The 63614-nt window shown below is 47.2% G+C and overlaps 3 protein-coding genes across 4 annotated transcripts; 2 read left to right on the top strand and 1 right to left on the bottom strand.

The window, feature by feature from the left end:
- Nucleotides 1–28976: 28976 nt before the first annotated feature.
- On the top strand, nucleotides 28977–36710 carry IGFBP3 (insulin like growth factor binding protein 3). 2 transcript variants are annotated; one of them, XM_084799543.1, is made up of 6 exons: nucleotides 28977–29533; nucleotides 32460–32686; nucleotides 32889–33008; nucleotides 33137–33256; nucleotides 34207–34347; nucleotides 35184–36710. In XM_084799543.1, exons 1-5 carry the CDS (start codon nucleotides 28987–28989, stop codon nucleotides 34330–34332), a joined length of 1140 nt encoding a protein of 379 aa, XP_084655669.1. In that variant the 5' UTR covers nucleotides 28977–28986; the 3' UTR covers nucleotides 34333–34347; nucleotides 35184–36710. The 2 variants fall into 2 exon arrangements, with proteins under 2 accessions (XP_084655669.1, XP_084655670.1); XM_084799544.1 differs by lacking the exon at nucleotides 32889–33008 and having other exon boundaries at nucleotides 28978–29533.
- Nucleotides 36711–40452: 3742 nt separating this feature from the next.
- IGFBP1 (insulin like growth factor binding protein 1) lies at nucleotides 40453–45325 on the bottom strand. Its single transcript, XM_084800201.1, has 4 exons — nucleotides 44798–45325; nucleotides 43196–43380; nucleotides 42105–42233; nucleotides 40453–41112 (listed from the first exon to the last, which is right to left on the bottom strand). Exons 1-4 carry the CDS (start codon nucleotides 45168–45170, stop codon nucleotides 40981–40983), a joined length of 819 nt encoding a protein of 272 aa, XP_084656327.1. The 5' UTR covers nucleotides 45171–45325; the 3' UTR covers nucleotides 40453–40980.
- Nucleotides 45326–54818: 9493 nt separating this feature from the next.
- On the top strand, nucleotides 54819–60632 carry CCDC201 (coiled-coil domain containing 201). The gene is made up of 4 exons (XM_084800202.1): nucleotides 54819–54883; nucleotides 56954–57397; nucleotides 58701–58918; nucleotides 60183–60632. Exons 1-3 carry the CDS (start codon nucleotides 54866–54868, stop codon nucleotides 58875–58877), a joined length of 639 nt encoding a protein of 212 aa, XP_084656328.1. The 5' UTR covers nucleotides 54819–54865; the 3' UTR covers nucleotides 58878–58918; nucleotides 60183–60632.
- Nucleotides 60633–63614: the final 2982 nt, after the last annotated feature.

Here is a 63614-nt window from a genome sequence, read left to right on the forward strand (position 1 = left end):
CTTGGACCAGTTCTGAGTCTTTATGATTATAATTGCTGCCCACTGCAAAAAGAAGTGTCTGGCCAAGGTTGAGAGCAGCCCAGGCCTGTCAGTATAAACATAAATGCTTAGAAGGTAGCTTTACAACATGACTACTTGGTAAAGTCACAGCAGTAGGTTTCACCTCAGGGCCTCTGACTTCCCCAGCTACCGACTTTCAACCAGGTTTACAGTGAATTCACTCTTATGGAGCAGGCCTCAAATCCAGTCAGATAGCGATTGGTTAGGCCATCACACCCGTGCCACTATTGCACCAGCGAGCACATGTGGCCTAACAAGTCAGATGTAGCATGCAGGGTCCACAGCTGAGCAAGACCACTGATGTCTTTTCTCTCCCAGCAGCCTCCACAACACTCTCCAGCATATCAGAGCTAGCCTGGCTAACCCATCCAACACCTAGTGTTATACTTCTTTACTTTTATTTTTTTTTAATTTATTAAATACTTTATTATAAATAACTTGCAAATAAAAAAAAACACCATAGAGCAATATTAACCAGACCCAAAGTCTATGTATCTCAGTGAGCTTCTGCAGTTAGAATGCCCATACGGAAGCTGTGGGGCTTCACACTGGATTTCACACTTTCACTATCAAATGCACTTTTATGCACTTATCCGCCACTAAAATACAAAAGCTCCATGATAGAGTTAAGACTAGAAAAACAAGTAGCCTTATATCCATTTTCTGGACACTCAGGTCTATTACCTGAACTCAGTCCTTCATCATTCCCTAATATTTACCCCTTCCTGTTCTCCTTCCCACATGTTATCCTGTGTCCACGTGCTCATTTATCTACATACACTGTACATATTATAGACTAGGATCTGTGTACATGGTAGAGCATGGTTTTTTTTCTGAAGCTATGTGGCCTCACTTACAGTTATACATACTAAGTCCATCCATTTCTCCTGCAAATTTTGGGATTTCATTTTTTAGAGCTGAATAGTATTCATATATATATACATATATATATATATATGGAGATTTTCATTATCCATCTGTTGATGGACAGCCAGATTGGTTCTGTTTTCTTGAGATAGTGACTAAATCAGAAATAAACATGGGAGTGCAAATGTCTCTGTGGTGGGGAATAGAGTTCTCCAGGTATAGTCCTTAGAATGAAATATCTGGGTGATAGGTAGCTCCATTTTTAATTTTCAAGGAATCTCCAAAATTATGTCCATAATGACCAGGCTAATATAAACCCCCGCCAATAGTAAGTAAATGTTCCTCCCTCTCTCCACATCCTCTGCAACGTTCACTGTCAGATTTCCATGACAGCCACTCCGGTTGAGGTGAGGCAACATCTCAAAGCAGTTTCAATTTCATTTCCCTGATGGGGAAGTGTACGGTCACCCACACACAAGAAGAAGCCTTGTCCCTTGGGGAAGGTGGTCACTGGAAGGCTGCTTTAGAGAAAGGTGGAATTTGTGGAGAAAGAGGAGTTGGCACCAGTTATAAAATAGCCCAAGGAGTGTGTGGACAAAAGTAGTGTCTCCTGCCCACTGCATGACTGGCCACACTGAACCTTGAAGGGAGGCACCAGCCTTAACTGGGTGTCCTGGAGCTTGCCCAAGAGTTTCTCCTCTCCCAAGGCCCCAATTTTAAGAGTCCACTCCACTGCCCTGAGTCAGCCCAGCCCATTTCACGCTGGGCAATCAACCTTGCCTAGACACACACCACAGTCTCCATCTCTAGATATTTTCCTGTCCGCCTATCAAATGAAGACTTTTACCACGATGTAAGCTTGGCAAGTGTGACTGATCAACTGACATGTTTAAAGGGTTGCAGATAAAGTAATGACACTCGGGGACAGCACAGGCGTGGATTGGAGGAGAGGCCGGTTTCCCAAAAGCATCTCTAGGCTGAGCTCTGTTGAGGGTGGCAAGTATACTTTGGCTCTTTCTTCTTTTTAAATTTTATTAATTTATTCCGATTATAACTCAATTGTTATCCCATCACTTGTATCCTCCCACTCCTCCCGCCCTCCCTCTTTCACCCTATTCCCCTCCCCTAGGTCTATGACTGAGGGAGACCTCTTCCCCCTCTATATGGTCATAGGCTATCAGGTCTCATCTTGGTAGCCTGCTTATTCTGTCTTTGAGTGCCATCAGGCCTCCCCACACAGAGGAGGTGGTCAAATATGGGGCACTAGAGTTCATGTCAGAGTCAGTCCCCACTCTCCACATAACTGTGGAGAATGTCCTGACCATTGGCTAGATCAGAGTAGGGGTTCAATATTTACTACATGTATTGTCCTTGGTTAGTGCAATAGTTTGAGCAGAGCCCCTCTGGGCCCTGAGCTACCTGTCATGATGTTCTTCTTGTAGGTTTCTAGGACCCTCTGGGTCCTTCTATTTCCCCATCTCCTATATTTGTCTTACCTAGAGTCCCAGTGGGATGTCCTCACATCTATCCCAATCTCCTGGTAAGTGAAGACTTTCATGGACCACTCCTTGGAATATACCCAAAAAATGTTCTACCACACAACAAGGACATACGCTTAACCATGTTCACAGCGGCCTTATTCATAATAGCCAGAAGCTGGAAACAGCCTAGATGTCCCTTAGTTGAAGAATGGGTAAAGAAACTGTGGTACATTTACACTATGGAATACTACCCAGCTATTAACAACAAGGAATTCCCAAAATGTGTGGACAAATGGACAGAACTAGAAATGATCATACTGAGTGAGTTAAGCCAGAAGCAGAAAGACTCACATGGTATATACTCTGGTTCTTTCCTGTTCGGCCCTTGTAGTAGCGGGGATCAAGCCAAGGGCCTCACCCACACTAGGCAAGAACTCTGACCCCAACTCGCCCTCAGCCCTTACCTTACTGCTGCTTCTTCTGTGACATGTGGCCTTGCTAAATTCTTTCAGCTCACCTGAGACTTTCAGTCCTTCTGCCTTGGGGTCTGCAGTACCTGGGATCAGAGGCCTGCATCACTGGGTATGGTTGCCTGTTTTCTCATGTCCTACAATTTGTGCTTTGGAGTCTGAGCTCAGCAAGTCTGCAGCACAGCACTCTTTGGGCAGTAGAGTTGCACACACTCCTGGTAGCAAGGGGATTGTAACATGCTTCCACCAACGGCCACAAAACAAAAGCCACAGCACTAGCCTTGTGCTCAGACAGGAGGTCTGTCACCATGCACTGGCCACACAGCCTGAAGCATCTGCTCTTGTGACTAACCCTCACAGGTCATGAAGAGAGGCCTTATCGCATGCTACACACTTGGAAACTGGGAGTGAGCAGACCCCCCAATGCTGCTGCAATGTTAGGCCTAGATGGCGCTTCAGAAATTCGAAGCAAAGGGTGCAAACACTTCCGCAAGAAAGGGCTGAGTCACTGGGCAAACCCCTTCTCTCAACGTGAGTTTAATGGGTTCTCATACAGTGAGGAGCCCTGTGCCAGCTAGTTTGCGGTCTGGGTTTTTGTTTTCACAAGATAACCAGCAGAAAGCGAAGAGGAGGCCCACAGCTGTGGCTGCTTTACAAACCCTGCATCCCTGGTAGACTGAGAGCTATCAGCTGCTAGAGACCTCCCAGCTTTAGCCAGACATCAGGCGGGGTAGTCACCTATTGAGGGGCTCCCGACTAGGCTCCGCTGTAACAGAGACCCACCAACATCACCCCCCTGTCCTCCCTCCCGCACAGGTCTCTTGGCAAGGGATTGGGCCTTTGTGAAGGCAAATCACCTCCGCCTTAATTCTCTTTGTCTCCGGATTAGTTCCATGGCAAGTCTCCACTGGAAGGGGGTGTGCACATTTTGCTCCTTAGCTCCTCAAACTGTACACTGTTAACTCATTCTGGGCTGAATAACAGCACCCTTGGCAGTGAGGCGGAGCCAGGAACTGGGCTCTGAGAACAGGTGGGGCCCACACTGCTTTCCCCCTACTCCTGCCAAACAAAGGCCAGTGGGAGGGAGGTTTTGAGATCTGCCTAATATCTTTTCCTCCCTCCTCAAACTAACTAGACTCTGAAAAATATCGCCAAATTGCGCAAGATTGGAAGGGTTTCCAAGCCGGTGACTTCCTTCTGGTAGATCAACATATTATACAACTCAAGCAGAGGCTTCAGGCTGCGTGGGGCTCCCTGCATCTGGCCTGTGTCAGTGGGACCGCGGATCTAGCCGCTGTGCACGGCTTGTTAGAGAAGTCGATTGTTCTTATTCTCGAATCTTCTTACCCATGATACTGCGCTTCTTTGCCTACTCAGAAGTATTACAGTGAGCAATGACCACATCATAAGCGGCTCCTGTGTGATCTAGTGCCTTTCAGAGAGCAGAAATAATCAAAAGTCTTCACTAAAGTGTTTTCCCCTGAGTTTCAACAAAATACCATCTATCTTTGGCCACTGAAATTGTTTTCACATTGAGCTGACGCATCTATGCCAGTCTTGACAATTATTACTTCCTTCACTGTTGGCAATTATTCCTTCAGCTAACAGTGTGCTCAGATTTAAGAGAGAGAGGTGGGGGGGAGGGAGGGAATGCATGCTCTTCCATCTCCTTCAAACCAATTCAGGCAAACTCACACTGCGGTGGCAGACAAACTCATTCTCCTACTGTATGTTGTTGTTTTTTTTAAATCATGCAGGAATGGAGTTTTAACCGACAATAAAATTCCACCCAACTTGACCAGGCACAGTGGCGCATGCCTATACTCCTAGCACTTGGGGAGGCAGAGGCAGGCGGATCTCTGTGAGTTCGAGGCCAGCCTGGTCTACAAAGTGAGTCCAGGACAGCCAGAGCTACACAGAGAAACCCAGTCTTGGAGGGAAAAATCCATTCAATTCTTCAATTCTTCAAAATAAGCTGGTATACCTACACAGTACCAGAAGGTTCTTCTCTTGTAAGCTTCTGGCTTAATATGCTTGCCTGGGCCTCCCTCTTTCCTTCCCTCATCATCCTAGGCTTTCTGTCAAGCCCTGACTTTGAATACACAAATTCAGAAAGCAAGGGCATAACTTATACATCTACTTAGTTAAAAACAATTCTTTCTGAGCTTTAAAAAAAAAAAAAGAAGTATTTGAATAGTACCCAACAAAGGCATGGTCATGTGATAAGAGAAGGGCCTAGTCATTAAGAACAGGGCATCATAGGCTCCCTGGGGCTGCTGTTGCCCATGTTTGTCAACTTGACCCAAGCTGGTGGTATCTGAGAAGAGACAGTCTTATCTGAAGAACTGTCTCTGTCCGATTGGCCTGTAGGCAAGTCTATAGTGCATTTTCTTGATTAATGAGTGCTGTGAAGTGGTCCAGCCAACTGGGATGTGAAACTCTAGGCAGGTGGTCCCGGGTGTATAAGAAAGCAGACTGAGCAAGTGATGGGAAGCAAGGTAACAAACTAAACAGTGCTTCTCCCTGGTCTTGGCCTAAGTTCCTGCCTCTAGGTTCCTGCCTTGATTTCCTGCCCTGACTTCCCCCTGATTGGTGCACTTTAAACTTTAAAATGAAAGAAACCAGTTTCCTCCTGAAATTGTCTTTGGCCCTGGTGTTATTCACAGCAATAGGAGGCAAACTAGGATAGAAATCAGTGTGAGGAATTAGGAATTAGGGTGTTAGTGGCATAGGCCTGACCATGCTGGTGTTTTGGAGAGAAGGGGGATTATGTCAGCATTTGGAACTTTGGGCTGGAAAAGCCAGAGTGTTAATAGATCAATAAGCTGTTTTGTGGGGTCTTGGGCTATAAGCATGCTGTGAAAAACTTAGATGACAAGAGCCTGGCATGTGAAACTTCAGAGTGAAATCCGAGAGTGTCTCAAAGACAGTATTGGGTCACCTCGTAGGATTTATTTGAATTCAGACTCTGTGGTTCTGGTCCAGCTGGGGCTGAAGAATCAGTACCACTGAAGTGAAACCGTGGCTTCCTGGGAAGATGAACGCTACCTGGCGGGGGCTCAAAAATAAGCTGTGAGTCAAAAGAGACCAGCATCACTGGGATGAAATCTTATAAGAAGCACTTCCTCAAGGCTGCTGTCCACAGTGGGTCAAGGCTGCAGTACATGCTGTCATGTGGACATGTTGATCAGCAGGAGTTTCTCACATGGTGCTGGTTTTGAAAGCAGGGAAGGTTGTGTGGAAAAGCTAAAGCCTACACCCTCAGAGGCCAGGAGAGGCCACTGGTTAAGGGCCAGCTTCAGTTGTAGTGAAGGCCTCAGGATCTGAAGGGTGCCATGGAGGGAAACTGAGGCTTGGCAACATGAGTCGGGTTGAGAGTCTCTGCAGCGAGCGGAGGAGAAGCTACTGGTGAAGACACCTCCTGACTTGCCATACAAGCCCCAGCATATTGGAGATGTCAAGGCCATGGGACAGACACAAAGGACAGTGGCAGATGTGGAGTAAAAGCCCACCTGAACAGACCAGACAAACTGTATGTTTGCAGGTGGCCAAGCCAGAGAATTACAACTGCCCAAGCTCTTTGGAGCCCAGAAGCTAATGGGTGAGTCTAAGATGTCAGACACTGGAATTTTTACACTGTTGGATTTGGGGTTGGGTTTGATTTCGTTGTAGCTGTGCCTTTGTTTTTCCTTCCTGGAATAAAAAGTATGTATTTTTCATTTTATAGTAGCCCATAGCTAAGAGACATTGAGTTTTTTAAGAGACTTTGACATTTTAAACTGTTGGAGATATGTATACACACACACACACACACACACACACACACACATATATACATATATACATATATATATATATATATATATATATATATATATATATATATAAACGCCAAGTGTTGAAATTTTTAAAGATTGTGGAACTTTTAAGATGATTATACAATGTTTTATGTTGTAATAATAATATGAGCTCTTAAGGATAAACAATAAAGAAAAATTGTGGTATGTTTGTGTGTCAAGGTGACAAGGTGTCCATTGCACTAGATTTTGTTTCTTTGGTTGGTTGGTTTGGTTTGGTCATAAACTGGATGTATCTGGAAAGAGGGAGATTCAGTTGATAAACTGCCTCTTGTAGATTGGCCTGTGGTCAAGCCCTTGGAACATTTTCTTAATTGATGATTGATGTGCGAGGGCCCCGCCCACCATGGGCAATGCCATCCCTAGGCAGGTGATCCTGTGGTATATAGAAAGCAGGTTGAGCATCCTGAGAAGCAAGCCAATAAGCACCATGGTCTTGGCTTCAATTCCTGCCTCTGAGTCCACACCTTGAGTTCCTGTCCTGAACTCCCCTAGGTGATGGGCTGTAAGCTGTAAGCTGAAATAACTGCTTTCCTTGCCAAGTTGCTTTTGGTCCTGATATTTATGACCACAACAGAAAGCAAACTAGGACACTATCTGAACAATGCCGCCACAGTTCTCATCTGTAAAACTCTATAATGTTCTTTCAGTAGAAATTAAATATTATACACCACAGGCATACTTTGGAGATATTGCAGGCCCAGCTCCAATCCACCGCAATAAAGTATCACAATAAAGAGGGCCGCATGAGTCTTTGGTTTCTCAAAGCATATGAAAGTTATATAGAACTTATAGTACAATCTATTATAAAGTTGCATTGTCTAAAAACAATGTACATAGCTTAATTTAAAATACTTTAATGTCTAAAAACAATGAAGACAGTCATCTTTGCCTTCTGTGAATCATAAACTCTCTATAGAGTGCCTCTCCTCAGTGTTGAGGTCACTGACTAGCCAAGTTGTGGTTGCTGAAGATTGGGAAAGCTTGGAAATTTCTTAGACTAAGAGAACAGACTTCTGGGGAAAGCTGGGAGTTGGGGAGTTATTCTTCCCCAGGGAAGAGCACACCAATTGGTTGTTCAGTGCTAAGCAGTCAGCCTAACAGGTTGTATGTGTGTGTGTGTGTGTGTGTGTGTGTGTGTGTGTGTGTGTGTGTGTGTGTGTGTGTGTGTGTGTAAAACAATTAGTGGAACAAGAGACTCTGAATTAGAAGGAGAAGTGAGAAGGGTTATATCAGAGGGTTGGGAGAAAGAAAAAGGGAGAAATGTTGTAACAATATATTCTCCGTATGAAATAAAAATTAAAATAACTAAGACAGCAGTGGATTTTGCCATCTGAGAGTGCCTTACATGGTGGGACGGCCTCGAAGGTGCGGTCCATCCTCTCTAGTCTTCTTGTCACATTGTCAACTAAGCTGATGTGACGTTCTGAACCTCTGGTATCATCTCGACAGTGTTCCCAGCACCTCCACCAGGAACAGTTTCCATCACAAGAAATGTTTTTTTTCTAATTCTCTTGCTAGATCCACCACGGCTGCAGCCACTTCCTTCCGCTGACGTCTTAAATCCCTCATTCATCCACATGGGTTGAAATCACCTCCTAAATCCCCGCACATGTTGAAACTTTGACCTCTTCAGAGGAACCCCAAGTTGTCTTAAAGGCATCTGGAATGGCGAATCCTTCCCAGAGATTCTCACCAACTGTCCCCAGAGCCATCAGAAGAATCTCCGTGGAAGGCATAACTCCACCAACTGTGCTTTTCCATAGTGAGACCTACAACTTGGGATCACTCTTGGATCCACGGGCTGCGGAGTGGGTATGCCAACAGCCACGGGCCCATTGCTCTCACTGCACATTTCCCACAGAGCCTTGGGTGGCAAGTGTGTGATTGAGAAGTAATGTTTGGGAGGATTCTTTTCCTTCTGAGCTTTGGGTCTCAACACTAAGATTACCACGTTCAGCAGAACGCATCCTAAACACGTGCTCCCGTCCAGGCTCTGCTGCAGCACCTTCTCAGCACAGGCTGCGCAGGTTTAGTATTATCCTTGAGGGCTCCTGGAGTTCTGAGTGGTAACTGAGCATTGGCTCCTCCTAAGCTACCAGCTGTGCTAACTCCTGAGCCAGCCGGAGCCTTAAAACACTGAATCCTAGCACTGGCTCCTCCTCTGTAGCTCTGAAAGCCCTAGATGGTGTTTGCTAATAGACACCTTTTTGAAGAGTCTTTTGAAGATTTCTTCAGTGTTTCACACTTCACTTAGCTCATCTGGAGACCTTACTATCAGCAGCTTCTAAGTCAGCTCTGGCTGCTTCACTTTGCCCTTGGATGCTATAGAAACGGTGTTTTCTTCAATCCTCCCAGACCTGCCTCTGCTTTCTACCAGCCTTCCTTCGGCAGTCTTTGCCTCTCTCTCCACCTTCATTAAGTAAAGAGAGCTGGGGCCTGCTCTGGGTAAACTTTGCCACACCGCTGAAACTCTCCAACGAGATCCCCTCTTGTCATCTCATTTACACAATCGTAGGAGTTCTCAGACTTTCGGCTTCCTATAAAAACTTTTTCCTTTGCTTTCGTAATACAGCTGTTTAGCCTAGGACCAGACTGTCTTCCTCACTAAGCACAGTCATTTCTAGCGTTTAAAGCAAGAGACTCTTCTTTAAGTTGAAAGCTTAGAGAGCACTAGAAGGTTTTCAGCAGGCCTAGTTTCTGCATTTCTATACATTAGGGAAGAGGGAGAATTAGGAAGAGAAACATCTGGCGCAGTGAGAACACACACAGTGCTGGTCCAGTTTGTCATCTTAACTGTTACAGTACTGAACTACAGGGCAATTACAGTAGCCACTTCAAAGACCATTATAACAAATATAACAATAATGAGAAGTGTAAATATTGTGAAAAATCACCAAAATGGAACGGGTAGGACGTGAGCACACAGAGTTGGAAATGGTGGTGGATTCACTCCAAGCATGGCTTCCCAGACCTCCACTCTACAGAAACGGCACATTAAAATGAAATACAATATGTTTTCACTTATATTGCATGGGAAGTTTCAAGTGACCAAAAAAAAAAAAAAAAAAACCCAAAAAAACAAAACAAGAAAAAAAAAACCAATGGCAACAAAATCGTATGAGTGATATAATCTCAGCTATGAAGAAGAAAAATCTACTAAGACTAGAAAAAAAATTCTCAAAATAGGCAAGGCATCTGAGGGGAGAGAATCAACAATGCAGTTTCAGGCACTGTGCGACTAGAGTTAAGTCAGTCTTCGTAAGACTGTCCTCGGTTCAGATGCCCGCATAAGCTCAGACTTCCCCCAAAGTCTTCACTTTTGACTGACTAAAATTTCAGAGTTCTCATAGCCCTCTGATGTTTCAATTTTATTACAATAACTCATAACCAAAAGTGTACTTCTTATAATTATGGATTTGTTACACACAAAAACATACAAGTATATAAATCACATCAAAAGAAGGGATCTAGGAGGGTCCCAAAAATGAAGCTTCCATATGCCCGGGACACATCATATACAAGACATGATACCTTAGCATGTATTGCCCACTAGGGAGATCACGTGGGCTGTGGTGTAGATGTTCAATTCAAATGTCACTTCCCAGTCATGACGAATGTGTCAGTGGGTGTAAGATTGAATTCAATTTCCACTCTTCTTACCTCCCTTAAATGTTGGACTGATGTCATACAGCCCAAAACTCTAACTCCTCCTTCACTTTGTTAGACTTTCTGACATGACCAGGTCCCTATCCTGAAGCCTATGTGGGTGCTGACCATGAACTGACTTATTAATACAAACTCTGATAATTCCCCCAGAATAGTAGAGACACTTAACACTTGGAAGAAAGAGTCCAAGGCTGCATCTCATAAACCAAGACCATAAAGGAGACAGAACCTCTATTACATAACAGATTCTAAAACACTGTTTCCAATTTATCCAGCATGAATTATCTGTAATAAGAAGAAACTAAATGAAGTTTTAAAAACTACATCCATAAGCATCAGACAGAACACAGTTGTAAATCACAAGTAATTTTAAAAAGCCATCTCCAAAAAGTGTATGGAAAATATACTATAGTAAAAGAGGAGCTGGAGAAATCGCTAGGTAAATGATGTGCCTCCTGCGCATGCATGAGAATCCAAGTTCAGTCCCTAGCACCCTGCAAACAAAAATAAAAAGAAGCTGGGCTCGGCAATGCACATCTGCAATCCCAGCAGCACTGGGAAGGCAGGAACAAGAGAGTACCGGATCTGCTGGTGAGGTGGTCCAGGCAAATTGGTGAGTGTCAGCTCAGGCAAAAGACACTGCTTCAAAAAAAATAAAGTGAGGAAGCCACCTGATGTCAACCTCAAGGCTGCCAAAGAAGCTAAGAGTGACGGTTGAGTGCTCAGCCCTAAAGAGGATGTTTACCTGGCCCCTAAGATCCAAGGAACACAGCAGAAGAAGGGAGGGAAGAAGCCTGCTTCATTACTGACTAGAGGTGGGTTCTTGAGAGGGACAGACACTGACTCCCGTCATGTATCCACTGGCGAGCCTGCCGGGCTTAAGTGGATACGTCCAAGCCTGTGGTCACACAAAGGGCCCTGCTTCAACCCAGTGGGTCACGAAACAAAAAGTCACAAATGTGGGAACAAGGCTCATAGGGAGGAGGAGAATGATGTGGGGGGGCGGATAAAGGAGGTGTGGGTGACAGTGAACAGCACGCATCATATACATATACGTCAAAGAATGGATTCAATCAACGAGAAAGAAGCAGGCGAACATTAAGGGGGATTAAATAGGATAAACCCACACAAAACCCAAACATTCTTAATAGAGCTGTAGGAAACAAAAGATGGGGGGAAAAAAGCCTAAAGAGCCGGGAGGGTGGGAATAAAGCAGCACCTAAAATGGAACACAGCTGTGAGTGGCTGTGGACTTTGGGAGACAGAGGGAAGCAGAGGCAGGTTAGAAAGACATCCACCAAATAGAAATGTTACCACGTGGTCACAGAGCCAGCCCAATGTCTGCGTGCATCCTGTGGGACCTTCCGACCCATGGCCCATCACTAATGGGAAAAGCAGAACTGCAAGACTGTCCTGCCGACTCTAGGCGTCTGAATGTTCCCCCCAGAACTCGGAAGCCCAGGGCTCCAGATACACAGACTGTGACTATCTCAGTCTGATCAAGTGAGGAGGTGGAGAGTTGTGTCATGAACAACTCCAGGCTGAAGGCAAGTGCAGTTCAGCAGTCTCTGGTCTCAGAGGAGGTGTCCACACAATTATGTCTCACAACACTGTCAATCTGAGATATTAGAAGCACCAGCAGCCTTTCTACTGGACATCAGGAAAATCACTGGGAGCTGTCTAGAGTCCCAATGGAGACCCAGCGGCCTTCTCTACACTACAAATGTATCCCAAGTCTCTCACACAGTCAGAAAGTCAGGTAGGCTGTCCATAGACCTTCTCCAACCTCTCTCTCTCTCTCTCTCTCTCTCTCTCTCTCTCTCTCTCTCTCTGTGTGTGTGTGTGTGTGTGTGTGTGTGTGTGTGTGTGTGTTCCTCCAAACACAATCCCCCAGTCACGTTGCTATCACTACAGCAGATCACCAGCTGCAGCCTCCCTTCTCCCGCTTATATCTACATGGATCCCATAGACTGTGTCCTTCTAACCTCCCTCCCTTGACTCCCACTGTCTCCCAGCCTCCAACATCAGCAGGCGTCCCCCCGCCCCTCACCCCCGTGAGCACAGCAGATGAATAGGCCAGTAAAACAGGCAACACACAGCTATCACACTCTCCAGAAACGCAGAGAGGAAACAGAAGCCCAAGGAGCAAAGCACCCACACAACATAGACAAACCACAACTCAGCACCTAGACCTATATTCACCCCAAAACTGGATGCCTGGAAACCAGCAGAAGACACATCAATAGCATCCAGGGCAAGGTGTCTTCAGTAGAGCCAAGATGTCCTACCACAGCAGGCCCTGATATTCCAACATAGCTGAAGCAGAAGAAAAAGACCTCAGAACCAATTCCATGAAGATAATAGAGGTTCTTAAAGAGGAAATGAATAAATCTCTTAAAGAAATTCAGGAAAACACTAACAAGCAATAGAAGGAAATAAATAAATCCCTTTTTTTAAATTCCAGGGGGGGGGGGAAAAACCAAACAAACAAATTAGAGGAAATGAATAAATCCCTCAAAGAAAGCAAAGAAAATACAAACAGTTGAAGGAAATGAATAAAACTGTTCAAGACGTGAAAATGGAAAAAGAAGCAATAAAAGAAAACAAAAACTGAGGGAATTCTGAAAATTGAAAATTTAGGAATGAACAGGAACTACAGAGGCAAGCTTCACCAACGAAATACAGAGATGGAAGAAAGAATCTCAAGCATTGAAAATATGACAGAAGAAGTGGATACATTGTCAAAGAAAATGTGAAATCTAAAAAATTCCTGACACAAAATATCCAGGAAATCTGAGACACCATGAAAAGCCCAAGCCTGAGAATAACAGGAATAGAAGAAAGAGAAGAATCCCAGCTCAAGGCATAGAAAATATTTTCATCAAAATCATACAAAAAATTTCCTAACCCAAAGAAGGAAATGCTTATCAAGGTACAAGAAACATACAGAATACCAAATAGATTGGACCAGAAAATGAAGTCCACCTGCCACATAATAATCAAAATACTAAACATACAGGACAGAAAAAGAATATTAAAAGCTTCATAGGAAAAAGGGCAAGTAACACACAAAGGCAGACCTATTAGAATAACATCTGACTTCTCACTAGAGACAGTCCTGAACAGGCTCTAAGTTGCTGCAGGCTCTAAGAGACCACAACTGACAGCCCAGGATACTAGACCCAGAAAAACTTTCAATCACCATAGATGGAGAAAATAAGATATTCCATGATAAAATTAAACAATATCTATCTACAAATCCAGTTCTACAGAAAGTGCTAAGAGGAAAACACCAACCTAAAGAGGTTAAACAAACCCAAGAAAACACAGGGATAAATAATCCCAGACCAGCAAATCAAACAAGGAGAAACACACACACACACACACACACACACACACACACAGGCACGCACACACATGAGCACACACATACACATGCAGGCACACCCACACATGCACACGCACGCGCGCACACACACACACACACACACACACACACACACACACACACACACGCATGCACACACACACCAGCACAAAAATAATAGGAATTAACAAGCATTGCTCATTGCTATCTCTCCATTCCCCAATAAAAAAGACTCAGATTAACAGAATTGATGGGTCCCGGCCCGCGGGACAAATCGCATTAGGGTTCACCTGAAAGAGGAAGTGGGGATTGAAAGTAGGGTCAGAGACACGAGAAATAACGGGTCAAGTCTAGAAATTTCTGATCAAGACTCACTTTAATGCCAAGTAGTAAGAATATATATAGAGCAAGGTCAATGGGATCTATTCTAATCCCTCTCTCCCTAGCCCCCAGGCAAGAATACAATAGCCTGAATCGCTCCCTGTAGAACTTCCTAGTTCTCTGGGTAACTCCCTGTAAGAACTTCCTATTTCTCTGAGTACTTCCCTGTAAGAACTTCCTTGATCCTCTGGGTGGTTCAAAGTTGGGACTTCCCTACTTCTTTCAAAGGTAAATAGTTCAAGGATAGCCTAGACTAGAACACAAGCCTCGTGAGGCAAAGGTCAGCAACTTGAAGGTCACAGCATGCAGCCTAAGCACGGGATTTCTGACATGGCAGAATTTAGCAAGGCTCCCCACACAGAATGGATGTGAAAACAGATCCACTTTTCTGCTGCATCCAAGAAACACACCTTAACATCAATGATAGACATCACCTCAGGTAAAAGAATGGAAAATAATATTTCAAATAAATGAACCTAAGAGGCAAAGTGGTGCAGCCATTTTAATGTTTGACAAACTAGACTTCAAACCAGAACTAGTCCAAGGAAATAGGGAAGTGCACCACATATTCATCCAAGGAAAACAGGAAGAAGACGTTCCAGTTCTTAACATCCACGTACCAAAGAGAAGACCACCCAGGTTTGTACAGGAAACACTACTACAGCTTAAATCAAATACTGACCCTCACACACTGATAATGGTAGACTTCAATAGCTCCTTCTCACCAACAGACAGATCATCCAGACACAAACTAAAACAGAGAAATTCTGGAGCTAATGGACATCATGAACCAAATCTACCTATCAGATATTTACAGAACATTCATACAAACACAAATGAAAATACCTCTTCCCAGTACTTCAGGGAACATTCTTCAAAACTGATCACACACTCAGACAAAAAGAAAGTCTCAACAGATACAAAAAAACCTGAAATAACACTCTGCCTCCTATTTGACCACCACAGATTAAAGCTGGATATCAAAAAAATAAAATAAAATAAAATAAAATTTAAAAATTTAAACCAGAAACAACAGAAAGATTACAAACTCATGGAAAGTGAATAACTCATGACTGAATGAAAAATGGGTCAAAAAAGAAATGAAAGATTTTCTATAATTAAATGAGAATGAATACTGTGCTATCTCAATTGTACCTGGGAGCTAAAGAATTGATCTCAAAGACAGAGACTGAGAACTGAGCCCTGGTTATCAGACTCTAGAGAGGGGAAGTGGAAGAGGTGGGCATGGAAAGAATATGACCAACAATAACAGATAGGCTTAAATTTGGGGAAAAGCATCTAAGAGTCTACAGACCATGGGAATAAGTAATTGAATAATTCTAAATAGACTGAAGAGAGGAGACTGAATGGCCACAACCCAAAATGCTAACCATCTAGAAGTGTGCATGGCAGCCATCATGGTCTGATCATCACTCATTATGTGCATCTATATAATAAAAAGCCTCACAGCAGCCCATAAGTGCCTGTGAGCACTGTCTGTGCGTGTCAACTAAAAGTAAAGACACATTTTATAATGTTTCATTCATTTTTTGATAATTTCATCCCCCTCCCTCAATCCTCCCTCCAAGGCCCTCCCCCTATCTCTTCGCCCACCTAACTTCAAATCCTCTCCCTCTTCCCTCCCCTCCCCCTCCATCTTGCCTTCCTTCCCCCCCCCCCCACCTCCCTCTTGTCTTCATCAGATCCATTTTGTGTTGTGGCCTACTACTCCTGAATGTGGTGCCAATATCCCTGGAAAGACACATTTTTAAAAATATTACTTTTTAAATTTTTCTTAGGGTCACCAACTTAATAAACAAAAAAGTTGGGAAAAGAAGATCTACCCGGTGTATCTTCCTGTGCGTCACTCTCGGTCACTCTCGCAGCTTAACAAGTGTTGAATGTTGCTTATTTGTGAGTGGCTACAGCAGGCCATTAAACAGAGAAAGTTCAGCCTGGCGGTGGTGGCACACGTCCTTAATCTCAGGAATCAGAGGTAGGTGGATCTCTGTTAGTTCAAGGCCAGCCTGGTCTACAGAGCTAGTTCCAGAACAGCCAAGGTTACTCAAAGAAACCGTGTATAAAACACACACACACACACACACACACACACCAAACAAACAAACAAACAAACAAACAAAAATAAGAGAGAGATAAAGTTCAGGGCTTCACTTGGACCCATTCTCCAGTCTTCCATGTGAGGGCCAAGCCCCGAACAGTGTCCACAGATCGCTCAGGCTCTCCAGATCCTCGGAGTTTTAGATGCCAGCTTTGCCTCTTCTTCCACACACTACAAGTGCCTCATATAGAGGTGAGAGAGACAGGAAATAAAGTAACAGCCTACATCTGTCTCTCTCCTCAGGAGGCCCTTGTAGATCTTTCCACCAAGAAGGCAGAGCTTTGCTCAGGGCTGTCCATACGCATGGCTGATGGAAATTCTTGGGGCATCCCTGACACTGAGTTCAGACCAGAAAATACCCAAAGGAAATACAGTGGTCAGTTATTTCAGCCTCCCTCCCCAACCTCCCTGCTAGGATTGACTCCTACTAGTATCAGATCTCTGCTCCACTGATTACTCTACTAAGTGCTTTTCAAAACCCTGTCATCCAGAATATATAAGGAACACTCAACATACAATGATATGTACACTATGAGAAGAAAAAAGTAATCATTAATCTCACCCATCAGTGAACCATGCAAATTACAGTGACTCTTCTGACAATATTTGCCCACTGGTAAAACAGTGGCATGAATGTTAGAGAAGCAACCAACCACTCTCTGTTTAGATATAAGGCCTACTCTCTTCATGAGATGAAGCACATGCCAGCCACTGTTAAAGCAGCTAAGAACATATGAATGTATCGGTCATACGCCATAGAGGAGGCTGACACTACTACCGTGCTACATGGGAATAGTATTAAATAGCATTAAAATGACTCCTGATGACTCACAGTCACACCCATCCCAGAAAGTCTCGGGGATCTTCACAGGGGAGAGGGTAGGAAAAGTACAGGAGACAGAAGTGATGGCTAACATCAAGGAAACCATTTGCAGAACACAACGGGGCAGTTGCACATGTGATAACGTTCAAAAGACCTACACAAGCCCATGCCAGACTAACTCCCAACATAGAGTGTGAAGATGGGCAAGAAATCTCACCACTAGATAGGAGCTTTTGACAGTTGATGGCTGTGAGGAAAGAGAGAGTCCGCTTTCTTTAATGATATGACCCCTGGGAGGTCAAGCTGCTCCCAAGACTAGTTGGGCAACACCAACTAGACTCACTGCGGGAAGGAAGAAGGTGAGTGGGGAGGGAGAAGAGGGTAGAAAGGGTGGTTATGGGAGGAGTTGGAGGTTGAATACATTCTAAGAAATACTTGAAGAGTTAACAGAAACATTGTTGTGGTGATTTGAATAAGAATGGCCCCCATAGAGAAAAAGGAATGAAGGATCCAGAGAGGTCAAGGACACTACACAAAACTTACAAAGCCAACTAACCTGGGCCCATGGGGGCCTACAGAGACTGAACTGCCAGAGAGCATGCATGGGACGGAACTAGGCCCTCTGCACAAATGCAACAGTTGGGCAGCTTGGTCTTCAGCTCCTCCTAACAGCAGGAACGGCGGCTCTCTCTGACTCTGTTGCCCACCTTTGGATCCCTTCCCCTTATCTGGACGGCCTTGTCAAGCCACGATAGGAGAAGCTGCACTTAGTCTTACTGCAATTTAATAAGCCGAGGTGGATTCATATCCATGGAGGCTTCCCCTTTTCTGGGAAAGGATGACCAAAGAGTGGAGATAGGGGAGGTGAGAGGGAGGGACTGGTAGTTGAGGAGTGAGGGGAGGCTACATTTGGGATGTAAGATAGATAGATAGATAGATAGATAGATAGATAGATAGATAGATAGATAAATTTATTTATAAAAAGAATGTCCCCAATAGGCTCACCAAAAAACGCTTAGTCATCAGAGAGTGGCACTATTTGAAAGGATTATGAAGTGTGACCTTGTTGGAGAAAGTATGTCATTGGCGGTGGCTTTGAGGTGTCAGCATTGTGCTTGTGCTCTCACATGCTCTCTTCTTCTTTCTTCTTCTTCTTCTTCTTCTTCTTCTTCTTCTTCTTCTTCTTCTTCTTCTTTTCTCTCTCTCTCTCTCTCTCTCTCTCTCTCTCTCTCTCTCTCTCTCTCTCTCTCTCTCCAAATCAGGATGTGACTTTCAATTTCTTCTCCAGTGCCATGCCTACCATGCCTGCTGGTCATGTTCCCTGCCATGAGGACAATAGACTACACCTCTAAAACTGTATACCACCGCCAAATTAAACGCTTTCTTTTATAAGCACTTTCTTGGTAGTGGTGCCTCTTCACAGCAATAGAACAGTAACTAAGACAACTGTTTAAAAGAATTTCACAATGTTCTGTGCAAAGAAAGGCTCAGTAAGGTGTAAGTATATGCTGGAATAAGTAGCTATGCACATATAGCATACAACTAACCACAAGAACTCAATGCAGTTTTATTTACTATTATAGAGAATAGGTATTAAGGCCAAAGAAGAAGTAAAGATAAATGTTGCTGCTTTAGAAAGACCAACAATTTCATGAGCCAGGAAGACACGAAAATTGTATGTATTTAATCACAGGACCTAAACATAGCAAAACAAAAACCCATCAAAAGCATGAGAAGAAATCTGATGACTCCAAAATAAAAATAGCCTTCTTTTTGTTGTTTCCATAGTGCTTAGAACTGAACCTGGTGCAGCTCCCACTGAGCTGCAGCTCCAAATCAAGCACTTTTAATACTAAGATACAAAAAATATATAGACATCTCATTGTGTGTTGTAATTTTAAAATAAAATAAAACATACTCTACACATCTGAAAATACAAGCCCTAGCTGATATCTAGTCAGTGGTCTACTCAACTCAACCAAGGTGCAGTGGGACCATCAGAGCATCCTCTATCCACAGTATATGATGATAGAAACAAATAACAAAATGACATTTAACCATGCTTCACAGTCATAAAAATCTTAAATATGCATCTAAATATATATCATATGGGTCAAAGAAGAAAAGATAAGGGAAAATATTGAGGGTATAGTACATCAAAACTTGACTCTAATTTAAGACAACTCATAGAAGGAAATGAATCTCCTTTCAAATGTGCATGTCAGAGAGAACAATAAAAAATTAACGCTTCATTTCCTCTTATTCTTCTGATTAAGGCTACAACTAATTATTCTATATTAGTATTATTTAATATGTAAACTAAACTGTTATACATAAAAATAAAGTTTTTTTAATGAAAAGTAACATTTCAGTCATCTGTCTACAAAGATTTTTTTTACAGTGCAATGAAATAAGTTTCTGCAAAAGGAAATAATAAAAACAAGAACAGAGACTAATGAAATAGCAAACAAGCAACAGAACAATTGCCCGCTCCATCCACAAAGGAAAACAGTTGGTCTTGGAAAAACTGACAACAGAACTCACAAACCCCAAGCAAAATTGCTCAGCAGACAAGGGCAGAAACAAAATGAGTGTCCCAAAAGAAAATGTGGCCACAGTTACAGATCCTGAACAGGGAAGACGGTAAGTAATTATCATCCGCACGTTGTATGAGTGAGCAGAAAACTGGGCCACAGGACTTTCAAAAAGTCAATTAGTAAATTAATATATCCTAACAAAGAAAACTTAGAATCTGAAGTTCCTCAGTGATTTCGGAAACTCTCAAAGACCCTAGCCTTACACTAACTCTTGCAGAGTAAATAAAATAATAATAAAAAGATGACACCTTCACCGATATATTTGATGGAGCTAAAACAACTTTAATAAAACCTAGCTAATGAACCACCCTACCTGACACTGTGGTAACAAGCTATGTTGACGCCATGATGTATTTGCAATGAGATATTGATGCTCAAATAAGATGCAACGAGAAGTACCTCTTACGTCACTCTAACACTAGAAACATTCCTCCAAACTGAGCAATGCTCTTCAAACACTTGACCATGAAACAAACAATCCAGGCCTGGTGGCGCACACCTTTAGTCCCAGCACTTGGGAGGCAAAGGCACGAAGATCTCTGTGAGTTCAAGGCCACGTTGGTCTACTTAGTGAGTTCCAGGACAGCCAGAGCTATATAGAAAAACCCGGTCTCGAAAAGACAAAATATTAAATAAATAAATAAAAGTAAAGTCCTAAGCAAAGAAAACCATCACACATTGGGAAACAGGAGACACAAGAACTAAACACAGCATGGAAGCTATCACACAATAGGATCTTGGTGCTCCAAAATATCTGGTCAAATACAAATAAAGTCATTTCAACATCGAAATTTTTTATTTGAAAACTGATGATCTAGGTGTAATGGCCTAGGCTTGTAATCCTAGCACTTGTAAGGCAGTGGTGGGGAGACCTCCATGAATTCAAAGCCAGGTTGTCTACACAGTTAGTTGTAGGTCAGCTGGGGACACAGTGAAACCTTGTCTTAAAGCGAAAAGGTCAACCGAAAGGCAAGTCCATGAGTATGAAATTGTAAGTGCTAGCAAACTTAACTCAGCAACACTCAAAGATGGAGAAGAAGAAAGAAGGAAAATAAGGTGAAGGAATGAATGAAAAAGGAGAGCAAGAAAAACAGAGAGCGCGGGAGCTCGAGAGATGGTGCAGAAGTTAAGAGCACTGGCTCCTCGTTCAGAGGACACGGTTCAATTCCCAGCACCACAGCGGCGGCTCATAACCATCTGTAACTCTAGTCATAGGGGATCAGACACACTCTTCTGGCCTCTGCTGCCACCAGAGTGCCATATATGGCATACGGCGCACATACATAGACGTAGGCAAAACACTCTACACATAAAATTTTCAAGTAATTCTTTAAGGGAGAATGCCTGAGGCCTGAGTTGGATTACTAGCTGGGTCATGGTACTAACTAACCTGCAGGACAGAACACTAACAAACTAAAGTGGGTCTCAGTGACCATCTTAGGAATTCAGAAAAAAAGATGGGATGGATGTTAGTGTTTATAAATCAGTAATGTGTGGTAATTTCCTTTAGCTGGTGAAAAGCACATACATCCATACACACACCAAAACTCTTGGAAATAAGTATAACAAAAGACTAATAAAGCCTATAAAAAATACATTTCTCTAATTTTACTAAGAGTATGAAAGGCCTACCTACATAGGCAAATACTCCACACTCATGGCTGTGTAAAGACTTCTATTCAAATTGAATTTATTCATTGTTGAAGTAAACATAATTTTCATCAAGTAAACTGACTCTAAAGTTAGGTACATATGCAAAGAATACATATGAAGGGAAACCATTTGCTCTTTGAGTCCTTTTGGAGATACGCAGAGTAGGGCAGCAACGTACGGCTACAAGGAGCCTGAACTGATCAAATAGAATAGAAGCCCAGCCCAGAAGACCACTCACAAGAGATGCTGAAGACCACTCACACAGAGATGCTGCCTTTTTATTTTCCTTCCTTCTTCCCTCCCTCCCCCTCTCCCTCCCTCCTTCCCTCTCTTCCTTTCTTTTTCACAAAGTTGGTGCAAACACTCAAGTTTTCTACTTTGACTCTCTTAGCCTGACCCACTGCTCATCCTTTCAGCATTGTGCCTTGCTCATTCTACGTAAAGTTCCTCAGCTCTGTCCACTGTCATACCAAGATTCCTCTTCATTCCAGCACATCCTGACAAGTGTAAAGAGAGCTGTCTATTCACGGAGGCGTATGTCCTCCTGCACGCCATGCTATGCCACACACGTGTGTCTCCACACAATGCACTGGAGCTTCTCCTGGAGCGTGTAAATGCATAGACTGCTGGGTGAGTGAGCTTGGGCATCTGAAAGTCACTTGCCTTGTGGGGTGCTCAAGCCAATCCACATTGCCAAATAAGAGCACAAGTCGGCCATCCCTCTTATGTATCTTCATATGCATCCTGGAACCACTCGTGATGGTAATTAGCAGAAAAGGAAATTAGCCAGGAGGCAGGAAACGTAGCCCTGGGGTTGTACTGAGACACAAAGCAGCAGGTCTGCAAGGCATGGTTGCGATGTCTAGCTTTTACGTCAACCTGACACAAGCTAGGGTCATCTGAGAGGAAGGAAACCCAACTGAGAAAATGTCTCCAAATAATCAGGCTGTAGACAAGCCTGTAGGGCATTGTCTTAATCAGTCGTTCATGTGGGAGAGCCTAGCCCATTGTGGTTGGTGCCATCCCCGACCTCGTGGGTCCTGGGTTCTATAATGAAGAAGTCTAAGCAAGCCATGAGGATCCGGGCCAGTAAACAGCACTTGGCCTCTACATCAGCTCCTGCCTCCAGGTTCCTGGCCTGATTGAGTTCCTGCCCTGACTTTCCTCATAGATGGACTATTACCTGAAAATATATGAATAAACCCTTTCCCCTGCAAGTCACTTTTGTTCTAGTATTTTATCACTGAAGCCTTCATTAGGACAACCACGGAGATTTAGAATTGTATTCCCTGCGTCTTTTGCACTCCCAACCATGTACAAGAGACACTGATGCCTGAGAAGATGCAAGGATATACTGACATGGATTTTTAGAGTCATAGGCAACTGGCCTCAGAGGTCTGTCTCTGATACACCTAGAGAAAATAAATTCAAACTCTCCTCAATGATTCACTAGGAAAGGGTGGATTTTGTAGTATGGGGGTGTCTCAGTTACCTTCTCATTGCTGTGATATATGGCCCATATAGAGCCATGTGTTTTAATACTTGTTCTCTAGTTGGTGGAACCTGCTTAGGAAGGATTAAGAGGTGTGATCACCTTGATGGAGGAGGTGTGTCACCGGGGCAGAGCCTGAGGTTTCGAAAGCCCTCGCCACTGCCAGTTAGCTCTCTCTGCCTCGTGCTTGCAGGTAAAGATGTAAGTTTCCAGCTACTTTTCCAGCACCATGTCTGGATGGGTAGATAGATAGATAGATAGATAGATAGATAGATAGATAGATAGATATAACAGATTTAAGCGGGGGGGGGGGGGGGAGGGGGGAACAGGAATCAACTCCCTGTTGTCTCCAAGAAACACACTTAGCTAGCAAAGATGCCCAAACACTGAGTGTCTAAAAATGGAAAAAATCAAACTGGCAAGCAAATGGATGTGCTAAACAAACAGGCACAGCTTTCCTGGTAGCTAATGAAATAGACTTTAAACTAAAGCTATTCAGAAGAGATAAAGAAGACCACTCCTAGTAATAAATGCAGCAATGTGGTTAAAATTTTATAAATATTTATGCAGAATATCAGAGCTCCCAAATTTCACAAAACAAGCACAAGAGGATATAAAAGATCACATAGTGCCTGACACAATAAAAATGGAAATTGTCGATGTCCTCCTCATATTTAGATGCTTCTTCCAAGTCTAAAATCAGCAAAGAAACTTCAGAGTTAATTTACATCACAGGTCAACTGGATTTAACATCTATAGGATATTTCATCTTAAAAATAGGGAATATACATTTATCTCAGGAGTACATGGAACCGTCTCCAAAACTGATCCCATTGCAGGCAAATAAAAAAATAAATACATACATAAATACATTAACAAGAGAGAGGGAGAGTTGCAGGATATTTGATCCCATTGATAACACCAAGACTGTGAACTATAAAAACCTGTTTCTAATTGTGATGTGGCTCAGTCATTGATCCTAGATTTCTGTTCACTGTAAACAAGTGCTTGTTTACACATCTTTAATCCAAGAGCTTTCTGAAAACAGAAGTAAATAAAGTTAACCCTAGGTCAAGAGGCGAAGCAAGCAACCAGATTGACAGGAAGCGAACATGGGAAAAAAAATCAGAGAGAGTGAGAGGACGACCAGAGGATAGACAGAGAGACAAGCAGGAAATGGAAAGGAAGGGCGTTGAGTTGAAGGTATTTAAGACATCATGGAGAAGGAAGAAGGGCTTTTTCCTTCTGGGATGTCCATGAAGTGGGAAGGTCAGCTGGGTGCTTTCTCTGCCTTGAGCCAGCAAGTAGTTTTCACCCCAGCATCTGGCTCATGAGTCTTCATTGGTAAAAGCAGACTTTGGAATTTTGTTTATAAAAGAAGAGAGGAGAGAGAGAGAGAGAGAGAGAGAGAGAGAGAGAGAGAGAGAGAATATAATAAAGGTAGAAATGAACTAGGGGAACTTCAGAAATGCCATGTGAATGTCACAGAAGTCAAGGTATGTCAGACAAGACTTGACTCTGTCATTGATGTGAATTATATTCTAGCAGGAAAGCTATCTTTTTACCTGCAAACCAATGGGATGGATGGTACAGAGTGGAATCTGAGACACGTTCTTAGGGAGAGAGGCAAAAGGAAAGGAAGAGGTGAGGAAAGAATGACAGAGAGAGACAGATGGACAGAAGCACAGACACAGACACAAGGAGGGGGAGACAGAGAGAGCGAGAGAGCACAGGCTAAGCTCTCAGAAGGAATTGGTTCTAGGGGCAAACCAGCTGGGTGAAAAATGATCTCAAATTGCCAGATCTCTGTGAGATCAAGGCTAGCCAAGACTGTTACACAGATAACGCTGTCTCAAAAAAAAAAAAAGTCTTTGTTTCCAGATTCATTGGGAACATCAATTGTAACCAATTTGTTGTTTGAAACAAAGAGACAAAGGCATCTGTGCTGTGAGCTGACATCCACTTGAGAACAAAACTTCACATTTAAGGTCTGTTCAGGGGACTAGAGCACACCAGTGAACTCTGACTTCCCACTCACCAGGCAACATGTATCTTAAGCGTCAGTCCTTCTGGCCATGCTATGAATCTACTGCATCCTATTTGGAACGTGCTCCATGCAGACAACCAGCAAGAGGGAGGACTGAGCCAGCACTACCCTCGTGTATGTTCTGAGCCATTTCCTCAGCCTCTCGTACTATTATTGACATTGTGGTCTTGCTTAACAGTGAGGGGTGAAGCAGACAGGAGTTGCCTTTCCCTAAATAGAGGGAGACGAACAGCTCTCCCTAGTAGGTTACATGGGTGCTGTTGTGGGCGTCTGAGTAGAAAGCTGCACCGCTCAGGAGAAAACATCACGGCAGGAGGGTACTATACTATGAAGAAGCACCCTTCCAGGGAGAGTCCACCAAAAGGACTGTCCTTTCTACAGAACATGTTTTCTCTCTTTCTCCAGAAGCCTGACATCTCCCTCTGTCTTAGGTCAGTGTTCCGTTGCTGTGAAGGGACACCATGACCACAGCAATTCTTCTAAAGGAAAACATTTCATTGGGTGTGCCTTACAGTTTAGAGGGTTAGTCTGTTATCGTCACAGCAGGAAGTACATGGCAGCACACAGGCAGACATGGTGTGGGAGAAGGGGCTGAGAGTTCTCCATCTGAACCAACAGGCAGCAGAAAGAGAGAGTGAGACCCTGGGCCTGGCTTGAGCTACTGGGACTTCAAAGCCCACCCCCAATGACACAGTTCCCCCAAAAACACCACGCCTTCTCCAACAAGCCTATGGGGGCCCTTTGTATTCAAACCACCACAACCTCCAAATTGTCAGAGCAGACAGCGCTGCCTCTGAGGCTCCCCCGACCTCTTTCCAATGCCATCTTCTCCACTCCACTTTGTCCAGCCACCTTCTCTTCCATACTTCAGAACTCCACTACTCCACAGTACACTTGCCAAGGCCAACGCTGCCTCTTCTGAGCCCACCCCACCTTTCCCAGACAATGCAACTCTCTCGGGAAATGCGTGCACACATACCAGCCCCCTCTGCTGGTTTCTGATCCGTGGGGCTCAAATACCACCACCCCTCTGAAGCTTGTCCTGACCCCCTGAACAGGGTTGTCCATCCTCTGTTGGGATAACAGCACACTTGTGAGGCCCCTCTGCTCACTCTGTGGCCACACAACCCATGATCCTTTGCTCTCTGATGGTTTCCTGTGAATTCCTGTAGCTGGTCTATGGTTTAGTGGTGTTCTTTGGCTAAGTCACCTGCAAGGCTATTTATTAATGGTGATAACTTTTGGCGGTTAATGGTCCCTTAAAAAAGTCTGGAATGTGTGACTTTGGGAAGCTCACCCAGCAGATGATCTGAGGGAGAGAAAATTAGGCTCCTTGTCTAGACCTCCTTACTCTGAAGAGATTTCTCAAGCTTTAGGCTGAGTGACACTGGGTCTTGGAAACTAAGTCTTCTAGGAGTCTGGACTTTCCAGCCAGAGGCTAATAGTGATCAGGAAGGATGACAATCACAATTCTAGGGACATCTGGAAGCCACAGCCTGAAGGACTTGAATCTCTCTGCTTGCTTGGCCAGCCCTGACCAGAAGGAGGAAGAGCAACATGTTGCTCAAAGGTGTCCAACTAAAGACAGTGGGCTCCAGGCAGGGAGGAGTTAGCTGTCAACTGGGTAAGATAAGCATCTGGCAGCTGGGATCACTAATTATAACCAGGTCAGTGGGCGGGACTCTGTTCAGAGACTGGAAGACTCCTGCCCATTGTCACTGTTCACAATTGAATGCCAAGCACCCTCACAGAGGAGGGCCACATCTTCCCCACTACACAGGCTCACATTCACAGCCACAGATACCGGTTGTAAAGTTTGACATAAGTAACCAGCATATCATAAAATTATACCCCCCCCATCCAAATCCTTCCTGCAATAATTATTGGGGAGGGGAGGGGTGCCCTGAAGTTTTGTCAGAAAGAAAACAGCTAACCATTAAAGCAAAATCCTCCTCATGTCAGTGCCACGGATGTACTCGGCTAGTGCAAGATGTCATGACAAAGGTGATGACAGCCAGCATAAAACACTAAGAGGAACCCATCCTATGAAAACGCTGGGATGCCTGGAAAGCCAGATGGAGACCTGGCGCTTTGGCGCCCCCTAGGAGGCCCACTTGGAACAAGCGCCCGTTTCTCAAACTGCAAGGGAAGAACAGTAGGGCTCTCAGTTTATTACAAAGAGAACCAAGTTTTTCCAAGAAGCCATTCCTTCTAGGTGTCCCCTGTCTCCGAGCCTGATGATAAAGCTGGGTAAAACTGTTCGGTTGGTTTTGTGTGTAACAGTGCACTTGAACAGAATGGAGGCCTGCCACGTCTAGAATCACTTTGGAAACTAAACCTTGTTCTAATTTTGGAGTCAAGGTCTCTGTAGTTATTTAAAGAACAAGAGTAACTCTGGGGGATTTTTTTTCTTTCAGTTTTCCAAAGAAATCAGTGGCCCTGTTCTTGGGTGTTAGTCCATGGGAGAAAAGAAGGGATAATTAGGACAGTTTCTGGTAGATTATATTAAATCAACCCACAACCTGAGCTCTATGAGGAAGAAATATGCAGAAATTGGGGGTACTGTACCTTGGTTGGCTACCATTAAAGGCCAGACCTTCATGTGTTTCATCTTTGATCTTTTTTTTTTCTTTGTAAATACCCAAATTTTATCATTCTTATTTATAGTGCCAAGTTAAGGAGGACTAAATGGAACTAAAAATAAGACATATTTTTAAAGGGATATAAATACATGGAAAGAGAGCCACAGATACCCGGAGACGTGACAACACATGGGGGTAGATGAACGTTAATTTCACCAAGCTGCATGCCGGTCATGTGGGGAGGCCATCTTAATTTGCTTCCCACATAAAAATGCATAGGTCTCCCCAAGGACAACCTCTCCAGCCCCTGGGACGAACGTTCAATTCAAGGCCATCCAGGAAAAAATCTCTTCCAAGGTGATTTCTCAAATTCCCACTACTCTTCCATGAATTGGCAAAAGGGAAAGGGGGGGAGGGGCGGGGAGGGGAGGCGGTGAAGAAGTTTGTCAATTCAATCCTGGAACACCAGCGCCCTCTATTGGTCACTTACAGAAAGAGCGTCTAGACTTCGGAGAGACCGGTACAAGAGAAAGTAGAACAGGAGAGGGCTATTGAGCCGCCAAGATTTCAGCTCTCTCCGGTGTTCAGAGTGCGGCGATTTGCAAGAACCCGAGTCTGCACTGGAGCGCATCAGAAAGAAGACGGAGCTAGGGTGCAACGAGGACTAAAAACGGTTGTGAAAATTATTCATTTTAAGAGCTGCTTTGGCTATTAATCATGCCGCCGCTGCGGCAACCGCCTCAGAGTCTCAGTAGTTATTTTATCGCAGATGTATCCGCTAACTAAAAAGAACCCCAAACAAGAACTGGTGGGATTTCACATCTTCTTTTAAAAATAAAATAATATATTTTTTAATCGCCCTCACTGCCCATTCTGCTAACGGGGGAAATGTGGTGAAGTAAGAGTATTTGAGTGAGCACCGCTTTGAAAAGCAAATCCTTAGAACCCATGACTGTCACGTGCGATTGGCCAACGGTGCAAATTTAAACCTCGAGCGCCAAGGTTCTCCAGACCCCACTGTGATCTGCGACTTCTCACTGGGAAATGCCCACTGCAACGTGCCCTATATGAGGAATTCAATTGCAGAAACTTTGCAAAGTTCGCAAGAGTTGAGTGGGCCCGCGCCAGCTTCCCAGACATAAACCAGCTCGGGAAGGCCACCTAAACCCGGCATCCAGGGGGAGGGGCTGAAGGGTCTGGAGCGCCAAGTTGGCGGGGAGTCATTGTATCGGGGGGAGGGGTGTGGTGGATCGGAGGCTCTGAAATAGTTAGGACCCAAGAGACAACCGGGAGGCAGGGAGCCCCCGCGGTTCTCAGAGACGAAGGGGTGACCCGGGTACGGGACGTGCGCACAGGGAGCAGGTGTCCAGTGAAGACGCGCGCAGCGCGCCCCCGTCCTCGGTCCCGCTTCCCCGGAGGCGCGGGCCCCGGAGCCCAGCCTGCGCCGGCCCACCCCCCACCCTCGCCGTTCCGGGGCGTGTCCTCCGCCACTCTGGCTTCTATATATCGGCCTGCGCGCCCATGCTGCCCAGATGCGAGGTAGCGCGACGACTGGGCACTGAGAACCTGCAGCTCGCTGCCTACATCCCGCAGCCTCGTCCCGCGTGTTCTTCACTCCGCACCCCTCCGCGCCGCCGAGCCGCAGGACCTCCTCTGGGCGCCATGCATCCCGCGCGCCCCGCGCTCTGGGCGGCTGCGCTCACCGCACTCACTCTGCTCCGCGGACCGCCGGTGGCGCGGGCCGGCGCGGGCGCGGTGGGCGCGGGCCCCGTGGTGCGCTGCGAACCGTGCGACGCGCGTGCGCTGGCCCAGTGCGCGCCTCCGCCCACCGCGCCGGCGTGCACCGAGCTGGTGCGAGAGCCCGGTTGCGGCTGCTGCTTGACTTGCGCGCTGCGCGAAGGCGACGCGTGCGGAGTCTACACGGAGCGTTGTGGCACCGGTCTCCGCTGCCAGCCGCGGCCTGCAGAGCAATACCCGCTGAAGGCGCTGCTGAATGGTCGCGGGTTCTGCGCCAACGCCAGCGCCGCCAGCAGCTTGAGTGCCTACCTGCCCTCCCAACACGCCCCAGGTAAGCTGTCCCTGCCACGTGCGCCGCGCGCACTCCCTGGTACCCGGCGCGGTGGCGGAGAGTGTGGCTTCTGAGGCTCGGTGTGGCTCATCCAAAAGGTGTTAGCAGGAAAACGGGCCCTGGGAGGCGGAGGGGCCCCCGACAGCCTTCGCTCGACTACCTTGGTTCTTTCTTGTGAATTGCAAAATGCTTTCCTTGATAAATGGATAGATTTCAGTAGCAGGACGAGTGAATTACGAGAAAAACTCCCAGGGGATGGATCTCGGTCTCTGGAGAGTCTCCTCACTGAGCGGGGTACCTGGGTGTGGGGCTGTATAGCGCAGCTGTGGACCTGCGTTTCCATTTCCCACAAATTGGAAAGGAGTGTGTCCGTCCCTGGGAAATTTGAGCCTGGGAGTCCCGGGTCGGATTGAGACCAGGAAGGTTTGTAGGCAGGCAAGCTCTTAGAAACAGTACCTGTCTTGAAAACTACTATCATTTGTACCGGCTGATTGGCAATGAAGCATTGTGTCCCGGTTTATCAAAAAACTATCGAGATGGAATTAAAGTACTGGTGCCTTTAAGATTGTGAAACCTAAAATTCAAAAAGTAAAAAATTGCTCCACGTCACCGGGAACTGCAATGGTGTTTGAGCCCCGTTTTCCCCCTGTAGGCACTCCCAACCCACCCCCCACCCCCAATGCCCTGCGACGCCTTCGGGGCGCTGAGACCGCGTCCCAGGTGCTAGAGCTGCCCAGAATGCAGATCCAGGCGGTTTCTCTGCTGAAGCAGAGGCTTAGAAAGGCGACCCCAGGAATGTTAACTTTTCTAATCCTAATCCGATTTAGGAGCAAGGTGCTGTTGAGGCAGCCCCAAAGAGGAAACTCAGGTGGCCACTCTGAGGACATCAGGTTATTACTTTAGGAAATTAGAAAAAGAAAAAAAAGGATTTAAATGGACTTGGCAGCTGTTGATCTAAATGCCCAGCATTCTTAGCCAGTCTCGCTTAGCTATGTGAGTCCAGCTCTCGCCCTGCACACACAGCTGACGGCTGGAATTCTCCGGTTTCCCATCAGGCTGACAGATGGTGGGGAGCAAGACCCCCGGACCAGGGCTCGCTGGGCAAACAGTCCCTTTATGATTTCTGTGGCTGCAGAGCTACACTCCCGGGTGCGGGCAGGTGCTGGTTTAATTAAAGGAAAACTACGCCGTTTGCCTGTGTGCCTTTAATTTCTAGTGCGTTCTATGATATACCAGAAAGAAACGATCTTAAGAAATACCAACATTGCTATTTTGAGTTAGGCTTTAGTGCCCACTACTAGTAACCACCATAGAGCGCTGTAGTAAAAAGTAGATCTGAGCTTTAATTACGAGTTCAGTGACTTATTATATCCATTGAATGGAAACAAATTATAGTCCTATGATACAATTCACAATTCCCTGTTTAAGTTGAACCATGTTCTTCCCTAATCGGCCTCCTAAGGATTAAAAAAAGGAAACAAGAAAGTTTAAGAAATTAGTTCATTTACATATTAGCATTATTTACATATTAGCATTTCCTTTGTCCCTGTACTTACAAAAAAAAAAAAAAAACACTGAGATTAAAACAAATTGAAACCAAGTCATGGAATTTAATTATGGACCTGCTCTGCCAGGTGCTGGCCTAGACCCCCAGACTTTGTGCTTGAGAAGGCACAGAATTCATTGAGGGGTTTGCAGCTGGACCTCAGGTAACAACCAAGGCTCCTGGGCATGACGCCCTCCCCCCCCCCCGCCCCCCCTCGGATCTTCTTGCAGGTCAGTTCCTCTAAGAAACGGGAGTCTGCCGCCCTCTGGCACTTTACTGGGAGTGAAACATTTGCTTTTCTTGGCCCAGAGCCAGAAACCAAGTCTATCCTATTGGGCAGAATGTACCGGCCTGGCATCTCCTGAAAGGCAAAATAAAAAAGAGAGAGGCCAGCTGGAGCCCTGCATTTTGCACCCAGACAGAATAAACTCAGAACCAGATGCCCACTGGAACTTTGTCTAGGAGAGCCATTCAAGTCCCTTTCTCGGGAGTGAAGGCTGAAATTTCAGAGCTCAGGAGTTGAGGGGTCAGCATCTGGCTTTGGGTCCCCATGGGGGGTGGGGGTGGGGTCTTACTACAAATGGAGTGTCGAAGTCTGGCTTCCTATCCGGCATCCGCGTCAGTTAGGAACCTCTCCCTTAGCACCCTGGATTATGAAAGAAGCTCCTGCCTAGAGGAGCTTTCTTCTCACCTCCCTTTCCCCTCCCTTCGCGTCTTCAAGTCTAAGCTGTGGGCGGCACTGCTGAGGGGGATGGGAAGGGTTCCCCCAAGAAGTTGCCCCTCCCACCTAAAACACTGAGTCTATGGGGACCTTGAAGTTGAAAGCTGTACCAGTACAGCAGAAATAAACCTCTCTAACACGCCCACATAATTCTGTTCTGGGTCCCCGGAGTGAGCTACTTAAAACCAGCAAACCCGAGTGAAGGTCAGAATTACAGTGACTTGTGTGCTGCTGCCAATGAGTAAAGAACGATTTATATCCCGCCCCGCCCCCGCCCCCGCCCCACCCCACCCCCTCCCCCGCCCCATTGTCCCACCTCCCAACAACTGTGCCCAGGGCTGAGAGAACCACATTTGGAGTCCGGTGTGAGTTTTCTGGTCACCTCCACGGCAGTATTCCATGGTGCACGGCTGCCCCCTGCTGGTGGCAGCTGAAGCTGCTGCTTTCTCTATGGCAAAGTAACTTTCAATCAGATGGCTTTCTAAAGTGAAGCATTCGGGTGCAACAGGTAGTGTTTTAGAATGCTTCTAACCAGTTATCTTTTTCCTAACTTATTAAGAATTTTGGAGGGCATTGCCTTTTAGGTGTGACCTAAGTCTGAAAAAAAATTATTCCATTGTCAATAATAGTCACTTCCTTATCCTCATGTACTTTTCCAGGAAACATCAGTGAGTCTGAGGAGGACCACAGTGCTGGGAGTGTGGAAAGCCAGGCCGTGTCCAGCACACACAGAGTGACCGATTCCAAGTTCCACCCGCTCCACGCAAAGATGGATGTAATCAAAAAAGGCCATGCTAAGGACAGCCAGCGCTACAAAGTTGACTACGAGTCACAGAGCACAGACACCCAGAACTTCTCCTCTGAGTCTAAGCGGGAGACAGAATACGTGAGGACTTTTCCTCTTGTTGGGTGTGAGGGGAGAAGGGGAACGCCCCAAGACAGTCTTTATGCAGCTAAGTCCTGGGGAGTCCTGGCTGATAGGTGGGGCAGTTTCTCCATTCCAAGCCCCACCTCCTGCTCAGAGACTCTTGGGAGGTCCAAGCTGAAAGACCCTAGTAAAGTATGTGCCCCCCACCCCACCCCTGCAGGTGGAGAATTGGACTTCCCACCAAATGGCTTTGTTTTTATCGCTGGGCTTTCCAAAGCCTACTGGCCTATTCTTGGGCCAATTTCCAGATCCTGTGTTTACTCTGGAGAGAGCAAAAGAGGCAAGCAGTGATGGTGAGAACCCGCTGGGGACCTTCTCACTAAGCCAGGCAGAATGGCGCATCACGTGTGCCTCTCGGGATGCTCCTGTGGCCAACGTGATTGTGAAAACAATTGACTGTCTCCTCAGGGTCCCTGCCGCAGAGAAATGGAGGACACACTGAACCATCTGAAGTTCCTCAACGTGCTGAGTCCCAGAGGGGTCCACATCCCAAACTGTGACAAGAAGGGGTTCTATAAGAAGAAGCAAGTGAGTAGGGTCCCCTTGGGGGGATGGTCTCTTCCTCCTATCACCATAGGCTGGGTGGGTGGGTAATCAACTGCAGTTACCTCCAGGAACCCCGCCCAGCGTCGCACTCAGATAACTGTATCCCTTCTTCTGAGACATGCATGCGTGTATGTCTGTTGGGCAGTCCACAGCATGAATCTAAATTTAGACGCACCACAGCCTGTCCGTGTTGCGGGGTTTACAGAGCAGTCTTCATCAGCGAGCCTGAGCCTCTTGTGCATTGATTATCTCAGCATTCTCCCACCTGAGAGACTCTAGAGGAGGAGGGATGCACGTGGGGTCGGAGCGATCCATCTTGACAGCCACAAGGCAAAGGAAGCTCAGCAGCCTCTCCACCTTCCCCAGGGAGGTTCCATCGCACACAGACGTGCACAGACACATGGGTGGCTCTTCAGGAGCTATGGCCATCGTAATTGTACCACAAGCCCTGTTCCAGTTGAACAATACTGGGTAACCCCTTGGGGCCCTGGTTACCGGCTTCCCCACAGTGTCTGTTAGGGTTTCTACTGCTGTGAAAGGCACTATGACTAAACGCAGCTTGTGGAGAAAGGGTTAATTTCATTTACACTTTCATATCACTCAAGAAAGCTGGGGCAGGAACTCGAGGCAGGAGCCACAGCTGTAGAGGGGTGCTCCTTACCAGTTTGCTCCCCGTGGGTTGCTCACCCCACTTTCTTAGAGCACCCAAGGTCACCTGCCAAAGGGTAGCGTAAGTGCTGTCCACAGTGAGTGAGGCTCTCCCACATCAATTGAGAAAACGCATCACAGGCTTGTCCCCTGGTCAGCCTCGTGGGAACATTTTCTCAACTGAGCTTTCAGCTTCTCAAGAGACTCCAGCTTGTGTGGGGTTGACATGAACTGCGTGACACATGTGGCATTCATGCCGCCGGCCTTGTCTCTCCCTCCCACAGTGCCGCCCCTCCAAAGGCAGAAAGCGAGGCTTTTGCTGGTGTGTGGACAAGTACGGACAGCCCTTGCCAGGCTACGACACCAAGGGCAAAGACGACGTGCACTGCCTCAACGCACAGAGCCAGTAGATGCCACCACGCCACGTAAGCGGAGGGTCCGGGCCCCTGGGGTCAGTTCCTTCTGAAAGTCGCTGAGGGTCAGGGGAATTCCTAGGAGCAACTGTGCCGGCTCCTCAACCTGGCCTCACTGGCCCTGGAGCTGCAGCCAGGCCCAAAGAGAGGAAGGCAAAGGACACACTGTTGAGGGAGAAGGTCCCCAACCCAACCACACTCAGAGACCAGAGTCAGTTTAAAGACACTCGGCTCTATTTTAAGTGACTTACACTATTCACTCTTTCATATGCACACAAGCACTGTGAGCACTTTTAAATAAAGCTGTATCTGCCCCAGTCCTGTCTGTCCTTTGCCTTGGAGGGAGAGGGAGGCACAGTTCCATCCAGGAGAGCCTGGTCACGACTCTGGTTTCTGAGTTAGAGACGTTCCTAGGTTTTGTTTTGTTGTAAAAATTTAAAAATTAAGAATATTCCTTTAGTTTGTAGCGTGATTTTAATCTAATGTAACATTGATAGTCTAAGCCACCGTTTTGGAGAATATTATCATATTTGGCATTCCTTTATTCTTACAATAAATGAAGGAATTACAGGGAAGAATAAATATGCTTTATTTTCCTAAAACAATTTTAATAGGCAGAAAAAAATTTTATTTTTAGTTAGAATATTTTTCTTATAGATTAGAAAAATACTTCTAATTTGGGGGGCTGGCTCTTTTTAATGATGAAAATATCTCACGTGTTCTTTGAGGCTCAGCCCCATTTGTGCAGGGTCACACTGAGTGCTTAGGAGCTGAGAGTAATGTGGAGCCCCTTGGATTTTGGAGGTAATTGTTTCAATGTATATCTTACTGTGATTTCTTTCTTTTAGTTAACGTGGAGCTCCACTACGCCTTATTTTGCACAAAAGACTGCCAACAACATGATCAGCAGCTGGCTACAGCCTTGACTTCTATTCCTTTTGTTTTATTTTATTTTTTATTTTTTGTGGTGAACTGACTGAAAACAAACAAAACAAAAACCAAAAAAAACCAAACAAACAAAAAAACAAAAAACCCACCAAAGTTTTAGACAGATTTTTTTAAATGCCTCTGGCCGTTTAAACAGTAAACTTGATCATCTTCTACTGCCCAGTAGTCAACAAAAAAGCAGTTTGAGTTTTCCTGTTGCTTCTATGAACCCATTCACGTACTCCAGGCCACGGATGCCTTCTCTCCCCTAACGCTCCCGCCTAGTACGGGCCTCGATGCTGCCGGCCCTCTGCCTTCCTGACTTCAGAGTCTCTGTTGCTGATATAGAAACATGCTCTTCTTATACCCTGTAAAATAAGTGCAGGCACTGTGGAGAATGGGGTGGGGGGGGCCCAAAGGCACTGTGGAGAATGGGGTGCCCCCAACCGAGTCTCACGGACGTCTGGACACACATTCCTGAGCTTCATGGCCCTTATGTGCCATCTCTGAATCAAGGGCCTGGCCTGTTATCTGCGAGTGACCTGATCTACTTGGGAACTGTGGGATAGAATAGGTGAAGCCTCTCTTATTTAAAAAAAAAAAATGACCAAGAATGTTCTAGGGCACTCTGGGAGCCCATAAAGACAAAGACAAGGACCTTCCTTTGTCAGGCAGCTTCCTGGTGACTTGGCCCAGCAGAAGGGCCCAGGTGGGGGGAGGAGCGAGCAGTGAGTGTCCGCCTCCAAGTTCAGAGATGTCACAAGTAATGGTACAGTTACTTATTCAGATAACTTCAGAAAGCAGTGATTTCTGCTCCAACTTCTCAAAAAATAAAAAATAAAAATAAAGTTTATTGTGAGGCAGGGCTTGGAGAGGAGCTTTTCAAAAAAAAAAATCAAAAGATTTGTTTTCATCTTCCTATCAAAGAGAAATGGCTTGTTGGAGAGCCTGGCACAAAAACACAGAGCATTGCCTGCCTGTTGATCTTGGAGGTCCTTCTCAAACTTTCTTTATGATTCACACATATATGCAGACAAAAATATGTTCTTAATTGTTAACATTGTATACGGCGTAGCCCAACTATAATAGAATCTGTACTAGATAATCCTAGATAAGATGTTAGAGATGTTAGGTGATGTAACCACGAGCCTGTGTCGTCCGGAGGCTGGGCTGCTCTTCCCAAGGCCTAGGCCAAGGAGGTCTGGCAACAGAGGATCTGAGGAGATGGCTGCATCCCCCCCTCCCCCCCCCCCAGGGGTGGACATGCGCTGTACAGAGCTTTCCTTGAGAGCACAAAGGGATCTCAAGACACTCTGCCTGCCTGTCAGCTTTTCTTTATTTTTTTAATTAAGTTTTTTTTTGGGGGGGGGGAAATGTATTTTTGAAAAAGTTTGTCTTGCAATGTATTTATAAATAGTAAATAAAGTTTTTATCATTTAAAACAAAAATTGTCCTGTTGTCTGCTGGGTCCTGAGTCGCTAAAGATGATTACTCTGAGAGGGCAGAATATTCTAGACATCGTAGGAAGAATGTCGTGAACATGAATAGACATCACAGCTGATTCTCTCTCTTATAAAAGCATCTCAGTGGGACAGTTGCTGTCGCCTTCATTGGCATCCATGTGGCATCGGGCCATGATCACAGAAATGTGCAGTAGCTGTGTTGGCAGCCATTACAGTCTAGACAGGTAAAGCAGGTCAGTAGGTCGTTTCTCCGTGACACGGGTCCTTGCCTTTCCAGTTTGTGCCCTGGGGTGTTCAGAGCAGGGTCCCCATGCAGATGGTGCAAATGGTGCCACCAGCCTTTCTACCTCTGGGAGCTTGGAGAAAGGAATATGGACTGAGTCCAGAAAGAGAAGAACCCAGAGCCTGCTGGGAGAGCTTCTGAAACCTCCAGTCCCTATGGCATGAGAACAGTGGTCACTTGCCAAAATAATTCCAAGGACCGTGACGTCAAATTGTCTGTGTAGAGCCATGTTTAAAGTCATACAACAGACATCTGAAGTGTTTGCAGAATCACAGCAAGTTGGTTCTATGGGTTCAGAGATATGAGGGTGTACAGTATGAGCTCAGCCTATGAAAGTGAGACAGATGATCGACTGAGGTTCAGCTCAGATTCACATCTGTTGGTTGGGTATGTGCCAGTCCCGGGCTGCAGAATTGGAAAAGATACACTTCCCAACTGGCTTTATCTGCACCCTGATCCCTGAGCTACAGAGTAAGGCTTTTGCAGACAGGCCAAGCAGAGGCTATGTATGAGAAATGCCTCTCCTTAGTATATTACAGGATTGAAAACAAGGTAACACGTCCCTAGGAACAGATATCACAGGGCTGCAGACAGTGTAGCGCGTCCCTGGAAACAGTTGCCAGGCAAAGTCCCTTGCAAAACCTGCACACCACTCATTTTTGCTATCCAGCACTTCCCTTCAGAGATAAATCCACCTGGCCAGTCCCTCAGACTCAGGGAGACTTGGTGCTGGCGGAAAGGATCGGGCAAAACCTATATGGGCAAAACCTGTATGTGCTATAAAGGACACCCTACAGACCTGCTGCCCACCTTCTTCCTGGAAAGCATGAATAGCCCTCCTCCTCATTAGCTAAGACCCACCCCTCTGTCCCGCCCCCTCCCACCCCCCACACTCAAAAGGCTACTGATCTTCCTCTGTTCATTGATCTATGAGCTGTTTCTCCTACCAACTCCTTATTCTCTAGAAAAAAATAATTAATCCTTCAAGGCTCAATTGGCAATCAGTGGTTTGTTTTTGTTTGTTTGTTTGTCTGTTTGTTTGGTGTCATAATGCCAAGAGAGAAACCTTGGTTTGGGTCAAAAGTTATTAAGCGTTAGTGACTTGAGAAGATTCAGGAGTGCTGGTACCCGCCACTGCCTTCCTTCTCCCAGCATGCACCTGTCACCTCTGACGGAGAACAAGAAGCCTCAGGCCTTTACAGATGGCCCTACAACCAATTTCAACTCCTAGAAGAGGTACTTTGCTTGGAGGGGAAATGACCACAAGGTGGACGTTTAGCACCATGCATTTTGCTGACAAACAGCACGCTTGTCTCCTTTTCCCATCTTGCTCTGCTCTGTTGGACCTAGAAATACTGGTCCTAGTGATGCTACCAGCGGACCCAGCGGCGAGTTCACTAAACCAGAAGTGAGAGCTGCCACATGACCATTTTGAAGTCCTCATGTCTGAGTCAACAAACACAGCAGAGAGTCCCTGGTGGGCAAGAGAGCTATACAACTCCCATGAGGAAACTGGCCTGCTGCTACACAGCAAGGGTGGGGAAGCTCAGGTCTGGAACACTGGGATCTTGTAAGATGTTTTCATAGTTACAAAGCCCAAGACATCAAGATCAACGGGACAGGAGGTCAGGCTGTGTCCTCCTCCTATACACCCCTCATTGTGAAGAAGAATAGCTGTAGGGCCGTGCCTTGCCCTGACTGGTTCCATTTTAGAAAACTCAGTCTATTCGGGATAGATATGTTGAAGCAGAATCCTCTACATCCGGTTTGGGCAAGTTTAAACCCAACAACTGTCCAGCAGGAACCACAAGTTACAGAGCTACAGCTGTATCAGAGCTGATCCGGAACACTTATGGAGGACACAGCGGGGGCACTAAGGAGCCGGCTCAGTGGGTGAAGGGCTTGCTCATGTGGGAGTGAGGACTGAGCTCTGAACCCAGGATGCGGCTGAAAATCAGGTGTGCTCATACAGTCCTGTAAGCTCAGCACTACAGGCAGAATGTGTGAGGCAGAGGAATCACTGAAAGAGAAACAGTGGCTTTGCATGATCGTATCTGAGTGCTGTTAACTTTATAGTGTTTAAGCTGTGTGGCATCCAGGCAAGAGAGGACAGCATTCCGAGCTTTGCTTCCTCCCCCAGGGAAAGGGATAGCCCGTATTTGGTTGAACACAAGATTGTCATATCGTGCTGTGAATGACGACCTTATTATTGATTGTATTTGGGGACTAAGAATGGTTGAAGGTGATAAGCACAGGTGCCAAGTTGCCACAGAGTAGACTTCTGAGGGCATGTTTTTAGGAACCCACTGACCGGGCCCTGAGGTGCCCAGAGATTTAATCAAACCTGATTCTGAATATATCTGTGAGGGGGCACAACTTCTCCATAACTTGATCCTGAGGACCTCAGTCTAAGTCCTACCACAAATTGTGCTTGATTTAAGGCACCAGGAACCCCTGCCTTTGAGGGTTTTTAGGGCTCAGATTCCTTTGTCCTAGATGAATGGGTGCTACACTATCGAGGAATCTGACTGCTGAGTTCAACAAGAGAAGACAGCTGCCGAACACTGGGGTCTAGATAAGCACTTAGAGGCTCGGGGAGGGGCCTGGCTGCAGGGAGACCACGGGCCAGGATGGTCTGTGCACACAACAGAAGTAATCACAGTATCTAGGGAAGTGGCCTGAAAGGAGGAGAGGCCTCAGCTTCCCTGCCAGGCATCAGTAGGCAGGGCTAGAGGCAGCCTGAGTGGGATGATCTGAGAAAGATGGGGAGCAAGAGGCATGAGGGATAACCAGCAAGGGGGCGGGGCAAGCATCAGGCGAGACAGCATTTTAAAAGCCATCTGGGTCAGTTTCCAGAGACAGGCCATGCGGGGAGTGGAGAAGACAGCTGTGGCCAGAGCTCTGGCCTGGGAACTAGAGGGAGAGGAGCACGTGCTGCAAGCCTCCGCTGGGGCAAAAGTAGACTCTGAAAGGGTGAGAAGCCTAGAGAACAAAAGCTATCCAGGAGCTGGACATGATGGCTCTGGGTACCTGGGAGGTGGAGGCAGAGGGATTACTATGACTTTAGACCACCCTGGGCTACAGAGTAAGACCCTGTCTCAAAAGCAAAAGTATACCCAATGACTACTTCTCTGATGTGTATTTCCGGTAGAGGAAGCCTGGGCCTATCAATAAGTTGAAGAGTGTTAAGGAGGGGAGGGGCTGAGAGCCCTGGGGAGACACGGAGATGGGCTAAGGGGGAGGGGACCTCTAGTCTGGCCCAGACAGAGGCCTGGCACTGCTTGGAAATGGGGCCACAAGGTTACAGAGTACCAGAGCAATGAGAAAGCACCACCTGTCACTCTCTATCCCTAATGCACAGAGTAGGGTTGAGGTGAGGGGGAAGGAACGGCCAGTGGATTGCGGGAACAAAGATGATGCAGGGATGCCACAGAGACACCGGTGTTTCCAGGCAGAATATTTATTCCCGATGTGTATTTAACAATGTATCCATGCAACTCTCCACACTTAGCTTTCATTACGTAATCAACACCATCACTTTCCTGGCGCGTGTGCACCAGACACAGATCTGTGGGACACAACAAGGAAACCACCCTAAGTGCAGGCTAACGTCCCTCCTCTAAACGTCCTGCCTCAGATGGACCTGTGCGTGCTCTCGGCAGCATCACTCCGCCCTTTCAAAGCAGAGGCATGGACCCCTGAAGGGCTGACACGGTATTTACATGTCTGGTGATGAGAAGCACGTAGGATATATAAATTAACATAGCACGAGAACTGTGTAGAAAAACAATAAACTTACAGTGAATAAATATAAACCGGCTTTCAAAATATCAAGCAGTATGTGGAGTATAAAAAGGAGCTACTGGATATACACATATACACATATATAAAATGGTGTGCTCCAGAGTATAAATAGACTATATACTTAAATATTTCGTGTGGAAGAACATGAAGAAAGAGAAGAACTCTTTTTCAGTTGTGCACATTGAAATATTGGTGGCAGTTGGGGTCCCCTCTGGTCTCCAGAGACCCAGGGATCTTCTTCCCATTCCATGGATAGACACACCAGCAGAGCCCAGCTTCTCCATCCAGGGATGTCTCGCACTGTAAAGACAGGACCAAGGTCAAGAGGAGCAGCAGGTGGGCGCTCTGGCCACCCTGTCCTTCAGTGAGGCCCAGCACTGCACAGCCACCCTCTGGCTAAGACTTCAACGGTGCCAATGCCCTTCTGGTTGCCATGACAAATGGAGACACTGGCTGTTGTGGCTCATGTCATAATTGACCTGATACATCTACTCAATGGTACAGTGTTTTGACAAGTATCTGCTTGGCGGCCCTGCTGGCAAAGGATCCCAGCAATGGCTCTCTTTGTTTAACAACCTCTATCATGTGGCTTGGCTTTTCTCAGTGAAATCCCTGAGTCCTAAAGGTTCCTCAGAATTCAGCTTTGACTTGTTCAGTCCCATTTATTACCATGCATAGCACAAAGCGCTCCTGTATTTTACTGCAGAGTTTTCTTTTCATTGTGGGAAGGGATAGCGAGGCATCTGCCTCCTCAGTTGACTGCGTTCTTTTCCTCTAGAGGCAAGGAACTGAAACCTGAGCGACAGCATATAGATCACCCATCTCTGTTGATCTGAGTGAAGGTGCTGAAGCCAGGTCTTCCCTACTGACTGGCCGAGTGCTCCTTATTCATCATACTAATGCTCACTGCTCCCCACTGGCTAGAGTGCTCCTCACTCATCACACTAATGCTCAGTCCTCCCTACTGACCAAAGTGTTCCTCATTCATCACACTAATACTCAATCCTCCCTTTTGACTGAAGTGCTCCTCAACCATCACACTAATGTTGACTCCTCCCCACTGGCTGGAGAGCTCCTCACTCATCACACTACTGGGGAGTCCTCCCCACTGACTCGAGTGCTCCCCACCCATAGCACTACCTCTTTCTCAGGACTAACGTCTCCCAACTGCTGCAGGGGTGGATCCCACTTAAGAAGGCCATCCCTGATGTGTATTTGGGCCCACAGATCATTTGACTTTAAAGCCATGACGCTTTACAGAGATGCAGCAGAGCAGTAGCAAAGCCACCTACCTGTTTGCTGTGATAAAATCCATTCTTGTTGCAGTTTGGCAGATAAAATTTGTAGATTTCATCCCCTGCTTTCTGTTGCGCTGCAGCTAATGTCTCCAGCACTTTATAGAGTTCCCGTTGGCAGGGCTCCTAAAAGGATAATTTTATATCAGCATGAATACAAGAGAGAGGATTCTCATTTCAAACGATGATTAAAACAGAGCAGGAGCAGGAGCAGCCGCCGCCACTGAGTCATGGTATTCTAGGGCTGTGGGTCAAATAATAACACTATCTCTGGGCCTTGTTTCCCCAAGCTGTGCGGGGGACAAGTTGGCCTCAGATTTGAGCTGTGTGGGTAAAAGATGGTTATGCCACCCTCATCCTCACTAGGGGACATTTTCTGAAGAGCTGCTTAACAACATTGTGGCAAGAGCCAGGCCAGTGGCATAAAATACTTCCCGAGCACTGCTATGTTCTGAATAATCTGGGCACCTGAATGCTGGTACAAGTGACAAGCAGCTCGGGCTCCGTATGCAGGACCTAGCATCAGAAACACCTAGATTTTTCTAGCAACTGCCCTGGCAATTGGCATACTACGTCACACAATCCACCGACTGTGGAGCAGGACACTCGTCCAGCTGGCTCGCAAACAGAATGAGATTTCTCACACTTACCATGATTTCCAGGTGAAATTCTAAAGCGTCCCTAAAAATGTTCATTCTTTCCCTCCAGTGAGGTGCAACTTGTCACCTGAGTAAGCGATTTCTAATGGTGGTTCTCTGTCACCCCCAAGTGGTCAAATTAAAGCCAGCCATTAGATAGAGAAGTTCTTGCTGGATTAAGAGTTGGGGGTTTGGAAACATCACGGAGATGCACAATGATGGTAATTGCTGAATGTACTTAGTGACAAAAAAAACCCTAGACTCAAAATGGCCTATTTTACTCTCTGTGTATTTTGTTATATTTTTAAAAAGGCAAAAATACAGCAGAAGTGGAGGTAGTTACGCCCTGCGCTCAGCTTCAGCATGCCGTAGGGCAGTGCCTTTTAGGAACTGTCCGCACTAACACCGTCACCTAGAGATAACCCTGAAGGTCCACGTGAGGGGTCTCACCTTCCATTTCTTGAGGTCGGTGGTCTCTCGGGCCCGTATGCTGTTGTAGGTGCTGATGGCGTTCCACAGGATGGGCCGGTCCTCCCTGGAGGGGGCCATCAAGTGGAAGCTATCCAGGAGCCGTTCCTCTGTCATCTCTGGGCTCTCGGAAAGCTCATCCTTAGGATCTGCAGCAGCTTTCGCCTCTGAAAAGCCAGCACCAGAGACCCGTGAGCCGCTGGAAGCATCACCCCTGTGCCCAGTCCCTTCCCTCCCACCTTAAAACCAAATTAGAATGGTCAGACGAGATCAGTTTTTTCACCAATGGATTTTTGGGAACAATTATGACCAAATAGCAGTACTGATTATTTTCTGGGGAAAATAGTCTATTTCCGGTTGAGGCAAGGGAGCCCCTGTGGCAGAGACAGCTTATGCATGATGGAGGGTAGGGCAGGAGTGCAACCGACCCTGAAAAGGGCAAAGACTAGGGTCAACGCCTGAGCTCATTAATGATGGCCCCTCAGCGTTCCACAAAAACCATCTTGTAAGACCCCAGAATAAGTGGTTTAGTTAGAAGCAAAGTCTAGAATGCAGCCTTCCTTATCCAGACCACTGTCCTTCTCTCTCCTGGGAGCCCTGCTTTCCCACACACTAAGTCACCTCTGTGCATTCCCTCACGGAGGAGGAATCACGAGACACCTTACGGAGACAGCTAAGGCTCATGGGAAGAACCAAGGGAGAAGCCCCACCTGACTCAGGCTAAGTCTATTTCAGAGGCCCTTCGGGATCGCTCTGATTTCATTTACTCAGGGGAGGGGGGGGTCACGTGCTTGCAGTGCAGCGTCCCATCAGAATATGGAAACACTAGAGTCCCCCCCTCCCCCCCAATGCCCACACAGGACGTGCATGCAGCCCTGATAGGGAGATTGGGGCTGGAGCAGAGGAAGAGGCATGTCCCAAGCTTCCTACTGCAAACAAACCAGTGCTTAAATTCAGGAAAGAGCCTGATTGTCAGACTCCTAGCAGGCAATATACACATCAAACACTGTTTGTCTATAGCCATGAAGGGAAATGAAGGTTTGGGCCTAAATTTTCACATTATGTTCTGTAAACATCTGGGAAACACATACTGGGTAGCAGGATATATGCTACAAAGGACATTGCAACCCTCCATGGGGGGGGGGAGAAGGAGGGGGTAACAGCGGGGGGGACTCCCATCCTAAACCTTCCCGGACCCTCCAACCATTGGAACTGCCAAGGGCAGGACCCACAGGAGGAGGCATGAGGTGCTTGGGCCAGCACCCCACCCCACCCGGCAGCTCTATCGCTCTCTCTTCTCCCACTGAGCGACCAAGCAGTCAGTACCGCTAGTCTGGGAACTTTCTTCCCAACACTTCACTGAGCACTACGCGCCCGAGTCCCCCTCTTTTCGGATATTTCTTCCAAGACCACGCAATGACGGGCCTCGTTGTGTGAATTATTTGCCTATCCCAGCTGAAAGCTCTTAGTGGGCCTGGAGGGCCTTTGTCTCGCCTGCTATAGGCTCTGGATTGGCCTCTGCTGGCCTAGGCAGTATGTGTGTCCCAGCCAAGAGATTTAGAAGACAGAGAGGGGCTGCAGTACCTTCTCGCTCGGAGCCGGACAAAGTACTCGCGGCGGGGGTAGCAGGTTCTTGTACACAGGCTCCCTGGCCACGGGTGAGGGCGTGCAGGGGACGAGGCTCCCCTGGCAGCGCACGGCAGCTGAGTCCCCGGGCGCAGCGTGCAGTGGCCACGCCACAGGCGGCACCCAGTGGCAAGGCACAAGTTGGGCAGCAGCCACAGCCTGCAGGCCGGGAAATCTCAGGGCATGAAGCAGGCACGGGTGGACAGAGACCCAGCCTCTCGGCAGTGCAGGGCGCACAGTGCCACGGCTGGGGGGCTCCAGTGGCCAGGCCAACCTGGGATGCTAGGAGGATCAGGACCGGCCAAGAAGCAACAGTTACGAAGTCAGGCATCGCTACCAGGTGCAGTAAGCAGTGGATGAGACTCTCTGGGCAGGCAGCAGTGGCACGGTGATCACAGCTCTCTGGGCAGACGGCTGTCTCCGGTGTTCGAGGATGCTCGCTGGATGTGTGGTAGCAGGCAGTGGACGATGCTGGCTGATTGTATCCAGGCCCTTATGTAGGGCTGGCTCAGAGGCACAGGTTAATGATTGTTAAGGCAGCGTGCTAGGATCCCTGTGTTCAAAATAAGTTTGTTTTGCTTGTGAACTCGGCACAAACCGTGGGTGGAAGGGGGGGGGGGGGTAAAAGGATCAGGTTTCCTACTATGTTTGTCCTGTTGTGATGGATTGAGACAGGAGCTAAAGTTCACTTCTAACAGCAAGCTGGTCGCCAGGTGGGGGAGGGTGCTTGTTTTTGTTCAAAGGACATCAAAGACCTAGGTGGCCAAGGCTCTTCAACTGGACTCAAGGAAAGCCTAGGGGACTAAGGTGAGGGAAGGACAGGTTAGGCCAATAATCCTTCAGGCCCCAAAGGGAGGGGCAGAAGTGGGGGTTCTGTGTGTCGATACCCACAGTTGTTTCTCCCTCCTCCCCAAAGAAGCCCCTAGCCAACAAGGAAAGCAATCCACAGTTCACCTGAGGCCTCTATCATGGCTGCAATTCCAAAAAAACAATGGCATCTCCAAAGAGGAGAGAGAGGAGCCCAGGACACCAGGGACGTGTTCTTTGTGGCTATAGAGTCAGACCCAAGCTATCGTCTCTGACAGCGGACAAGCGTCCAAACTTGTTTATCGGTGATCAAGTCCAGCGGTTTTCACTGCACCACTTTTCACTCTGTTATATCACAAGAAAAACTTCAGAAACCTTTTAGGACAATCAGAAATAGCACTCACCCTGGAATCTCCCCACCCCACCCCACCCCACCCACCCCACCCCCCACCCCCGGAACCTCCCAGAGGACACTGATCAGGGACCACCCTCCTTGCCCCTGAGTGTTTGCTGTGATTTCGTCTCCCACCCACCTTCACATCTCTACCTCCTGACCCCAGGCACTTGCTCAGAGCAACCGATGTCTAGCAACGGCTTGCACCCTCCTGTGCTGCACTCTGTGGCATTGGTTTGGAGTGGGATGGAACCCTGCAAACTGTACTGTACCAACTGGGCTCATTGCCTGTCCAGCCCCTCAATGTCTTTGGACATCTCAACTTGAGCCCCTGGCTCCAGGGGAGGACAACTGAAGTCAAAGGTTGCAGGAAATCTCAGGCCAAGGTCCTAGAGACCGCCCTGGAACAACCTGGATAAAACCTCACATTCCTGTTACCTGTTACTGCTCCCTGTATTTGAGCCATGGGGAAACGGCTCTCTGGGTGCCTTGGCTCAAGCCCTATAACCACATGCGCAGTGTGCATCACCTACTAACCGTTGTTCTCACGTTCAAAGAAACCAGTAGAGGTGCCCACTGCGGAGCAGGTTTTAGGGGAAATGTCAACCAGTGGCTGACTGGTTTTTTCAATTCAAGGTACAGAAAAAGCCCTAACAGATAAGGCATACAATACCAAGGCTTAGAGAGATGGGCCAGCGGGCCACAGTGAGCAGCAGAGCCCTTTGCCAGGAGAAAGGACTCATGTCTGGGAGTTAAGCAATAGGGGTGAGGGGTGTCAGGTAAAGGGCTGAGGGAGAGTCCCCAGAGGGGTACAAAGCAATAGGCACAGATGCAGGCTGGCCATGTGCATCCGACTACAAAAATCACCCCTCCTGTTACCAGAGCCGGACAGGGAGATTGTACCAGTTCTGCTTCTGTTGCTGTCACTGAACAGCCTGTGGCCATCACTGAAGGAGCTGGGTGTGAACAGAAATGGGTTGTGAAGCCCAGGGGCCGATGTAAGGCCGTGGCTATAGATGATGAAACAGGCGGGCGTGCGGGCGTGCGGGCGTGCGGGCGTGCGGGCGTGTGTGCGTGCGTGTGAGCATGCGTGTGTGCGTGCATGCATGCGGCACACGAGCTCACTCTAAAGCTGTCCCCCCACACGACCTAAATTCCACAGTCAGACACTGGATAAGGAGGTCCTGGGCCAGTCACTGAAAAGCTCACCTCCTAGTGAGCCATGTGGGGCCGCTCTGTATTTCCTAATAGAAAAACCTTTACAACAAGGCATTCTTCAATCAAGTAAAAACCCCCCACGCTAAGACACACTGGGAGGGTATAAGGATGTGCTGCCCGAGAGCCGCTGTGATTCTAAACGTATTAAGCGTCTTGAGGAGAATGCAAAGCAACAGTAACGGGTAGGCTACCAGGGGAAGGTATGACTTAGGAGCCTGAGGGCAGACTGGCTTTCCCTGTGCCCTTTCTTAGCCTTCCAGATCCACACCGTGTGCTTATGTTATATAAAGAATAATTACACGGGGCTACAGATTTAGGTAACGTACAGACGGCTTGCCTGACACGCACAAGGCCCTGGGTTCGATTTTCTAGGCCTGAAAAAAGAGAATATGGAATTACCCTGAAACCCATTCCTCAGCTTTCTGGCCTCATAAAAGTGACTGAACTTTGCGAACTTGGACAGTTTAAAAAAAAAAAAAAAAAAAAGGCAGCCGAACCAACATCTGCCGCAGCAACTGGAGTAAGGTCAGGTGACAGCGCTGCTCCCAGACGCTCATGATCTCATGAGTGTGTCTCTCATTAGCTTTGTTTGCTTAGGTATTTAACTTATTTGGAACAGGGTCTCACTAACCAATCTGGCCTGGACTCTTACACATAGCAATCCTCCTGTCTCAGCTTCTTGGAGACCAGGATCACATTAGTGTGCTACCATGCCCAGGTATACCACTTTTCTTTTTTATGATAAAGATGCCCCCAGTTCAGTTCCTTGTTAAGGAATTGATCAAATGATTTCCATTTTTCAACATCTTTATTTTAAACAAACATTCAAATTTTTGAGGAGTTTAATTTTGGGGGGGGGGGGGAGAGGTTGTGTGAGTGTGAGCACAGGTGCCTGGAAGAGGGTGTCAGGATTTGGAGTTCCAGGTGATTGTGAGCCACCTGACAAAAACGCTGGGAACCAAATACAGGTCCTCTATGAGAACAGTACACCATCTCCCCAGTCCCTAACATTTAACTGTAGGGGTTTTTCAAGACAGCGTTTCTCTGTGTAGCCCTGGCTGTCCTGGACTAGCGTTGTAGACCAGGCTGGCCTCGAACTCACCGAGATCTGCCTGCCTCTGCCTCCCAAGTGCTGGGAGTAAAGGCGTGCGCCACCCCTTCCCGACTTGTAAGTCATTTTAAATGACTGGCTTCCATGTAGGTCCCTAAATAATTTCACGGCTGGAAGTAGAAGTTGTGCTCTGCTCTCAAGATTCCCTTTGACCTTCCTCAAGTTAGTCGCTGCCCACCGTTGAAATGTTTCCTTAGTGAAGAGCAGGAAAGGCAGAATGCTGACACATGCTTGGAACTCTGTGCCAGGCCCCAGTAATTCACTCTGATGCACACTTGCCCAGAACTAATCCAGGTGTCCCTTCCCTGGTTCCTCCCTGTTCCTGCGCATTGTGGTTTTTCCTCCTTTCCAAAGATCAATTTCTCAATGTTTCCATTGCTTACCTCACAGCCACACAAAACCAAAGAGCCACCGAACTTCTCTTTGATTCCCAACATTTGTCAACACAAATGAAGCCAGCCCCCAACCCCCACCCCCACACCAGGCCCATGTAGACAGCCAGTTCATTGGCCCATGCTGTGTAGGGTGGGGTGACTTGTCCTTCTCCTGAGTCACAGCTTGACTCAGCCACCTCTCTGGCCTAGCTCTAATCCTTAACCTGAAAGCCCCTTTGGTTTTTTTCCAATAAGCTGCCCTTCTCACTTAGTCACCACAAACAACACAATTGCATTTCCACACTCTGGCTTTGTGTTTCCACACCAGAATTTCCATTGTTTTTTATAACTTTGTATCTTTGTCCTCAGTGTTTAGTCTCCCCCAGAAGCTATCCTCCAAAACTCCTGTGGCTTCCTCTGTGGGGCAGATGACCCTTCCTCTCAGCTTCCTAGTGCTCTCTGTTCCTGGAGCTTCCGTCTGCATGGCTTTTCTCACTCTACAGTGGAGGAGAGAGGAGCTGTTTTCTGGGCGAGGGGAACAGTGGGAAAGAGGGGTAATGTGTCGCCCCAGATGGTCACAATCACTGCCTCACAGCCTGGCCAGCAGGCAGTCTAGGGAGAGCTCAAGAGCCCATCCTGTGCTGCCTGTGGCAGACAGGAAGAGAGCATCCAGAATGTCTGGGCACCTCTAGGCAAAGGTGAAACCTCAGGTGGTCTTGGAGGGAAAGTGAGACCCTCCAGGCAACAGAGGCTGCAGTGATGTGGCTGAGCAGGGATAGCCGAAGGCAAGAGAACACACCAAGCTCAATGTACCCTGAGGTCATTCAGCAATTCTCTCAGCATGGCCTGAGCACGCTGATGGGGCAAGCCTCAAGAAGGGCTGAAATACTTGAAGTTGGAGTAATTACCAGGAAGGCACATGAGCTAAGATTCCTATAAGCAACTGTTCCATTCCAAAAGCTATGGTTCTTGAATGCCAGTCTGGGAGCAACTAGGACTAGGAGAAGAAGAAGAAGAAAAGAATGTTTTTGTGTTGCTTTGGGTTTGATTTTTGTTGTTGCTCTCGTTATTGTTGTTGTTGTTGTTGATGATGATGATGATGATGACGATGATGTTTTCATTATTTTGTTTTATTGGACCAAGGTCATTCATTGTCCAGGCTGCCTTTGAACTCACTATATAGCCAGTGCTGGCCTCAAGCTCCTCATCCTCCTGCCTCCGCCTCCCAAGTACTGTGATTACAGGCATGCGCGCCACCCGACCTGCTCAGTGTCTTGTAGATGCTCATTACGCACAGCTGGTGCCAAGAGGGGACGCCTCCAGTGGGAACACGAAGGGTGCAGCTCCTACTTTACCCAAATCAAAGCCTCTGTATTTCCTGCCAACACAGGCACTCCCTCCTGCTCCGTTGTTAACTCAGCGTGCTACAGAAGAAAGGGTATTAAGAAAAGTCGACAGGTCCGGGAAACCTACAAGAGGAACTTTATGACAGGCGGATCTGGGTCCTGGGGTCCTCCTCTAACTATGGCACCAGCCAAGGAGAATATAGGCGGTAAACTTCGAACCCCTACCCAGACTAGCCGATGGACGGGACATTCTCCACCGTTGAGTGGAGAAAGAGACTCTCACACGAGCTCTGGTGCCCCATTTCTGACCAGGTCCCCTGGATGGGGAGGCCTGGTGGCACTCAGAGGAAGGATAGCAAGTTACCAAGAAGAGACTTGATACCCTAAGAGCATATATAGGGGGAGGAGGTCCCCCTCAGTCACAGACATAGGGGGGGAGTAGGGGGGAAGCGGGAGGGAGGGAGGAATAGGAGGATACAAGGGATGGGGTAACAATTGAGATGTAATAGGAATAAATTTTTTTTTAAAAAGTGGCAATCCCAGTCTGCACTCCAGAGGGAGCTGTGTGAACGGCCTGCCGCACTCAGCGTCTCGCTCTGTGACTCTTCACACCTCTGCCTTTTTGTTTTGACAACTTCCACAACAGTGTTGAATATCACATATGAAGAATCCATCCCTGACAGTTTCATTAGCACCAGAAGAGGGGGGTCAGATGGGAGCAGAAGTCTGCATTTCCACCTCGGATTCCCTCACCCTGGCGCATCGCAGAAGCGGAGAAAGCTGTAAGGAGATGAAGGGGTGCTTGGCCAAGCGGCTGCTAAATCTATGTGGGCGGCTAGCACCCTGGGCTGCCTGCAGGCCTCTGTGGGACCTGAGGATGATGAAAGCCCCCCCCCCCAGGCCCTTCCATCACACACTGTTCCCAGTCCTGCCTTCCTGCAGGCCACTGCTTACCCACAGGCAGCTACAGAGTTAGGCAATCTGGGCTCTGGAAAATGATACAAGAGTCAAGGGCAAAGCGAAGCTTTCAAAGGTGAAAAAAAAAAGTGCTGCAATCCAGGGGAAACCTCAGAAGAGGTTGTTTTGAACCTGAGGAAAAACAAAACAAATAATAATTTAAAAAAAAAAAAAGATGTTCTCTGCCCATAGTCCATGATCAACATGAGGATGATGTAAAGCCATGCAAAGGCCTGGCCCCCTGCCCTATCTCCTGGGCAGATGAAAGACACCGCTGTGCAGGCCGCATGGAAGTGGGGGAGGGGTGAGAGCTCACACCTACACTCCCTAAGCAGCTGAACAGCCCAGGCTTCTACCACAGTGAGAGGAACGGGCCCAGGGCCAGTGTCCAGGGACCTTGTCAAAAGACCTCAACTCTAATCTCAGCATTGACAGCAAAGTCACACCCCCTCCCCATTGCATTTGAGGGGTGTGCGTATGCTGAAATTAGTTTGAGAGGGCAGATTAAGTTGCCCAGGCACAAGGAAAGTATACAAACATAAGAATTCATCGTCCTCTTCCTGGGTCAGGCCCCCCTGTTCGCTCACATCTGTAATGTATAGAGGTCTAGGCAGTATGAAACTACCAGGAGCTGGAGAGCAAGGCCAAACACGGACATCTGACTTCCAGGGATGTGCCTGTCACTCTATTTTAGCAAGTGTCCAGGGTTCTGACACATGCTTGTTTTCAGAGCCAGCAGTTCACAAAGCCCTCTCATCCCTTCCTCACTCAAGACCACCCCTTTAGGTGACAGGGGGTGGAGCATTCAGGGATAACGGATGCATTTGGTAAGAGACTCACCCAACACCCAACACCCAACACCCAACACCCAACACCCAACACCCAACCAGGGCTACAGCTGGGTGTTGGGAGGGATGAAAACAGGTACCATGCCCTCCCTGTACGAGGATCCAGCCTATGGTGTTCACACGTGAATGGGCATGTGAGTGGTAGCAACTTCTAAACACGTACAACGAAGACAGACTCAGAGAGTGATGACGGTGGGACACATGACTCGTGGAAAAGAGTATAAAGCTGTTTTTTTCCCTAGTTTCAAATCCATCATAGCTTTCTCACTCTCTGAGATGGGTATGTGAATTCATGTTTCTCAGCATTGAAATATCAAGAACCATTTGTGTATCCCGAGAGAATCCAGCGCCTGTTAGCCCTCCAGGCAGTGAGTGTGACAGTCAGGCTTGCCTCTTAATCCCATTAGCCAGCAGTGCAATAGGGATTATATTAGTCACTGAGTTCATCTGTCACATTGACCCATGTTTAAGAAGCAATGCTTTTTTTCAATTCTGTTTAAACCATATCAAATCACTCTATTATAGCGTTAGTTAATATGTTAATTGAATTTTTAAGAAAGAAGCTATAGCATCAGAGGTTGAGAGGCTGTAAAGGTCAGGATGTGAGGGACCCTTGAATGGCCTGGTGTGTTAAGCCCTGTGTCTGACTGAGGACCTGCTACATAATACATACATACATATATATATACATACACTATACATACATATATGTGTATACATATATACATAGGTACATATATATACATACACACACTATGAAACAGAACCAAGTGATGGAGCTTTCCTTCCTCCTTCCCTTCCTCCTTCCTTCCCTCCCTCCCTTCCCTTCAGAAGAATAGGTTTACTATGTTTCTCTCTCTGCTCCTAAAGAAAACAGCCAACAAGTTAAAAACTCCTTCATGTACACAGCCCAGAAGGACACATTTAAGCCATTTCAAATCATCCTTTACATAAGGACCAAATGTGATTGCGAAAACTGAAGCTAGTGACCATCCAGGGGCCTTACCTGTGACGGGCTGTCCTTGAATATACTCTGTCTCCCAGTACCCTCCAGAGCAGCCCAGTTCATCTGTCCCTTAATGAGGGAAATGGGGTCTGAGAGCGGGGTACACTGCTGGAGACTGATTAGGGGCACTTGGCACCAAGTTAAGACCCTGGGACTCCTGAGGTGGTGAGCTTGTGCTTCCCACTCTTGCTTGTTGGGGACCTCTGCTGAATTTGTCCTTAAGGGGCAGAGTGATTTTTGTGGATTACCCACCACCCCCACTTTCAGGAAAACAAATCAGTATGTGAGGGGTTTTCCAGCTTTGAAATCCCCATCAATTCAGGAGTCTGAGGGAAAGACAGCTGTGGGCCATTATATGGACTCAGCACCCACAGCAAGCTGAAGCCGTGCCGTATGCTCCCACCCGTCAAGGACTGCATCTGTGACAAGAGAGACTAAGGTCCCTCAAGACAAGTCTTCCTGAGGCGTCAGAGAAGAGGAAGGGGGATGGTAGAATATTAGGTATCGCTTCCCTCATCAGCTTTGTACATAGCACAGCACAGCTAATTAATTTGCCACAGGTGTCAGTGCTGTATGTGGCTGGCAAACACTATCTTACTGGTAGGGCTCTGGGGTATAGCCTTCTGGGAGTACAGGCTCTGTCATTAACGTGCTATAAGCCTCAAAGCAGGCCTGACTTCGAACCAGCAATCCTACTTGCTTGAACGTGCCAGGGGACAATGAGATTGAACTGTCCCTTAGTCCCACGGAGTGCTATTTTTAAGTGCCCAACTAGATGCCATGCATACAGCCAGAAAAGACACAGATGGAGTGAATCAGGATAGCTCTAAAGAAAGAAATACTCAAAAAGAGATGCATGCTGCCCCATGTGGTATTACAGGTCTTTAATCCCAGCACTAGGTAAATTCTAGGCCAGCAAGGCTACATAGTGAAACCCTGTTCCAAAACCCCCCCAAATTAAAAAAGAAATAAAAATTAAAAATTAAAAGGTAGCTTCATCAAATTAGTAATATCTAGGGTAGCTGGGAGGCAGGAGGATGGGTATATTTAAAATTTGTTAGTTGGACCCAGTGGCACACACCTGTTGTCTCAGTTCCTCAGGGGATGAGAGAAAGGAGATTCCTTGAGTCTAAAAAGTTCAAGGTGAATCCGAGGTGGTGGCACATGCCTATAATCCCAGCACTCGGGAGACAGAGGCAGACAGATCTCTATGAGTTCAAGGCCAGTCTAGTCTAAAAAGTGAGACCCAGACAGCCAAGGCTACACAGAGAAACCCTGTCTCAAAAATAACAAACAAAACAAACGAAAAGAAAACAAAAACAACTTCTTCCGTGTAGATTCCCTCTCAAATACATCATGATCCTTTTGGGAGCTCAGTGCTGGTGTGGGCTGAGATTGACTCAGTTGCTATTCTCGGTGGGATTTGTGGCTTGGAGCAGAGTCCACACAGGGGCCCCACTCGGTGTCATCTTCTGGGAATCCTTAGAAATTTTAGAAATTCGATTATGAGACCTACCCAGATCAGCTTAACCAGGTGTTTAGCTGGCCCGGTGCTCTAGGCTCTAGCAACTCAAAGCTATAAATGGCTGAAAGGGAGGGGAGGAGCCCTCAGCCACAGACACACATGAGATTCTAGCACTTTCCGGTGGCTCTCAGTCTGGCTGAATGTGAGATATCTTTGGTCTCTATTAGGGTAGGTGCCCTGACAGCCCTTCGTGTTGTAAGAATTCAGAGATATTCTAAGGTAATATTCAGGTCCAGGAAGAAGAAGCCAGCCAGGTGAAAGCCCTCAGGGTGAAGAGGACGCTACCCTGGCCCTTCACCACCACGTGGTCATTAGTTTTGCTCACCTGCACCTGTCAAGGCCCGAGTGGGAACTATTGCCAGGTGTATTTCTACTCACCCTGGTTCCAAGAGCAAAGCGTTGTAACTGCCCAAGGACGCTCATTTCAGAGGAAAGACAGGATGGAGTCGGCCACACAGGTAGGCATAGAAGGGTGCTGCTGGGAGAAAGAGGGGGTAAAGTGTGGCATGTGGAGGGAGGGAGATGTCCGGCAGAATGCTCTGAGGAGATCTGAAGATTGCTCTCAGGCTGCCTGCCAATTAGGCCTCAAAGAATTCCTATCCCGTGAGAAGCTGCTGCTGCGGCCTCTGTGTGTGCTCTATGTTAGACGGGTCGTAGTGCCACGGCCTGGCCTGAAGCCGCCACCCACACACCCTAGTCACCTCTGGACTACTCCTTGCTGGGTCTTCCTAGCTAGAGCCAGATCTTTCCAGCCTGGTGTTGAGAACTCAGGAGCTCTCCCTGCCTCTACATAGTGGAAGCCCCTCTGGGTTCCTACCGATGGCTGGCTTTGTGCATGGATAGCAGTGCATACCTATATAACACTGTCTGGCCTCAAGAAGTGTTGAAGCCATTTTCTTAAAAAAAAAAAAAACAATATATATATATATATATATATATATATATATATATATATATATATATATCACATCCACTTTGCAGAATGTTCCACTTCCTCCCACTTCCTGAGTGACAGTAGCTTCTTTAACAGTTGGGGGACGTCAATACCAGTCTTAGAAACTGTTACTCTCGCTACAAAAAAAAAAAAAAAAAAAAATGAAGTGCAAGAAATTGCTTCGTAAAGATGGAATAAAGCAAAATGGGCAACCTGGCCCTGGCTGTCAAAGCCACCTCAGTCAGTACACTAGCATGCTGCCAGCATGAGTTTGTCTAAATCCCCAAAGGAATATAAAAAACATGAAACAACAGAGAGCTAGTCCCTGTCAGGTCACTTCACACAAAGCCTTGTCAAATGGCACTGGTGGCGGGGGTGGGGCGAGTATGCTCCATGGTGAACATAAATGTATTTTAATATCAGACGATCAATTCCAGGATTGTCTTCAGATGGCTGCACCTGCTGACTGATGCTCAGTCAGGGTTTGTAGTGTGTGTGTGTGTGTGTGCGTGCATAACATAGCCACACCTTCCTTCCTCAGAGCGGGGAGTACCATTCAAATGGCAAGGCAATTAACATATTGTGTTTGGAATAACCATAAGAAAACCCCTGTCTGCTCACATGCATGCTGCTACTTTGAAAGGGACATAAATTGGATTTTTTCCCTTGAGTATTTTCTGCATTTTTTTTTTTTTACTTGCACTCAGTTAAACTCAGTCACACCGGGCCTGCGGATATGAAGGCTGTGGCATCCTTCATTAGTGTCTAAGAAAAGGATGTTCATGCAGAAGTATTGTTGGTTAAATCTAGGTTTTAGCTTGGAGGAGAAATCTAATCCAAATGACTGAAGTTAGGATATTATAGCCAAATACAGCATGCCCCACCCATGTGCATCCAGAAGTCAGCTACAGCAGTGACTGTCACCCTTCCTAACGCGGTGACCCCTTAATACAGCTCCTCACGCTAACGGTGACCCACAACCATAAAGCTATTTCCATTGCTACTTCAAGACAGTAATTTGGCTACTGTTACGAATCATAGTGTAAATATCTGTGTTTTTGGATGGTCTTCGGTGACCCCTGTGAAAGAGTCATTTGACCCACAAAGGGGTCACAACCCACAGGTTGAGAACCACAGAGCTAGAGCCAGGAGCCAAACTGGCCTCCCCTGTTCATTTGCCAAAAAAAAGGGTTGTCTTTTTATGCTGAGATTTCTGTGTTAAAATTATCTCATTGATAACATTCAGCTCCCTGTCCCCCCCTCCACCAAGGCAGTTTGCTAGAACATTCTCTGTGCTTCAACCCTGTCCTTGAGACTCATCTCTGCCTATTGCTCCTTGTGTTGTTGTTAACCATCAAAGTGAAGAAGTGTGGGGAGGGGTGGTGGGGGAGGGGCGCTGGGGGGAGTGTCCCATCATGCACGTGGTTTGAGTCTCCAGCCATGGGTATAGACCCTCAGTCCTTTAATGTTTCCTTCTCTAGGGTCACTGGGTCTGTATGTGACTTTGGGTGGCTGTGCTTGGATGAGAACATACTGTGCTCCCATGGAGGGGGCGGCAACTCTCTAGGACCCAGATTTGTAATTTTATCTTCAGGTCCCTGAGTTGAATTCCTCTGGAGTGACAAAGAGGCCAGGCTGGAAGAAACCTGCCATCCACAGCACTCCCCAGGAGATGGCTATGGGCTGGAGCCCAAGGCCCCGCCCAGGACGGAACTTCCAACAGTATCAGCCCTTGATATATGAAGATTCCTCCCAGGACCCCATGTCCCAGCTGGCAGGGTTCAGCCCCATATCCACCTTCAGGAAAAGGCTTTCGACTGTTGAGGACTTAGAGAGTTCCCGTGAGCAGGCAGAGCCCCACCCAGACCATCTAGCTGCAGAGGAAGAGCCACGCGTGTCAGTCTCCTCCTTGAGTAAGGAGCATCATCAGAAGACAGAGACCCTGAAGGCGATGAGCTGGCCAAGGAACTCAGGGATGCCTGGGATCTCAGACATCACCTGGCAGAGGAGACGAGACCCAAAGAAGAAGGCAGCTGCAGTAGGTTTCCTCCCTCCCAACCCAGCCCTGTACCCAGGGAGCTCCGGGGCCCTGTGTGCTTCCAAGATGTCAAATGTGGGGGGGGGGGGAGCATTTACCTTCCATCATTCAGGCTCTTCTGGCCCCTAAGCTTGGGGGTCTGCACAGATGCACACAACACCCACCTCTGTCTGCATATGAGGTCACAAGGCCTTCCAGCTTTTCTGACACCTGGTGCTCAGCTGCCTCAAGACCGCTTTTTGCTCAGAAGGAATGCTGTGGATAATGTTGCCTGTGTAGCCCATGACTCCCCCCAGCCCGGGGCTCTGCAAGTCTAGTCCCCAATGCAGGCTCCGGCTTTACCTTGTCCCGGGTCTCTAGCTCACAGACATCCAGGTACCAACTATTTTCAGCACTGAGGGTTCGTTAGAGAAGTTGTTGGTGCGAGTTGTCCCATTTGTCACCTTCCCACATGGGTTCCCCCAAAAGGGCCATCTAATGCTCGTAACTGCACTTAGAATTGTGCCTAGACCCAGCAGGCTGCTGCTACCATATGGCTAAGCTGCCCCAATCCTTTCCCTAGCCAGAGTGTTGGGACATAGAAGGCTCATTCTCATACAGGAAGAACATGAGTCACACCTAACCCCTATCTGCCTCTGAGGTGCTTCTGCATCTCCTGGTGCCAGGGCCACTCTTCACCAGAGCCCTGAAGACCAGATGATACCAGAAAGCATCCTGGAAGACAGAGCATTAAGAAGATGGACCTTTAGTCCAGGTGTGGCAAACAGCTGTAACCCCAGCACTGGGAGGCAGAGGGCAGGTGACAGCCTGAGACCATGTCAAATGACAAAACCATCCAGTTCCTGTTAACAGACCCCGATTCCAAACACCTATTAACTGACCACTGGAAGCTCACAGCCTGTGAGGGCTGCATAGGGAACCTGGGAGGGATTTCCTTTAGGCTCATTTTCTTCCCTGTATCCCTATTGAGGATGCTAACCTCTAGGGTAACAGAGGTCAGTTCAGCCAGCCCCTTTGTTGGCAAGGCTTCTGCCTCCTACTTACCATATGCAGATTTTGGTCTGTCACTCTGATAAGCTGACCTCTCTGGAGGATGAGAGAGCCTGGGTCTGGCCTCCACTCCTCCTCCACACTTGGGGTAACACACAGAAGTGGGGGAGGGAGAGCCCTGTGGGTTTGACTGGTGTCTCAGACCTGGATGAGTGTCCCAGGGCTGTTGGATACTTTTTCCCTAAGCACAGTGTGCACACTGGTTACCCATAGTGAGAACAGTTCTGCAGACTGCTGTCTGTCTTCTACACAGATGCAACGCTTACAGCGATGGGAGGCCCAGCTGCTTCAGGAAATTGAGGAGGCAGTCCATCATGAGCTTACTATCCAAGAAGGGGTCCCAAGCACTGAGCTCCCCAACCAGGGCCAGGGGCCACTTAGCATCGGCACAGTCAGAGTAGATGCTCAAGACCCTAGTGCCTCGGTGTGACTTAATTGTCTATGCCATGCTGTACACGTCAGCTGGCCCAGGTGAGTCACGTGGGAGCAGATCTTGTTTTCCAAACTGTAAGATAAGGGAAGAATTGCTTAGGCCTGGGTGGAGGTGAGGTACGTCAAGGGACAGAGTTGACAGTTTGAAAAAGAATAAGATTCTTTGTGCTCTGTAACTGGAAGAAGGTCACCGGGCCTGATTGAGTCCTGTGCCCTCTTCTGCCTGGCTTTGACCTCAGGGATACACTCTCTGCTCCCCTGTTTCCCTTATCTGAAAAATGACAAAACCTATCAGGTGCAACACAAAGCCTATGGTCCCAGCTGCTGGCCTGGCTCCCTCCTGCCCTGGGAAAGCCACGTGCCCTGGGGAACCTCCTGATTCTCTGGGATGACTTCACTCGAGCCTTCAGTGAGGCAGGACCGGAAGGAAATGGGGCCGTGGAGTTCTGAAATACTAGGCCAGCTACAAGTGGTGGTTTGACTGGACGTTCTGAGCTTGCCCTTGGCACTCAGCTGGGTAGAGAGGGAAGCAGACAGACAGATTGGAGGGAAAGGTCGTCTTTTATGAGAGACCATGGCTGGTATGGATGGAGACAGAGAATCGGAGCAAGTTCCTAAGGATAGATGAACACAGGAAAGAGCACAGTTTAGGGTTTGGGTTTTGGTTCCTCAAGGATGTGTTGGATGGGCTTTCCTGCTCATCTTCAGGGTAGCATGATCAGAAAGCTCTGATTTCTAGTCACCTGGAAAGCTGCAGTTGCTGCCCAAGGCTGTTCTGTGGGCGGGATGACGGGACTAGCACTCCTGCAGTAGCCTGGGTAGCTACTCTCTCCCCTTTCTCCCTGTGTCCTGTCTCCATCAATTATCCCAGCCCTAGGTGCTGGCTGCACCCCCAGACAGTGAAAGGAAGGAGACACTAGCTGCGCACCCGTGGAACGTCAGTTAACGCCAGGCTGCCTCCACATGCTCTCAGGCTGCCCGCTTTGTGAAGATGTGTCATGGCCACTGAAGTACAGCGATCAGTTTTAGTCTTAGAAATATTTGCTGTTTTCTTGCTTAAAAAAAAAAAAAGAAAAAAAGATGTATGTTTATATTTCCAGTGAAGACTATCCCACTTCCCCACTTGTCCTGTCTACAGTGGGTCAGCAGGTGGCTGCAGATAAAATGTTAGCCCTATAGTAGAAACAAAAGGAAAAAGCCTTGATAAAAGAAAAGGGCGGGGCATAATAGAGTCTAGGAGTATGTGAGGTCCGGGGCTGGCTGCCTGGAGCCACAGGTGACAGGTTTCATTGTCTCCCTCCAGGAGCGAGCCAGCAGCTACAGCTGTGAACGGGATGCTTCAGGTTCACGTGATGCTCTCTGTAAGTGATCCTTTACTTCATGTTTAAACGCCTGCATGTTTTACAAGCCGCTTCCTATTAAAACAGTTCTCTGTTTTCATTTGTATAATTACCCCGGCTATAAGATCAGTCTTGTGAAAGTGTCAGAGCTCTTTTATTAATTGTTCGAATAAGGCAGAACACTATTTTTAAAGCCTGATCAGAACTGGAGATGAATGCATCAGAGGCGAGCCCTTCCAATCTCCACTATTAAAAATAAACTCTATTCAGGAGAACTATTTCCAAAGTTTGTGCCTGAATGCAAATCAACTCAGATATAGAGCCAAGAGAATTCTATTTCAACCTCACTTTTCAAAGACACACTTGAATACATAACAAGTTCAGGGAAGCAGTTTGAGGCAGTGTGGTCTTCTTTTTTTTTCTTTTTTTTTTTTTGGTTTTTTGAGACAAGGTTTCTCTGTGTTAGCCTTGGCTGTCCTGGACCCGCTTTGTAGACCAGGCTGGCCTCGAACTCACAGCGATCCACCTGCCTCTGCCTCCCGAGTGCTGGGATTATAGGCGTGCGCCACCACGCCCGGCTCAGTGTGGTCTTCTTAAAAGAGAGAACTGTAGGCCCCAGAGGAAGGGCTTAGGTGACATAACTTCCTGGACATTGATGCTGTTCTTCCTGAATTACTGTGTATTTGCCCAGTTAGTGTGTTCTTTACTCATAGACACTCCAGCTGAAGTGATTAAAATGTCATCCTCAGATGAGCCCAGTGATGCACATCTGTAAACTCAGGGAGGCAGAGGTGGGCAGATCCCTGTGAGTTCGAGGCCAACCTGATCTACAAGGTGAGTCTAGGACAGCCAAGGCTACACAGAGAAACCTTATCTCAAAAATCCACACACACACACACACACACACACCCTCAAAATGTCATCCTTAGGGCTGGCAAGATGGCTCAATGGGGTAAGGGTGCTTGCTGCCAAGTCTGACAGCCTGAATTTGATGCCTGGAGTCTATCCAGCGGGAGAAGAGGACTGACTCCTACAGGCCACCCGCTCATGCCCTCACACACAAACAAAACAAAAAATTTTTAAAAGAGTTATTTAAAGCATGCCATTTGGGAGGACACATTACCAATTAGGCCATGAAGACAGACCACACTCTGCTTGTAACAAGACACTGATAAGGCCATTCAGTGAGGACAAGGTCCTCTGTGGACTCTGACACTTTCTGGGTTGCAAGGAGGCCTTGGCTTGAGAGAGCAGGAGATGGGCGTGCCCAGGCTGAGGCTGTAAAGCTGGTACAGCTAGCTCAGGTTGTTCAAACAGGATCCCTAAGCTAACGACCCTGTGGTAATTGATGAGTAATGGTCCTTGGGGATGACGTCAGCAATGGTTGCTTAGAGGGAAGCATGGATTATTTGTGTCTGCAAGACCCTGGGCTTTGCAGCACAGCAGTCCTAAAACCTACAAGGACAAAAGAAAACACTCTGCTTCCGGGCAGTTCCAGTGTGCAGGGCCCTCAATCGCTGAGAGGTTTTCCATCTGTCTGGTGTTTTGGAATCACACTTCTCTCCACACGGTGCCTTGATTCGGCACTGGCACCCATTTCACATGGAGTATGGTAGGGGAACTAATTTCTAATCCTATGACACAGCTGTCCTGGGTTTGAGTTCTCCCAAACTGACTAGAAATCCTTGCTGAATGCTTCCTCCCGCATTATCGTTTCCTACGGCTCGGTGATAAGTGGTCTTAAGTGCAGTGGTTCACAAACACAGCCCTTTGTCACCGTCCCTGCTCTGGTTGCTCAACCGGGGTTCTCTCTGGGATCTCTTGAGGTGAGATTGTGGTAGCTTCTTACCTGGAATTGCTGGGCAGAAATCTACCTCCAGGTTTGTTCGTGTTGGCTGAGTCCATTTCTCGTGCTACCTATAACTGGCTGAGGTCTTCCTCTTCCTCTGGTAGAATCCTGGGTAGACAGGGGAAGCGCCTCTAATATGGACAGGCAGCCAACCAGCTCTAAGTCAAGGCCTATTGCTCTAGGTTCTAGAAGTCAGGGACCATTTCCCATGCACTGGGGTTATCGGCTTATTGTTAGAGCTTTTGTCTTCAGCAGTAGCTAGCAGTGGCAGCTGCAGGAGTGCCTGCTAGTGTCATCATTTTCAAAAGTGATTTAACCGTGTTCAGCAGTACTGAAGGCCAGGTTCGCTCTGCCCCAGGGTCCCAGGGAGAGCGAGTCCTTCTCATTTGTTTCCCTGTAGCTAGCTATAGGTCTGAGATTTCCTTCTCTTGCTGCTGCCAGAAGAGAGCTGGTTCTGCTCTGAGATGCTGACTCTCTTCTCCTCCCCAGCCGCACAGCTAGCTAACCCTCTAAGCCACTGACAACTAGACAAAACCCATCAGCCTTCAGATCTCTCTGGTTTATCCTTCTGGCACCAGGCAGAGACAACATGGGAGAGCCGTGTCTCTGACCACATCATCCCTGGCACTATCAGGAGCGTGGCACAGCACACCCAGCATACCAGTGCAAGTGACCAGAAAAGAATCTTGGTTGGGGAAGCAACTAGAGTTCCGTCCACCACCACCGAGTATTCCCAGTTGTTTATCATTATCAACAGCACAGTGAAAGCCTGGAAGCAGGGAACAACCAGGATTGGTGGGCTAGCTAGCTGCTGCTAGAACCCTGGGGGTAGTTTCACCATACTACAGGAATTAACACCCTGTGGTGCCTGAGACATTTTTACCAAGAGAAGAGCAAGTGTAGAAGTGTGATCTCGCTGCAGATGTGCTAGTGCTACATCTAAAAACACCATCCTGGTGAGGGTGAATATGGCATGCTATTGCTTTCAAGTTGTGCTCCCTTTATTGATGGTTCTACTGAGGCTGTTTCTGCTAGGTTGTATTTCTTAATCTCAAACTTTCCATAATTTTGTATATGCCCTTTGTTGCTGTTTTTAATCTAAAAATGGAGTATTCATCCCATAACTTTAAAAAAATCCATTTACTAGGACATGCTTTTTATTTGACATTAAAGAGGCAGCCTTTAATTGAAAGAGGAAAACTACACATATGCTAATTAACATATATGTTAATTCTGGATCAGTCTGATTAGGCCACACTACAGTTGTCTGTCCAGACCTCCATACAAACGTTGCTTTGAAGGTATTTACAGGGGACCAATATTTATAAATGACACAAAGCAGGTGACCCACCACAGTGAGCATGGCCTCATGCAGTCTGATGCAAGCTGGAAACTAAGCAAGCTCCTCCTCAGTCTCCCAGCATGCCCAGCTGCAGACTGCAGACGTGCCAGCCCCAGTCATGGGAACCGGTTCCTTGACCGGAGTTGTGTTTTCCCACTTCTCCCTAACACCAGAGTATAGGCACGTACCCACATTCCTCCCTCT

This window comes from Acomys minous (assembly GCF_964271855.1).
Source record: "Acomys minous genome assembly, chromosome: 10".
Classification (NCBI taxonomy): Eukaryota; Metazoa; Chordata; class Mammalia; order Rodentia; family Muridae; genus Acomys; species Acomys minous.

What these genes read in the sequence shown, in the direction of transcription:
- IGFBP3 (XM_084799543.1), top strand. Translation starts at nt 28,987, where the DNA reads ATGCTGCCCAGATGCGAGGTAGCGCGACGACTGGGCACTGAGAACCTG. An exon ending in CTAAGCGGGAGACAGAATAC is followed by an intron (nt 32,687 to 32,888) that starts GTGAGGACTTTT and finishes CCACCCCTGCAG; the next exon opens with GTGGAGAATTGGACTTCCCA. An exon ending in GGTTCTATAAGAAGAAGCAA is followed by an intron (nt 33,257 to 34,206) that starts GTGAGTAGGGTC and finishes TCCCTCCCACAG; the next exon opens with TGCCGCCCCTCCAAAGGCAG.
- CCDC201 (XM_084800202.1), top strand. An exon ending in CAAAGAAGAAGGCAGCTGCA is followed by an intron (nt 57,398 to 58,700) that starts GTAGGTTTCCTC and finishes TCTTCTACACAG; the next exon opens with ATGCAACGCTTACAGCGATG.
- IGFBP1 (XM_084800201.1), bottom strand. Translation starts at nt 45,170, where the DNA reads ATGCCTGACTTCGTAACTGTTGCTTCTTGGCCGGTCCTGATCCTCCTA. An exon ending in GTCCGGCTCCGAGCGAGAAG is followed by an intron (nt 43,381 to 44,797) that starts GTACTGCAGCCC and finishes CTGGCTTTTCAG; the next exon opens with AGGCGAAAGCTGCTGCAGAT. An exon ending in CCGACCTCAAGAAATGGAAG is followed by an intron (nt 42,234 to 43,195) that starts GTGAGACCCCTC and finishes TTATCCTTTTAG; the next exon opens with GAGCCCTGCCAACGGGAACT.